This window comes from Cibotium barometz, chromosome 25 (assembly GCF_041138505.1).
Source record: "Cibotium barometz isolate CiBa-2024 chromosome 25, ASM4113850v1, whole genome shotgun sequence".
NCBI classification, from domain to species: domain Eukaryota; kingdom Viridiplantae; phylum Streptophyta; class Polypodiopsida; order Cyatheales; family Cibotiaceae; genus Cibotium; species Cibotium barometz.
Genome location: NC_141070.1, coordinates 50,233,300 through 50,305,388, shown reverse-complemented (window position 1 = coordinate 50,305,388; position 72,089 = coordinate 50,233,300). Strand labels below are relative to the sequence as shown.

Below are 72,089 nucleotides of genomic sequence, written 5' to 3'. Positions count from 1 at the left end.
TATGATGTAAGTGAAGCATGTTCCTCTAAGCTACTTAAGACTTCATTATCTTTGTCAAAGTGAAGACCTAAGATTGAGAAGCTTTGAATATAATACCACCTAGGACGACCTTTGGTTGCATGCAAATCAAAAGCTCTATTTCGTTCACCCTAAGAATCTTGTCCATGAAAATATTTCTAGTGCACTTTACTGAGACACCTAGATTTTACTAATCTAATAGTAAACAAGCATATCAAGTATTTGTACATTATCAACTGAAAAATTAAGATCCTAGGGTACATATGCCCTTGCTAAGAAATCCTACTTTTCCTTTTAGAAGGTCATTAAGCTTATGTTTACATATGACTCTCTACACACCTCAAATATATATTTTCAAAGTATTGCTATTGTACATCATCGCATTAATCCATTCATCAAGAAAGGCTAAAAGCATCTTGTCATGGGTGTCATCATTCACATAGACAAATCATTTAAGCATACCATCTTACACCGAGTTTCTTATTGAGCTTATTGTAGGTGTTTGGATTCCATTCTTGACTTTCTCATCGCATTAATCCATTCATCAAGAAAGGCTAAAAGCATCTTGTCATGGGTGTCATCATTCACATAGACAAATCATTTAAGCATACCATCTTACACCGAGTTTCTTATTGAGCTTGTTGTAGGTGTTTGGATTCCATTCTTGACTTTCTCACATTTTTCTATTAGTGAAGAGCAATGATTGAACCTAAAGTAATAATATTGTATGCCCTCAATAAATAAGTGCACATCGAGAGGGAGATGTTTTAGCGCATTCAACTTTAATTTTTAGAACTCTCTTTAAAGGATGACTATTTTGAAAATTATATACACCATAACTATGACATGGAGATGTTTTAGCAGATTCAACTTGATTTTTTTAGTGGATTCAACTTTATGACATGGAGATGTTTTAATGGATTCAACCTAAATTTTTAGAACTCTCTTTAAAGGATGACTATTTTGAAAATTGTATACACTATAACTTTATGAACATGGAGATGTTTTAGCAGATTCAACTTGAATTTTTAGAACTCTCTTTAAAGGATGACTATTTTGAAAATGATATACACCAAACTTTATGACATTGACTTATAATACAATTATGATTTTAGTGTATATTATGCTTTAATTATGTTTTCATATTATAAATTTAATTACGTTTTCATGTTGTAAATTCTATAATACAGTTATACTTTAATTTTAGTGTACATTATGCTTTAATTATGTTGTCATATTATAAATTTAATTACGTTTTCATGTTATAAATTCTATAATTCTCTACGTCAAAAATAATATTTAGGGTATTTTTGCACTACAAGAACATTTAAACTTCACAATAAAATGGCTGGTTGAATCGTGTTTTTAAGAATGATAGAAAAAACAAGACATTTTAACTACTTTTATATAGTTCAATTTGAAAAGTAGTAGTACAACCATTGGTAAGCTTATATATATAAGAGTTTAAAAAACAAGACATTTTAACTATTTTAATATAGCTCAATAGCAGTACAACCATTTGTAAGTTAGCTTATATATATAAGAGTAAAAAAGTAAAAAAAAAATTGCGTTTTTTGAACCACCAACATATATATATAAGAGTAAAAAAGTAAAAAAAAAAATTGCGTTTTTTGAACCACCAACATATGGGGGCTTCTTTGTCATAATTAGATCTTTTGGGGAAAAAGGTGAGTAGGCCGCCCTCCTTTTTGAAACTTCTACCCAATGTTTTGCATTAGATTGGAGTTTAAAAGGGAGGCCCTTTAAACTTTAAACTTCAATTAAAGTTTCAAAGGGGAGGTTTTAGATGATGTACGTCGATGTAGTTCCAAAGGATAATAGTTTACATTATTTTTAAACTATTTCCATTTTTCTCTCTACTTAATGTTGTGCCTCAAGATTATTTTAATCATTTAACTAATATTTAGTAGTATATATGATATTATAAGAACAGATAATCTATCTAATTATATTTAATATTAATTATTATATGATAATATAATTATATAACATATTATTCACATTTATATTACTTATGTAGTTTTTAATTAGAATTTATACTTTAATTGATTTTTTTAAAATCAAAATAATGTCTATTATTAAATTCATGTTAATCTTAATTTACATTTTGAGTGTATTTATATTTTAATTTTATAAGCTACACTACTACCTATGCTAATTTTAATATACATTTTGGCTGTATTTATTTTAGTTTTATAAGTTTCAATCTACACTACTAACAAGGATTTTCTCAACATTAGTTATCATTACATATGGTTTTCTCAAAATTAGTCATCATTAAATATGCTTCATTATACTATAAATTTCAATATACACTACTAACGATGCCCTTCTCAACATTATTTAACATTAAATATGTTGCATTATATTATAAATTTCAATCTACTTTACTAACATGCTCTTCTCAACATTAGTTATCATCAAATATACTCTATTATGTTATGGTTTCTTTTTGATAACTTTGATCCTTACATTGGAATATTATAAACATTCACTACCCTACATAACTTAAAATAAATAAATATTACTTATGACTACCCTACATAACCTAAAATAAATAAATATTACTTATGTGTACCAACATAACCATACATATTAGAAACATGCACTACCCTACATAACCTAAAATAAATAATTACTACTTATGCCTACCCTAAATAACCCTACATATTAGAAACATGCACTACCCTACATAACCTAAAATAAATTAATGCTGCTTATACCTACCCTTACATTGGAATATTAGAAACATGCACTACCTTATGTAACCTGAAATAAATAAATACTACTTATGCTTAACCTAACATTGGAATATTACAAGCCTGCATAACCTAAAATATTAGAAACATGTACTACTCTAAATTATTAGAAACATGCACTACCCTACATAACCTAAAATACTACTTATTCATGCCCTAGTACTTATGCCTACCCTACATAACTTAAAACTGTAGCTATAACAAATGTTCATCCTTACATTGAAATATTAGAAATATGTATTATAATGGAATACTAGGAATATGCACTACTTATGCTTACCCTACTTATACTTACATTAATATTAAAATATTAGAAATATGCACTACTTATGTCTACCCTACATATGCATTACTTCTGTTTTATAGAAATATGTACTATATTGGAATATTAGGAATATGCACTACTTATGCTTACCCTACTTATCCAAGGTACATTATTGAAATATTAGAAATATGCACTACTTATGCCTACCCTGTGTAACCTTAAACCTTAGCTATAATAAATGTTCATCCTCCCCCATGAGTAAAATGGTGCATAGTCTTTCTAGTATCTTAGTGAATCATCTTGATGAATAACATAACACTACCTTAACCATTGCATTACGTTGGAATATTATTATCCCCATCCTACAAACTTACAACATGCCCGATTAGAGAGTGTGCCCTTTCAATCGATAGAGAAAGAATCATTAGAGAGATCATGCTATACTCTTCTGTAAACTCAGCTATGTTCCAATGACCCTTTGAAGTGGAAACTATGATAAACTATGCTCGCCTAGAATTTTATAATTGGCTATAGCTCCACTTATTTAGATGTATCAAATGCTAGATATTGATATCAACTAAACTTTGTACTTTCTTCCTTTTTTTAGAAATTTGCACAGGTACAAGAGCTCCATAACACCCTATTTAGGCATACCCTACATAACTAAACCTATAAAATCCTCTTTAAACTTGGGTTCTTCCTTACCCTTAATTTAATGCTGCTTACCATCTCACACCACACATCAACATACATGCACATTCAAATCACTATATCTAACCTTATTGAATATTCAAATCCTATATCTGTTGTGACTTATCTGCCTCAAACACTTCCAAGATAGCTCCAAAAATGTTAAAATGCACCAAACATGCAAACATTTTTGCCATTTACCCCAAAATCAACCACCCATCTTTCTACACTTGAGTTGATACTCATGGACTAATATTATGGAGATGTGCCACGAATCACCATGTGGCCTATCTTTGCTTTGCTAATAGTAAGTATGGATTAAACAATTAGCCTATAAAAATCCCTACCTTCAAAATGTTATCTTTTGCAAGAGAAAAAAACTTTCACATTTAGAAGTAGGATTATTTGAAGCATTATGCAATCCACATCGGTAGAAACTAGAGCAAAGAGAATTGATTTCTTGCCTTATAGTTGTGTTATAAAATATTTTTAAAAGGACAACATGTTGTATATTAGGCATGGTAACTAATGATAGTCAAGAGTATTTATATTTATTTGAGTTTTGTAATGGTTAATAGTGGTAGATTACTTAGGCATGGCCTCATCAACTCACCAACAAAGAAAAATATAATTTGAAAATGGACCATCAATGTTATGTAGCATGTACTATATTTAATATATGATTAACATATAAATAAAAATGTATGTATATATTTCTCACCACATGAAAATTAGGTGCAATTCTTTTTGAGGAGACATAAAACTCCAAATATAGCCCCTTCCCCTTTTTTGTCAATTCTTTTTGTCATTTGACATATGTCATAGTGTCATGTGTCATAAGCCATGTGCCATGTTTCATGTGTGTTTTATGTGTCGTGAGTTGGTTAAGTTTCACCAATATAGAAGTTTGATCTAGTTGATATCATCTTTTTGAATTGCCCAAGGGTGCGAGTTTGAACCCCACTAAGCTATCCTCACACAAGATGCAAGAAATCACATAAAGTAACAAATAAAATATGGGGGTTGGAGTAGGGCTTGCTTAGGGTGTGCCACACACACCTATGCACACGCCCATGCACACATAGACAATCTTAGCATTAAATCTCTTGAAAAAGTATAAGTTCTTTGGCTACACATCAACCGCCTATGTAATTTAAATTTATGCATCTTCACCACCTATCATGTTTTCCAATTTTCCACACCTTTAGCCTTTTAATAACACATCTAATGTTCCATGTACAAATATCAGTAGAGTCCATAATATACCCTCCTTAATCCTTTTTTAAGAAATCCCCTCCTCCTTGATCTTAACATAATTGCAAGATTGATTTTTGAACCTTATCTCTGTATCAAAGTAGTCATTCTACAGCCATAGGTTCAAGATTGCACCTTGTAACCTTGACCACCTCGTAGGGTATTTGAAGGCAATCCATACACCATCCAAATAGGCACCCATGTGGCACCCACCCCCTCGTGCTTAAAATTGCACATCACCCAACACCCACAAGAGTGAGAACCCCTTGTCACATGGCTAAGATGAATCCCACTATAGTGCCAACACATCCTAAATAGAACCACCGGATAGCTAAGACTATAGCCACAACAATACTAACACATCCCAAATAGAACCACTAGAAGGACAGAGATCAGTGTGCATAGGGAGAAGCTAGCATTGCTTGATGAGGCCCTATTTTGCAAGCAAGACTCCTTTTGTAAAAGCCAGGCCTAGTGGTTTGATGCATTGCTTGATGAGGCCCTATTTTGCAAGCGAGACTCCTTTTGTAAAAGCCAGGCCTAGTGGTTCGATGCAGCCAATTGCCATTTCCTTCCTTGAAGGTAGGATCCACACACCATCATATACAGGCATGAGAATCAACCACCCACCCCTTTCATGCATGAAATTGCACCTCACATAAGGATGGAGACACACGCACAAGGCACCCAACACACAAAATAGCAACATGAGAACTAGAGCATGCTCTCCACTTGCAAAATTATACTCAATTTTTACATAATCAATTGCAAAATTGCACTTGTTCTTTACATAATCAATTACATTTCCATTCTCAATTGCCAGACTTAAAGATAGGTCATGTCAACATTGTCTCATTTTGGATCTAAACAAGGAAACCTTGAAAATCTTGCAACTTTTGAGAATGGTCCATCCCAAGTATGTATACACATTGGAGATTATATATGTCTTTAAAAACATGTAAGTTAGATTCATTTTTTCTTAGCTATTGAATGCAATTGATATGTTAGCTTTCTTAGAAAGGAGGCCCTTTGGGAATGAAAAGTTTAGTAGGTGGTATTGCTTAGAAATTGTTATCTATAGTTGTGGGAGCTATTGAAGCTAAATGATTAGAATATCCCTTAAAAGAAAGAAGTTTGTTTAGTGACATGATTTAAAGAACCAAATAATAATGAAATTATACGATATTAGAAGTTTTTAATGGAAAATCAGTAGCATTTATATGGTAGTGATGTGTGGACGTAGGCTAATAATGGACCGAGACACTTTTTCCCTCTTTAGGAGATTCGGCATATGTACGCACTCTTATGTCACTTCAGTTGTACTTCGCTCATTCTCATCAATCTACTTTGAGTGTTGTGCTTCCATCTATCTCTGCTTGCTTGCTACATCTATGTGTGTTGCTACATTGATCTCCACTCCAGCAATTGGTATTAGAGTAGGTTCTCTTGGCTCTCACCCCCTTTGTCATCTTCTCCTCGAGTTTCTCTTTTGATTGTCTCGAATTGAGCTATCCTCGTAGGTGGAGAAGGAATATCATAAAGTGTGCTTTCAACTATGTTAATAGCATTTTTGTGTGTTTTAAAGCATTTCGAATGCATTTTGAGGCTCGTTCGCATGCTATAAGATTTTCACAGGCATCTCGGGGGAATGTCAGTTTGAATTGTTTTTGTTTGATTCTATGTCTTCTCTACAGAATAGCAGTAGTATTTGGTGTGTAGACAGTGACGCCATTATCTTCAACATCGTATCTTCTTCTCATGTTAACAACTTCAACAACATCGTCAACATTGTCATTGATTTTTGCATTCGTGAACTAAGTATTATTTCCACACTCTACAGTATAATTTTTCATACACTTTGCAGATTTCCATCATCATCATGATCTAGTAGTAGCAGCTATTTTAATTGCATTTAGTGGGCATTGATAGTACATGTAGGTAGTTGGCATATTTGCATTATGTGTCAGAGATTAGTTATTTGTGGGTAAAATGGCAATAATGATGTATTTGGGATGCTTTTCGTTGAGGATAAGTTTGACGAGACCAACTAGCCATTGTGGTTCTATATGATGCACTATGTATTGGTTGCCAAAGGGGTTCAAAATGTTGTTGTGGCATTGAGGCTACCCTATCTCATTAGCACAATAGCATACTATATGTACTTTTGATGGTAATACAAGTTTTGATGTGGTATCGGCCTTTGCACCTCCCATATCAAAGCAAAGCTAGGCAATGCATTAAGGACACTTTTAGTAAGTCACAAGTTGCCTACTTGTGCAAGCATTTATAATTGAGCATATAAATGAGGGAGATGTAATGGATGAGTTCCTCACCATGAGGATTCAAGACCTTAGGGAGTAGCTGGCATATATTGATGAGGCCTATCCGAACAATTCTTTAGTATCTCCTATTCTCATAGCTTTGTACAAGATTCATACCAAGGTTTTGCATCTACACTTTATCTCATGTTGAAGGGTAAACACAATTCCCTTACTTTTGATGAGTTGGTTTGCAGACTATAGCAATAAGTTCTCTTGCAAAGAAGAGAAATATCAGCAACAAACACAAACTAGTATGCATATGGGAGATTATAGGCATATGGGAGATTATAGGCATTTGTTACTGTCGGTCAAAAAGGTAAAGGCAAAGACTTCTCTTAGGGGCAGCTAAAAGCCAAAGGTAGAATCACCCTTGTCTTTAAGAAAGGATGCTAAGAAGGGGGGTGATAAGCCTAAGAAGAAAGGAAATGTAACTATATTGTCAAAAGCTAAGCCATTACATCAATGAATGTAAAAAAGGCTAGAGAAGGAGAAGAATAAAGAGTCAAGCATGGCTATGGCTGATGCATCAGCACCAAGCACTAAAAAGAAGAAGTCAGTGAACTAGGCATAGGATGATTTGGGTGTACTGTAGTTATAAATCTTATGACCATGATGTATATATGTGAGTGACAAGTCAATATGTCTAGTACTTTAATAGTGGTGCTAGCAAGCACATTACTTCAAAGCATGATTTATTTTCCTCATTTGAGCTTTCTCCTCAAGGAGAATCACTCACATGTGCAGATAACTATTGTATCCAGCAAAAGGAGTTGGTGAGGTTGTTCTACTGGTGAAAACGGTGGGATAATCACTCTCTTAGAAGTTTTACTTGTGCCAGGTATCAAAAAGAACTTGCTTTTAGTCTCTACCACCATTTCTAGGTAAGGCCTAGTGGTTATATTTGTTGATCTGACTAGTGTACAATTCATGATTAGCAGAATGGAGACATCACTGTGGTATTTGGTACTCTAAGCCATGAGTTTTACAAGTTGGACACGTGTGAGAGATTGGCACATAATGCTTGTTACTCTAAGCCATGAGCTTTACAAGTTGGACAAGTGTGAGAGATTGATGCATAATGCTTGTTTAGTTATTACTACCACACGTCTATGAGTGACACGGAGCTATGGTATGCCTACTTTGGTCACTTGAATTTCTGTAGTTTGTTGCACCTTAAAAGGCAAGAGATGGTGTTAGAGTTATCAAATCTTTATCCCACCGTCAAACATGTATGTGAGGGGTGTATTTTGGGCAAGATGCAGTGGGCATCATTCTTGAAAGATAGATCACTATCCAAAAATATGTATGTGAGGGGTGCATTTTGGGCAAGATGAAATGGACATCATTCTTGAAAGCTGGATCACTATCCAAAAATAATAGCTTATCCATATTGATGTATGTGGTCCCATGAGGACACCATTGATCGAGGGATATATCTACTTTGTTATGTTTATTAATGACTACTCCAAGCACACCTAGGTGTATCTATTAAAGGCAAAGTCAGATGTTTTAACATAGTTTAGACACTTTGTTTCTATGGGGCTGAAAAGGTGTTTACATGTAAAGTTGGCACCCTATATACAAGGGGGGAGTATATGCCAAAGGACTTTCATGTATATATGGCTAAAAGAGTCATAAAACATCAATGTAAAGTGCCTTATACACCTCAGCAATATGGTGTGGTTTGAGAGGAAGAATAGATCTCTCATGGTGGAGATGGCATGTTGCGCATGGTTAAAGGCCATGATTTACCTTATGTTTTTTGGTTAGAGGTAGTTATGTGTGCCACTTATGTGCTAATAAATAGATGCCGCACCAAGGCCTTACAAACAATTACCCCTTATGAAGCTTAGAATGGGAGGAAGCTCTATGTGGCTCATTTGCATGTTTTTGGTTATCTTGTATATATGCTTATGCTTGAGCAACAACACAATAAGCTACATGATAAGGTGGTAAAATGTATTTTTGTGGGATATAGCTCAAAAAGAAAAGGGTAAAATATATTTTTGTGGGATACAGCTCAGAAAGCAAAGGGTATAGACTCGACCATCTAGCCACAAAATAATTTTTGGTGAGTAGAGATGTTATCTTTGTTGAGAACTCAAGTTAGTCCATGTTTTTATGTAAAAAACAACAAAATGTATTCTCACAGGACATCTTTGATATACTCCTACCTTTGTATAATGTCGAGTAGCCATATGTGAAGCAAATGAATGCTCAAAAAGGTGCTGCAAAAATCAGCCCATACTGGTTGAAAATCAACTCAAATTTCAACCCATAGATTAGCTTATTCATGCAGAGAGCACCCTCAAAATTGGAGCGTTGGCCCGTACATTGCAACCAAAGGAGCTTTGATGGTGACTGCAGGATATCAAATTAGCTACTTCTTTACCCAGAAGGATACATTCTCATCATGCATCTTATTCTTTTGTGGATCGTGCTCTCATTGCCAGTGCAATGAAGAGGAACCTATTTCCTTTGATGAAGCACAAGAAAGTGATCATTGGATGCAAGCCATGCAGGTACGTTGTGAGAGGTTTTTGCACCAAATGGAGTCATAACATAGACAAGGTTAGAGGAGGGGGAAAAAAGGTCGTAGAAAGATATGATGTACATATGCTCCTCCTCCAGACCATAGTGTGTAGTTGATGTAGTATGAAAAGGATAATAGGAAGGCCGTGCAACGGCTAGAAGGGGAGACTATGCATGAAGATACAGAAAGATCTAGGAGATCTAGATGATGAGAGAGATGCGCATGGGGAGTTTGAAGGCAACACATGGCAGTTTCTTGTTAGCAAGGTAGGAGAAGTAGGGTGTTTATTTTCTTTGAATGGGCTTTTTGCTAAAGGTCACAGGATAGAAGGGAGGCTTTGGAAGAACCCATTGGAGAGAAGGATACAGAGCGCACATAGAAAGGATAAAGAAGCAGTGTGAGTAGGTGTAGACCAGAGCAGAGGGAGTGCATGTGAGACAGAGGATCAATTGAAGGTTGTTGAGGCAAGCCCTAAGATCTTTGTTTGCATCTATGTTGGAACTTGGTGCCACCCATGACTTTTCTCAACTGCACTTTGTGTTTGAAGAAGAAGATCAGCAAAGGTGCTACAAAATTCAACAAGGAGGTTTGGAGCTGTGGAGGTTCCCTTAGTTTTTATGTTCTATTTCTCTTGTTTAACCCCAGGGTCTCAGGGTTGTTGAGACTGGTTTTGATTTTGCATATATGCACTAGACAGAGTGCTAGGGGTTTGAATATTTTGTAAGTGGATGATAGAGTTTTGTGCTATGGTATTTTAGTTGTGAGAGATATGTTGTTTTGATGGAAATTGTTGAGAAAAAATCAATTATGAGTGAAGATCTAAAGTCTGTTGGGTCACAATTGAATCAATCGGTGTCAGCTACTAAGAGTTAGCAGTGTTAGATAGGGTTAGTTGAGAGTGTAGAAGGGTAGAATTAATCTTTTTGGATTGAGAGAAAGCTAGTTGGGTCAAGTCTAACATCCACAGGTTTGTTAGAGTTAGTTGGATAGTTTTGAGGGTTGAAGGATATCTAACAGAGTCAGCTCTAGGGTATTGGCTAATGTTAAATTAGGGGTTGTAAGGATTGTGGAGTCTAGGGTGTTTGGGGGTTTGTATGTCTCAAAGGATACAAAAGTGGAGTCAGATTAATCAGCTCAGTTAGAACTGAGTCAAATAGTCAATAGAGGTCGGTTGACATGATCAACATGGTTCTAGACCAAGGGATTTAAGGGTTAGAGGTCGTAGAGGAGAATCTAATAGTCTGGAGGACAAGAATCTAATAGAGGTTAGTTTAGCAGCTACCTGAATCAAATAACCCATGAGCAATAGATCAGCTAAGAGTCATGCAGGAGTCAGTTTAGGTCACCAGATGATCCATTCAGCTAGGTCAACTGAGGTGATAGGACTAAAGATCATGGTTGTTGAGAGTCAGATCTAACATAGGAGGACATTCTGATGGGTCAACTGATTCAGGTTGAGGAAGATTAAGTGTCTGACTATGTCAGCAAAAAGGTTCAGAGGATAGTTGCATGGTTGTTGGGTGTCCTGTGCTAGATGTTTTGAGTGATTTAGATGTTATAGATGTAGATTCTATTTTCTCTTTCCATGTTTTGGTGCCCCCACTAGATAGTTCTTATATAGGGCTTTGATCAATAAGTTGGAGGCCACTTGAAGATCAGCTCAGAACCTATGGGGTAGGAGCAGGGTATGAGTTATTCAAAGGAGAGAGGGGTGAAGATGTAGATTAATTCCTAAGGAGGATTGAATTAACAACACTTAGCAACAACAGAGATGAAGATGCTTACAAATTGAGAATGGTGGGATTGATTTTGGAAGGAACAGCGAGAGATGAAGATGCTTACAAATTGAGAATGGTGGAATTGCTTTTGGAAGGAACAGACAGAGAGTGGTATGAAGATGTGGCTATACAGAGGAAGAAAGAGGAAATTGGGACAGGTTGAGGGGAGCTTTGAGAAGGAGATTTGGAAATGTGGACAGCCTATAGGATCTTTGGAGAGAATTGAGTAGGTTATATCAAGTAGAGGAAGAAGAAATTAGAGTTTTTAAGAATAGATTTGAAGTAGTTTGGAGAAGAATTTTGAGGGTTTTGGGAGAAATCAGGTACCACGAGACTTCCTAAAGAAAGATTCATAGGATTGTTGCATGGAAGATTAAAGAAAAAGTGGATCTCAAGGATCCAGATACTTATCCAAAGGTAGTGAGGATGGCTACAAAGCAATGGAGGAAGAAGATGAGGAAATAAGAGTTGGCAACAAGGAAGGAAAGGGAAGCAAGCAGGCATGTGGTAGAACCTTTCTCTATGGACATGCATGTGGAGAGGGAGCCCCTATTAGTATACACTCAATGCCCGCCTCTCAGCATGTATTCTCACTTTGATGTATAATCCACATTTGTTAGGCCCCCATTATGAGGAGTAGCCATGGTGCATATGTCTTTAGTGGGAACCCCGACTTAGAAGCCGCCGATGGGGTCATTATTGTGACCATTGATGGTCAGGGGTACGAGTGTTAGCTGAGGTCCGAGGAATATTCTGTCACGTAGGCTCTAATGCCTGTGAGTGATCGACGGCTGGCCATGTCCGGGGTTCAGTGGGAGAGGACACCCATGCGGAGTCATGGGCGGCCAGGCTAGTGTGGACGGCAGGCCACACACTATATAGCCTGGGGGATGAGGGGCAATCTTCATTCTTCCTCTATGGCTGGGTGGTGAGCCAGAGGCCGTCCCCTCTTGTGGTAACGCCTGTAGCGGCGTTACGGATATCTAACACTGGTATCAAAGTCGGAGAGCTTAATGGTAAATCCTACTGTATCTGGTGAGTTTTGACTTAACCGGAGTGTTAAGAAGTAAACTCAAAGTCTGGGGCTGAACTGGAGTGTTCGGAGGCAGACATATCTTTTGTTAAATCGGAGAATTTAGCAACATATGAGCTTGGGGTGAACCATGGTACCCAGAAAAAAAGCTCTTCACACTAAAATAGTGCACAATAATTTTAGGGTGATAAAAATCCATCGCAGGAATGTTTTACAACTTTCCATAGATGATAGATGAGACCATGTACTTTACGGAGTTAAAGTACATACGTGGTGACTTCGATGCCACATTTTTTGTAGGAAGTCACCAGTGGTGTGGTTAGGTCAGCCGAGACTCCACAAGACCTATGCACTAGTTTTTAAGTTGACCTCTATGATAAGGACGTCCAAAAATTCGTGTTGTAATACCAAAAATTGTACTGCAATGTGCAATGGAGGGGTCAATTTGTGTAGTCAGCAAGTGACTTAAGCATCTTGTTATAGATGGTTGTATATGGTACTCCCACTCGGGGGAGGTACGCCATTGGGTACGGAGTTACTCACAGACTAGTATGTCAATTTGTGTAGTCACTTCTTAGCAGCAAGTGACTTAAGCATCTTGTTATAGATGGTTGTATATGGTACTCCCACTCGGGGGAGGTACGCCATTGGGTACGGAGTTACTCACAGACTAGTATGGAGCTACTAGTGTGATGATAGTGGGTACGTAGTTACTCACTACTAATACATAGCTGCTAATAAAATTAAGATCCTCGAGTGAAAGATACTCTAGATCAACATTTTAAATTACTGAACCACAATCCATGAGTATCGAGGTACTCATAAATATGTTGACATTGCTCAAATCGAGGGACCGATTTGTTCGATGGTATGGAATAAGCAAGGAGAGTGAAGTAACTTAAAAGTTACACATCACCAGTCCTAGTGAGTTGTCGAGGTCATCCGTAGTTTGATGATCCCCTCTACCTACTATCAAATAACATTCAATTTTGCAAGCCCTGGCATTTAATCCGTAGTGATTATGAGTTTGGTGTGAGATATGGTTATGAAGTTCTTACAAGAGTACTCGTTTATTTGCTTGTCATTGGTTATAGCTTGGTAGAGATTGCCACCTGTGATGGGTAGGTAGCTTTGCCGCTATAATGAGGAGGCAGCAAATAATGTTCTCATAGTTATACTTCATACCAACACCAAACAGGGATAGGATGATATTCCTAAGTTCATCATCACGAAGTACTGTGATGTTTGCATTTATATTGAATGTATGATGTAATGAGACATTGGGCTTGTGTAATTACCATCAATTATCTAGCAACCTATGGCTTCGCAGCAGCAAGCTCAGTCATTATCTGTGGATTGATAATGTGGTTATTAGTAGTTTGGAATTTTTCTTGATAGATGGTACAACCCACCCAAATGATTCATAAGTGTGTAACCGCTTATGAAGGGTAACAATATGCAACAATGAAGCACTTTGTTACAAGTGTGAAACCATTGATCTATTGCAAAGCAGTTTATCAATAGTACCACCATATGTGCGTAGACACTATACCACATCTTCGTTGCAAGATGTTTAAAAGTTTCTTGGAAGGACTCAAGAATATAACATATGATATTAAACACGATCTAGATTTGTTCTTAGACCTATGACACTAGCGCGTAGTCCGCTTGAGAGTAGAGTTTTTGAGGACAAAAACATTTCTTGAGGGAAAGGAGGGATATCCTCAAATATCACATAAACTCGAATAGTTGTGTGAGTCCAAACAATACTTGAAGGGATGTGTCTGATAATAGCAACAAAGAGTTGTAAGTGATTGGATGTAACTCCAGACACCTGTAGTGGTGCAAGAATCTTTATCAAACATCTCCACATACTATATGGTCTGCCCGTAGATATAGTATGGCATAAGAGATAGGAAGTTTGATTGTTATATTTGAAGGAAAATTTTCAAAACTTACATTTACTCTGAGTTATAGTGGAGTTTAACCATCCGTAGATTGATGGTAGTTAGAAACTCAACAAGATTCTAGAGCATATGCTTGTGCAAAGATGTTACTCTAAGAGAGAAAGTATCTCTCAGCTTTGGAACTAATCCTTGTGATGCATAATTAGATTGGCTCTAGTTTATTTCTCCTATGGCCATAGAGCTTTCCAAGGAGAAGTTTTAACAAGTTGGTGATGCAACATGGTAGCGTAGTCTACAAATATCTAGTAGCGTAGTCTAAGAACTTACGCTACTAGAGTGCTCTCCAGTACATTAGCTTCTGTGCTAATGACATGATGCAAAATCAAGGCATGAAATTTGCCTTGGGGTTTTGGTTGAAATACCAAATCACGGCTTGCGTGAGTACTACTAGACATTTGCTTACCAATGACTTCCCCAGTTAATGGCATGTCGGATTGCCCGTAGCGCGGCGGCGGTCGAGCTCGATCGGACACGTGGGAGAAATATGCTAATTATTCCATTGACGACGGGTACTTACTTTACAAGGGTAGAGTATGTGTACCAACTATTGGTGACTTTCGGACCCAAATTCTTAAAGAAAGTCATGATAGTCCAAGTGCGGGTCATCCTGGGATTCAGAAGACCTATGCACCAGTAAAAAGACAGTTTTATTGGCCTAGTTTGTTTAAGGACGTCCAGACTTATGTGCTGAAATGCTGTAAGTGCCAGGTTAATAAACATGAACGTCTTAAGGTTGGAGGACTACTCCATCCGCCGCCGCTGGAGATTCCTCAAGGGAAATGGGAAAGCATTTCCATGGATTTCATTACCGGTTTACCCAAGATGAGTCGAGGGAATGACTCGGTGTGGGTGGTAGTGGACAGGTTAACTAAAATGGCAAAGTTTATTACCACGAGAAAACTGTAAAAACGCCAGAGATGGCAAAACTCTTTATTGAACATCTCTACAAGCTATATGGCCTGCTCGCAGATATAGTGTCGGATAGAGATAGAAAGTTCAACAGTCATTTTTGGAGGAAAATCTTCAAAAAGTTGGATACTACTCTGAGTATGAGTACGGCAGATCATCCGGAGTCTGATGGTCAAACTGAAAGAGTTAACCAAATTCTAGAGGATATGTTGCGTTCTTATGTTAGTAAGAAGCAATCTAATTGGGAAGAGTACTTGTCCTTATTGGAGTTTGCCTATAACAGCTCCAAACACTCAGCGAACTGGATTTACACCATTCATGTTAATGTATGGATTCCAGTCGAGATCTCTGATGGCTGTAGGCCTAGAAAAGGAGAAGATTCAATCTGTCAAGGATTTCCTTGAAGATATGAATGATATGCTCAAAGCCGCACGAGAGAGCATTCGTAACGCTCAGGATCGCGCTAAAACTTATGCGGATAAAGGACGAAGAAAGGTGACCTTTGCAGAAGGTGACTTTGTATTCCTCAAGGTTCCTGCGCAGTCAGAAACCATGAAAATGGGAAAGTGTGATAAACTTTCTCCGAGATATTGTGGTCCTTTTAAAATCCTTAAGAAGATTGGGAACGTAGCATATAAACTTGAGTTACCGGAGAGTTCTCAAGTCTATCCTGTCTTCCATGTCAAACTGAAGAAATCAGTTCACGGGCTAGAGAACGCAGTTTCTCCAGAGATTTTGGTGGACTTGATAGAGCCACCAAAGATACCACATGAACCTGAAAAGATTCTAGAGTATCGTGACAAACAAACCCGACATAAAGTGTACCAGGAGGTACACTTTATGTCACCAAAGATACCACATGAACCTGAAAAGATTCTAGAGTATCGTGACAAACAAACCCGACATAAAGTGTACCAGGAGGTACTTGTTAAATGGACAGATAGGGATGAGGAGGTGGCAACCTGGGAACGTCGTAGTGCAATTTTCAAAAGGTTTCCCCAGTTTGTTTTCGAGGACGAAAACTCTTCTTAAGGGGGGGGTAATGTCACGTAGGCTGTAATGCATGTGAGATCGACGGCAGACCGGATGGCCATGTTCGGGGTTCAGTGGGAGAGGACGCCCATGCGGAGTCATGGGCGGCCAGGCTAGTGTGGACGGCAGGCCACACACTATATAGCCTGGGAGATGAGGGGCAATCTTCATTCTTCCTCTATGGCTGGGTGGTGAGCCAAAGGCCGTCCCCTCTTGTGGTAATGCCCGTAGCGGCGTTACGGATATCTAACATATTCCCTAGAATATTCCCTCGAATACTAGGTCTATCATTAGTGGGCGGTGGTCAATGGGCCACGTTCTTGATACGCGGGCGGTGATAGTGTCTATGATGCAGTGTAACCACCCTTGTTGTATACATGTCTACCACATCGGCTATAGTAATATATATGAACATGGTTGCCATGAGCTAAGGCATCCAATGCTTGTGAGTATCCACCCCCTTCTACACCTCGTACATAATCCATGCAGAGTCTGTCTAGATCGCCATCTAAGCTCTACTTGAGAGCACACGGGTGGACAACACCATCACTTATACCTCTTTGGTATAAATTCTCTCCATTGCGTATCTATTGCATTGTCTATTGTGCTTTGTCTTGCTATCTCTTTCCACTGTGCCATATTCTTATAGCCCCATGTGGAGGTTCCAAGGGTTGTAGAGACAAATAGAGGGAAAGATAAGCCTTATCAAGAGATTCAAAGGTTGACTGAGTAGATTGAAAACTTGAATCTTGTTATGTAGGTTATTCAAAACCAAGTAAGAAGACCACAAGGGGAGAGATAGCCAAGAAATAGAATGGAGCAAGTCCACTACTACAATTGTGGAGAGAGGAGCATTTATGTTCTGAAAGCGAGAGAGAGAGAGAGAGAGAGAGAGATTAAGAAGAGAGAGGAGAATTTGGGTGACTTGGTCTTTTGAGTGAGATGAAGGTGATGTTTATTCGGAACAAAGCCTTTAGACTTGTTTGGAAGTCAGTGCTATATATACAGAACTCTTCATATGTATGTACATAACAAAAATTATTCTTCTAGAGGATCAAAGCTAGAGTATATAACTATTTTGTTACAAAAATAGAAGGGAGCACAAAAAGAGAGTATATAATAAATTTGTTCCAATAAGTGTCTATTGCAACAAGGTTATTATAGTTAAAGAGGGATTAATTTTGGAACAAGGTCATTATAGATAAAGAGTGAAATGCGTGTTAGCAAGATGTATGCTCTAAAATGACATTTATACCATATATAACTAAATCAAAATGTCTTTGTTGCTATGCAATCATATATACTTTCCTGCATATACTTTCCTGTCCCAGCTCTCATCAAGTGATTTAAGAAAGTACCCTCTAGATTTCTGCAAAGAAATCTTTACTTTACACTTTTCGTCTGAAAAATATTGAATAGCTCCTCAAAAATTGTTATTGGCATGTACAAGACAATTGTCACTACTTGTGTGGGTATACCTCAAAGAGTAAAAGTGGTCTCAAGAAAGAATACCTGTGTTGGTATACTCCCTTCTAATGACCAACAGAGTGTAGAAGTGGTCAGTTAGAGAAGAATACTTGCCTCTGCAAGGCTTCTTGCACTTCTCTGCTAATATTGCACTCAATTACTTACCACTCTTCATAGGAGGAGTGATGCACATCTGTGCACAAAAAACATTTAACTCTTGAATGAGAGAATGCAAACATAAGAAGGAATAAGCTACACAAGAACCTCTTGAATTTTTTTTTCCCAAGCCCTACCTTGAAGTCTTTATTTTGAAATCTTTCTTCTTCTTGGTTCCATTTCTAAAAAAAGAGAGAAGAATAGGCTAATAGTAAGGAGAGCAAACGTGAAGAAGCATTCAAAATTTTCCCTCCTCTATAATATTTTTCCCTCCTTCTTTGTACTTTGTCAGGCCTCTTTAATGCCATTGGCAGTCATTTTCTTCAAAAAGGTACTACTTTTAAGATGAAAACGGCGGTTTTTGAATATACTATAAACTTTTTTAATAGATTTTCATATTCATTTAGCTATTTTCCAAGGTTACATTGGCCTCTTGCTGATGCCTCTTGCTGATTGGTGGGATTCTATTTTCTCTCTTCTAAAAGGCCCTCTAAATGACCTCCAAAATGTCCCAATGTTTGTTCTAATCATATTATGTGGATCACATGGATTGCACATACCATACCAAGATGACACCGAGTATATAAAGATCTTGAGGAGTCCATTCTAACCATGTACAGATCACATGGACAACCATGCAAAGCACACCGTGCGATGATTGAGAGCAGTAGTCCATTTTAACCATTTACATATTGCATGACCATCGTGCAAAGCACACCATGAGATGATCAAGCATCTAGAGATCACATAGAGCTGAATCTGACTATGAATGGGGGGACACATGGACTGTAAAGACCACACCAAGATGACACCAAGCATGTAAACATCTCGAGCAACCTGTTTGGATCATGTATAGATCACAAAGCACAAGGCAGGGCATAGTTTGAGAAGACCATACAAATAGAAATCACATAAAATCCATTTTAGCCATGTACAGATCATGTGGACCATATACAGATCACATGGACCATACAAAGCACAATGGGAGAAGAACAAGCCTATGGAGATTCCATATATAGATCACATGGACCATGTAGAGCACACTCGGAGAAGACCAAGCATATGGAGATTCAATGGACCATGTATGGACCGCATGACCATCCAAGGCCATGTAGGCCACACCGAGACAACATCAAGCATGTAGAGGTCTTGAGTAGCCCATTTGGACCATGGACAGATCACAAAGGATGAGGTAGAGCACACCTTGAGAGAAGACTAAGCATATAGAGTGCATACCAACCATATGCAGATCACATGGACTATACAAAGCACATCGATAGAAGACCAAGGACGTGGAGATCCCATATAACCCATCTTGCACATTTACATACCATATGGATAATCCAAGGCCATGCAAATCGCACCAAGATAGCATCGAGCATGTAAATGTGTCAGGCAACCTATTCAGACCATGTACATATCTCAAAGGACAAGGCAGAGCACACCTTGACAAGACCAGGCATACAAAAATCACATAGAGCCCGTTCCAATCATATGTGAATAACATGGACCAAATAGAGTACACCACCCAGGGAAGGCCAAGCATATGGAGATCCCATACACATCCACTACTGCACAAAAATACACAGAAACATGCTCACATTGTACACTTGGACTAGTCCATCTGGTTCTCTTCAGCGCTCTCTATGAACATTTCTACAGAGCACTACAAAGATGCATTTAAGCTCCACAAAAAAGGCATACAGATATGGGAAGATATATGGAACAAATCTGAATGCAGATGGCTAACAGAACAAGAGCTAAAATCTCTCTTCAGAGTTTCACATGAAGACACTCTCCTAATTCAGAGTAGAATGCAGTTGTGGCCAGATGATAGAAAGGCTCTGATCCAACTTAGGGGGCCTTTTACCCACAAAGCCTTTGCATGGAAGTCCAAATGTAACCTATTGCCAATCCCGCCTCTTCCCCTCGTGGATCGCCTTTACATTGCAAGCTGAATAGTAGATGGAACATCCTCTAGGACAAGAAACAATGGGGTTTCAAATTCAAAAACATGTGGTCTCCCTTCATCCCACACCAAAAAAATCATGCCTACTTTGGCTAGTTGCTCATAAAGCCCTATGGATGAACTTAGGAGCCCACCGTTTTGGGTATGGAAATGGAGTATGTCCAAGATGTCATGCTGCACTAGAAACAATAGAGCATCTGTTTTTAGGGTGTGCCCATAACATAGAAGCTATTAAATTTCTGAACCAATGTGTAAGCCCTATATAGAACTGGCAACTATCATGGCAAGAAATCCTTCTAGGACAACAAATTAAATGCTCTGCTGCTCTTTGGAATGTCATTCGTGCTGAATATCTTTGGGCTATTTGGATTCATAGGAATAACTGCTTGTTTAAGAATGCACAGAGCAATTTGATGCACGGACTGAGATTTGAATTGCATGTGCAGATGAAGATGAAGATGTTGCATAGAGCGACATTGAAGGCGTGTGAAGCGCAATACACAAAAAATGCAACAGAAGAGACCCTGCAGAGCAGATGACCAAGGCTAAAGAGGACTTCCAAGAGAGAATCTGGGAAATCCAGTATGAAAGGAAATTTCAGGATGGTCTGGTGGTTGATGAAGAAGTCGAGCTCTTGATTAAAGATTCAGAGTTGCAAAATCACATTCGCAGCCTTACTGAGATGTGGAATGTGCTAGCTTAAGCTAGAATTAAGCTTCTTCAAAGCCTGGATGTACTTGGATCTGACTTTGTTTTTTGTTATCCTGTTCTGTCAATATAATTACAGTTTCTCTTAAAAATAAAAAATAAAAAATAGAATACTTTACCCATATATATAAACTTTCTTACCCTTGCACTAGTACTAGCCACACATACACCAGAGTATCCGAAGGGTGAAATCCCCATGTGGGACTAGGGAAGGACCCACTCATCTTAAATGGAAAAAAAAAAGTTTGCCCTTCTTCTTATGGAGGGCAGCTTTCGAGGTGATTGACCATGAAGACTTGAAGTCATCTACTCCATGTGAAGCTACCATACAGTTAGTTTTTTTTAAATAGCAAAAACCATTTCAATAAATTTCTCCTCTTTTATCCACATCATGGTCATAGAAGGGGCCAAATATAAGTTTTATATATATATATATATATATATATATATATATATATCCACATCATGGTCATAGAAGGGGGCAAATATAAGTTACTATGTATATATATATATATATATCCACATGGATATATATATATATCCACATCATGGTCATAGAAGGGGGCAAATATAAGTTACTAGATATATATATATATATCCACATGGATATATATATATATATCCACATATATATATCCATGTGGATATATATATCCATGGATATATATATGTGGATATATATATATATATCCATGTGGATATATATATATATATCCACATGGATATATATATATATATATATATATATATATATATATATAGTAACTTATATTTGCCCCCTTCTATGACCATGATGTGGATATATATATATATATATATATATATGTATGTATATGTATATGTATATGTCAGTATAAGAGGCCACAATCTTGTTGGAAGTAGCGGGGGGTACACAGTTCCATCCGGAGAAGAAGATAATAGCGAACATGGTGTCTCCAGGCTTTGGAATTAGGCATGTGTACAGCAGTGTGCAGCATGACAAGCTTATAACGCTAATCGGAGTCTTAGGCAACACGAGCCTTTGGCCGTGCGCGCTCGTGCTAGCTGTAAGATTGGGAGATGTGTTGTACAAAGTTGCGTGCACGTTCTCTTATAACAATAACTTGATCGTGTAACACAATGACGACATCTTCATCGTGCTGCAGTCGTGGTTGCATGCAGGGTCGAGCAGCATACGGGTTTTGCGGATTATTCCCGTGTTTGTGTATTTCATCTGATCCTAACTACTTCAAAGGTTTAACGACACAGCTGCAAAGAAAATCTTCACATGATCTCGCGAGTGGGTAGTTTTCATGTAACGGTTGACCTCGACGATCTCCCCTTCCCTTTGCTACTGGAGTAAAGCTTCCGTGGAGTAATTTACTTTGGCATAGAGCACGACCGGAGGGCGCCAACTTAGTCTAGCTGCATTCATCAACGGCAACCTATAAAAGAAGATGTCGGAGCCTGTTGTGGTGTTGAGAGCACGACCCGAGGACGCCGAAAGTCAGCTCTGCGACAACACCAGCATGGGTGCCACTGCAGTTTTGCCCACGCTAATTACGCAGAAGAACGGGGAGTATTGCATAGAAAGTAGCAGTAATCAAATGATGACGGGGGACCATAACAACAACACGCAGGGTAAAGCTGCTGCCAGAACACCATTAAAGACCATGAAGATCAACGCTAGATTAGTGGCTGCCCTCACCTGCATCCAGTTCTGCTTCGGTTTGTACGCCACTTACTTGCTCTATTTCATGAGCCCAGCGCCCATCACCTCAATCCAAACGGAGGCGCATGATACCTCCTGGGCATCCCACATTGCAAGGCATTGGAAGGACATTTTGTACAGTGATCGGGTCAATTCTAGCACTTCACAACATGATCATATGATTCAGCTATCTGCACAAGGGACAGATGAGGAACAGCAGCTCTGCGAAAGTGAAGAGATTCACTTCGCCCAAAAGAGATCGAACGATACCCAGATGCTGGCAATCAAGCAGGGCCTCTTTGCAGAAGTTCTGGGATTCCAACGAGAGCATAGGGGGTGTGAGACCTTGCAAGAACTCTTGGCTCTTCCCTCTGCATGGCAATCAAGCTCATCTGAGTACAGCTTGCCGAAAATCGCTGTCATCCTCAATCATTACAGAAGGAAAACTCTGTGCGACCAAATCGAAGCACTGTTGCAACAGACACTTCCATTTCACACTCTGTGGGTTCTGGCCTTCGGGCTTGCAAACCAGCAAAGATTCCGGCAAATTGTTGAAGGTTTTAATGACTCCCGTATCAGCTTTATCAGCTCCACCTATGATTTCAAGTATTACGGCCGCTTCCAATTGGCCTTGCAGGCTCAAGGAGCTCACTATGTCTACATACTGGACGACGACATGATTCCAGGCACAAGGGTTCTAGCAATCTTAGCTCACGTTGCCGGAACTCAGAAATACGGCAATGCCGTCCTTGGAAGCATCGGACGGATTCTGCCGTTCCGGCAGAAAGACGGAAGTTTTCCTAGCTACAGAAAGTTTCATTCTAGAGAAGCTGGTTTGTATATACCGGACCCAGCCTATAACATTGTGGTTGAAAAGATGATGCAAGTGGATTTTCTGTCTAGTTCGTGGTTCTTATCGACGGAGCTCGTGAAGACCATGTTCACGGAGACTCCATTTACGTTCGCAACTGGGGAGGATTTGCAGCTGAGGTAAGCTAATCATGTCCTGGCTGCTAGTATATACTTAGGAACCATTTCTGTCTATCAAGTATAATCATAATGATCCATGGAAGTAGTGGCTGATTGGATATATGCAGCTATCAGTTACAGAAATATCGAGATGCAAGCTCGTATGTTCTGCCTGTGGATCCCTCCGACAAGACAACATGGGGAGACCGCGATCACAGGTTAGCATATATCGCAGAAGCTACTGTTATACATAAGGAGGTGGTGCAGCTGAGAGATGAGCAGTGGTGGAGAACCCTGGTGCGGGGATATGTGACGCAGTGGGCGCTCATGGAGCCGCAGCGTGTCACCGTCCTCTTTTACGCTCATTCGATGAGCGATGTGGAGGCCTTGGCGCCCCTGGTGGCAAAGTTCAGATCGACAGAAGGGAAGACGGCCCTGGTGGTGGTGAGCGGAGCCACTGACTGTGGTTGCAAAGAGGCGGCAGCACAGCTGGGATTGGAGCCAGCGGCGTGCAAAGAGAGAAGGTTCAGAATCCTCGATTTGGGCGTGGGCTCGATCGCCAACTCGACGGGGAACTCCGACGCGGCACTGCACCAAGAAATTTTCACCAGTATGAAGGGTGTGATTCGGGTTCACTCTCCGGCACTTCTTGTCACGGTGGCCGGCATTAAATCTTGTGTAAAAGAGGCGCTACGCATGGCAGCACTGCACCATGACGGCAGAGGCAGCGCTACGTTGGTGGAGCTGCCAAGGTCCGTTATTCCACATACACTGTGGATGTCCGACGTTAGCACCGAAGCCCTAAAGCGTAAGGGTGCTAATTAAGAGTGGCCGTTTAATTTGTTTCTCTCAATGTCCGGCAAAAACTACAATAATGCGGGGTACTTGGCTTGCAGATTGGAACAGAATGTCCATATCCATTAACATCATCACACAGAATAGAGCGGCCTCATTAGCGAGGCTACTCTCTTCTCTGGCTGCAGCTTACTATTTGGGCGACGACGTCTCTTTGTCCTTTAACATGGATCGCAAAGTGGACGTCGAAACTCTCGGTTTAGTGAGCAGTTTCGAGTGGCCACACGGCTCCAAGGTTCACCGGAGGCGCATTATCCAAGGAGGCTTGATCCGTGCAGTGAGCGAGAGCTGGTACCCGGCCTCCGATGATGACTTCGGTTTGTTGTTGGAGGATGATATTGAGCTCTCGCCCTTCTTTTACCTGTGGCTCAAATACACCCTGCTAGTCTACCACTACGATCCACAGGTTAGCGGTTTAATATATTAAGACGGCATAGGTTAAGAGAAACAAATAATGCCCAACAAAAATTACCCATGAGGTCTGCTAATAATGTTTTAGAGTTGAATATATATTGGCTCAGGTGTCGTTGCCGGAGCTCAACGCCATCGCTCTGTACACACCTCGGATCATAGAGGTGGTCAAGGAGAGGCCACACTGGAATGCGACGGAGTTTTTCGCCGACATCCATCCGCACACGCCGTACCTGCACCAGCTTCCCTGCAGCTGGGGGTCCTTGTTCTTTCCCAAGCATTGGAGGGAGTTCTTCATGTACATGGGGGAGCGCTACACTCAGGACGCCAAGAGCAACGCCGTGCAGATCCCGAACTCGCGCACCAACGGCTGGCAGGCTTCCTGGAAGAAGTTCCTCATCGACATGATGTACCTCCGCGGCTACGTCACCCTCTACCCCAACTTCCCCAACCAGACCAGCCTCTCTACAAACCACGTAGAGCCCGGCACCCACATCAACGCCTCCGACAACTCCCTTCAGCACCGCCGGGAGGATTTCGAGGTACCCTTACTGCAACAGGATTTCAGGCCCTTGCTGCCGCAGCAGAGGTTGCCTCCGCCCGCCCGCCTCCCCGTCCTCGACCTCTTCAACCAGCCCGCCACCCTCCACGGCCTCAAAGCCGCCGGCGCAGCCCTTGGGCAAGACGTCTTATCTTGTAATTCCAACCAAACCGTCACAGTGGATCAGCTCACTGGCATGCCCTTGGGGTGCTCAAGCTTCGACTAATGTACGCGTAACCAAACTACAATATTGGAAATCCCTACCTCATCTCGCCTTGCTTTGTAAAATTCATACAGCAATGCTTGATTCTTTATAACTGGCTCTAACAAGGCTTTGGACCCAACAAATGAGCTCTCCTCATATTTTATAATTTCATTTTGATTTATCCGTTTTTTCGATTAATTAATTACCACTCGAGAGTAAACTATTGATGCGCAAATATTTGAAAAATCACGAACAAAATTATATAGCAAACAATTATGTCCCTCCCGAACTATGTCACCAAGCATTAATGACTACGATGATGAGGTGAGGAGTCAACTAGGTTGACCATGTTGACATGGAGGGTGGAGGTGGCAAGGTGAGGTGGCAATGGATCCTCTCGAAGCTGATGTGGACATAAAGTGGCTTGCATATATAAGATTTGTGCCTATCCAAGCCTCACACATGGAATGATATCTAGGCTTTGAAGTTTACCAAGCCTAGATTTCTAAACCTAACTAGGATTGGTTTTAGACTTGAAAAGGGGAGAGTGGATACAATATGGGAATTTTCACTTGGGAGGATTGAAAATGGACCTTCCCATACTCAAATTAAGCCAAATTTTTTTAAATAAATTCATGGCAGCAAGCATATTAATCCCTAGAGTTTTTAGATTGAAAGATTCAATATTTGATTTTCTAGAATTAAATTACAATTTATTTAATGGTCCTCTAACATTCATAATAAATTTTTCAAAGTAAATCTACAAAAATCCAACCGTTAGATTTGTAATTTTACCTTATACCCACATTCTACTAATCTTCCCCAATCTAATCATCACTAGATCCATACAATTTGGGCATTTTAAATGGTAGATGTGGTGGGAGGATAAAATAGTATGTTTTTAAACAATTCTAATGCCTTTTAAATAATATAGAAAATAGTAGAATATATCAAAAATTACTCAATAAATCAAGTTAAGATCTATGTTATTTGTATTTGTGATATGCAAAGTGGGAACATCATATAAGTAATAATGTAAAACTTATAGGCAATTTACTCACATTCAGTGTACTTGTCTCTAAACCTCCAACAGTGCTTATATACAATTTACTCACATTCAGTGTACCTGTCTCTAAACCTCCAACAGGGCTTGTATACAATTTTGGTTTCCAAAGAAAAGGAGATTTATAATTATTGGATATTCGGTCAGATTATAGTTTTAGGTGCCCAAATTTGTATATAATGTTTCATTAGAAGACCTTGAAGTGAAACTCCTTGGCTAACTAGGAGAGATTGGCTATTCTTCTTGAAAAAATGCATGTTTTCAGGCTAAAGCCAAGGGCGCCCACTACATGAAACTAGATAAACTCATCTTGCAACCACCCACCTTGATCATTATTATTGTTGTTGGGCTAATAGTTGTTATGTCTTCCTCTTTCTCTTTGATTATTTGATCTTCCTTTGCCTCTGTGTGTGTGAAGAGGGCTTTGTCACAGTGTTACTTGCTGAAGTGCTTCTGCTGCCATGGATATTCTTCATAGTAGCCGCTTTCCTTTGATCCTCATCTCTAAGGATCTGCTCCATTTTGTCTAGACTTGAGGGTTTTTCTCTTAGAATGATGAGGCCTTAGACAAGACCTTTATAGCATTCCTTCAGCCCATGGATGATGATTGTAGCTAGCTCATTGTTGTATATCTTATCTCCCACATCTATCAATTTGCTAATGCAGATCTATCACCCGCTTGATGAAATCTGTAGCAATCTCATTGGGCTTCCTTGTCTCATTTATGAGTTCAGCTCTCAAGGCAATTTACCTTGAAGTGCTTTTAGACTCATACACCGTCAAGTTACCCCAAGCCAATCCTTGGCAAAGGGAAGAGAAAGAAGCAGAAAACGTTGGAGAAAGAAGGGTATACCTCCATTGTACCCTCCAAACACACACAAACATAGAAAAAGCTTTACACAGGTTGAGAAACTTAATTCTATAAATTTTACGGGCATTGTTAATATATACTGGCACCTATACCGATGATTATATCGGCATACAAATCTTTGGGACTCAGCACCTCCCTCAAATGGCTAAGGATGTCATCCTTCACACTCACCTTTATCATGTGGACCATAAACATGGCCTTGTTGTCCCATTTTGCTAGAGCTTCAATAGTATGATCGATTAGTCTCTCCATAGAAACCATCTCCCAACAACCTTGGAAGAATAGTAGTGACTCCATCTTCAGCTTCCAGGTTACATAGTTTGTACTATTGAGTTTTTTAGATTCCTCCAAGTGTAGGCTACTCAGGTTGGGTGCCATTGAGTTAGTAGAACAGATAGCTGATTTTACCTTTGAATTTCAATAGCTGAAGTTGACTCCGACAGAGCTGACTCCTGCAAAAGCTAGAGTTGACTCCGAATAGCTGACTCCAAAAGCTGTTGTTGACTGTAGTAAACCTGGTCAAATGAGTAAACTTGGGAATGCCAACTTCTAAATGTGAAAAGCTGTGCTTTTAACAGGCGGTGACTGTCATAGCAGGTTGATGGTTGTAAATAGAGCAGGTCGATGGCTTGTTAGTAGCAGTTTGACTCAGATGGCAGACTCTAACAGTTAATGTAGATGGCTGATTCCGTCAACCAATTCAAAAAGCTAATTCCGATAGCTAATTTAGGTAGCTAGTTGGTTTAGAGAGTTGGCTCTGATAACTGTTTCAGACAATGGATTCAGTCAATTGTTTCAGATAGCTGACTCTGATCGGAAGATGATGTTACATTATCAGGTAGAAGATGATATGGCTTCAATACGTTGGAAGATGATGTGGCTTCAACAAGTTAAAAGATGATGTGGTATCAGCAAGCCAGATGATGATGTGGCTTCGGAAGATTTCATGGCATCAACAGATTAGAAACTGATTCAAATTCTACAGATCTGAGTCTACAATGAAAGTGGCTAATGTTGAATCTACTACCTAAGTGAAGAATGCTGAATGCCCGAATGTAGAAGACTGACTTAGTAGTTTGTGTAGCACCGACACGATGCAGAACGGCTAGATTTGAGGAAGCACAAATCTGAGGTAGTGTGACTCAAGCTAATATAGATGCTAGTGTGCTTGATCTCAGAGACTGGGTGGCACCTAGGTAGACTCTATGTAATGGAGCAAATGAGGCTCAAATACCATGTCAAAATGGTGGGGACAAGGAAATGTGACATAACGACTAGCACAGATAATCGAATAAACTAGTTGAAAACTCACTCAGCAATGTTTATATTATTAAATCAAATGAGATACATGAATAATAATTTTGACTCTAATCAATGGATGGGCTAATCCCCAAAACCCTAATCCTAGTACTAAGGAGCTCAAATAGATCAGATATGACAATTCATACAGTGCTGTGTGAGTGTCAGTCTCAGACTACACTCAACAGATGGCTTCTGCTTACTGTGTTCATTTAGTTCATTCACTTTACTGTCAGCAGTTGTGTACAAAAATGGCTTTTATAATGATCCAGGATGAGCAGCTTGTCATCGGTCGTGCTTCATCTCCATCGATGTAATCAGGTAGGTGTGACCAAAATTCTGTAGCTAAATCGTGGTGGTTAGGTTAGCTATGCAGAATTATCTCTTGAGAAGATAGCAACCTACACTTCCTCCTTTGATGTAGGGATCTATTTCTACCAAACAATACATACTGTTGCAACATTGCAATACCAAAGAGAATGTTGCAGACATCTTTACTAAAGCACTAGGAAAAGAGCTCTTTTTCAAGCATAGAGCAGGCCTTGGCATGATGGAGCTTCCCTTAAGGGAAGGTTTTTGAAGAGTAAGGGAAGGCTCCAAAGTTGCTCCATGCTTGGAGCAAGGGAAGGCTCAATATTCCACAAAATAAACACGTTTTAGATTTTTTAAAATTTTTCATTTTGCAAGAAGTCAGCTTCCAACCTACGGAGTTTATTAGAGTCAATTTTCTAAATCAACTGATTCAATCAAGTTTTTGAATCAGCTGACTAAATCAGTGGACTAAATCAGTTATCTGAGTCAGCTAACTGGATCAGTTTGTAGTCAGCCTTTCAAACAAAGGTTCAGAGATGCTGATCTTGAGGGAAGGTGTTAAAAAATTCAAGATTCACACCATTATAAGGTTTCCTAAGCCTTGCAGATGCACTACATGTTTGGTAGAAATCGATCCATACATCAAAGGAGGAAGTGCAAGTTGCCATCATCTCAGGACTTAATTCTGCATAGCTGACCTAACCACCGCGATTTAGCTGTAGAGTTCTGGTCACACCTACCTCGTGGTGATGAGCTGCTCATCCTAGATCATTATAAAATCCGGTTTTGTATGCACTGAGTGAACTGAAGTGAACATAGTAAGTGTAGTCTAAGGTTGACACTCACAGGGCTGTATGAGATGTCATATCTAAGCTATTTGAACTCCTTTGTACTAGTATTAGGGTTTTGGGGGTTAGCCCTTCTATTGATTAGAGTCGTAAATATATTATTCATGTATCTCATCTGATTCAATAATATAAACAGTGCCGATTCAATAATATAAACAGTGCCGATTCAATTCTTAACTAGTTCATTCAATTTTGACACCTACCACACTGTGAGAAATACATAAAAAGCAGGTTCTTTAATTAAAGAAGTTTCATAATGTTATTTAAGTAGCCCTTAGTACACAAACTTGAAAGTAAGTAACAATATTTACATCAAAACAATACTTCTATTAAAAATATTTACAAAGGACCCTTAGTGCACAAAATTAAAAGCACAATATTTACATCAAAACAATATTTATATTAAAAAGACATATCCAAACCAAAATGAGCCACAAATGAACTAGAATTCGGTCTTCTAGCCTCAATCAGCTAGGCATACCCCATAGACCATACTCCCTCATTGTCAGCTAGTTGGTGAGGGCCAACAAGCCAGCCTGTTACCCCCTCAGACATTGCCGCTTGTTCCAAACCCTCCCGCTCCTCAAAGGGGAAATCTACTCATGAGGTGGGCTAATTTACCACACTAGCCTAGGCCCGTAGAACTAGGCAGCATCCATAATCACACGTCCACCTTTGTGGAGTGGAAATCGAATTCCTAGTGGCATATGGGCGGGGGGGAATTGCCCTAGACCAACTCCTGGCCTTGCAATTGCCTCCACTCGGCTACACAAGCAAGAGTGAAGTTAGATAATGGGGGGGGAGAAGATGTACCTACTACAGATTAGCAACAAGCTAATAAACATATCCAGTGAAGTTAGATAATGGGGGAGGAGAAGTTAGATAATGGGGGGGGGAGAAGATGTACCTACTACAGATTAGCAACAAGCTAATCTGTAGATAATGGGGGGGAGAAGATGTACCTACTACAGATTAGCAACATATCCATTGAAGCCAAGAAAACATTCTTTTCTTTTTCAACAGTGAGAAGAAAGCAACATCAAACAACAATGACCTTCTTAACTAATAGTCCTTGTTAACTCTACGTGAGTGTTCCCTCCCAAAGGGGGAGAGGGGTTTATATAGGTGCAGGGAGGCGGTGCCTACGCACGGAGAGAGTGCCATCAGGGAGACAAGTGCATCCGGGTGGGGGCACCATCTAGGCTAGCTGCATGGGGCAACAGTTGTGTCAGGGAGGGAGCACCACCTGTCCAGGAGGGGTCTTGAAGGGGTGTACATGGGGGGGAGAGGTGGCAAGGGGGGTACGTGCACCACCTATCCAGTAAGGGTTCTAAATCTGGGGAAAGGTGGCAGGGGTATGTGCAGGGAGGCGTGCCCCAAGGAGGAGGATGGAAGGCATTGTCCGGGGTGTTGGTTGGTAGCACCCATGGATTCAAGGTGCTGGTGGGTGATGCCCATGGATGTGTGTGCATAATTTGGCAAGAAATGAGCTCTCGGGTATTTGGGGGAGGCATTCCTAGGCATCATATATCACTCGGATGAGGGTCATGGTAGGGCCACCGCATACACTCTTGGGAGGCGTCTGTCCAAGCCATAAGGATTTTTTTAGTGAAATTATTCTCGATGCCTCAGGATCTTGTAGGCACTTTTTGTCCTTTGTTTGGACATCTGGAATGCTGCTAATTTTGGTATAAAGCAGCCAGATTTCAAAACTTTGTGGGTCGATTTAGGCCACTTCGGTTACTCGTTTCAGTCTTGGAAAAGGTCCTACCTGAGTAATGTCATGCTTAAGATTTCATTTTTTAATTCAATTTTCTCATTTTGCAAGTAAAAAGTTCTTAATTTATAATTGTATCAAAATAGCAACTTCTTAGGGATAAAAAATAACAACTAAATGCAACCATAATGAACTGCCTGAACTATACTTGCAATGTATATGCCATATTGTGCTTAATGTGCTCTATTTATAATGGGTATGTTACATATCTCCTTTAAAAAAATCGAGATGTCCTTGTCTAGACATAAACTTGCAATGTATATGCCATATTGTGCTTAATGTGCTCTATTTATAATGGGTATGTTACATATCTCCTTTAAAAAAATCGAGATGTCCTTGTCTAGACATAAACTCTAGGTAATCTTTTAAGAGAGTAGATTCAAATTCCCAAGTTGAATCCTCTCGAGGGTAATTTTTCCATTGTACCAAGTGTTCTCTAAGGATTTTATTTTGAAGAGTTGTCTCCTTAGTGTCTAAGATCCCATCTGATTACAACTCAAGGACTCCTTGAATTGGCATAACAACTTATCCAGCATCAAGAATGTGCTCAGTACTAGGCACATAAGGTTTCAATAGGCTTACATGAAATAAATCACGGACCTTGAGATGATCTGGAAATTGAAGTTTGTAAGCATGCTTACATAAACACCTAATGATTTCATAAGGTTCAAAATATATAGGGCTAAGCTTTTTATCTTCCCAAGGAACAAAGTACTTTGCTTGGCTCGTACAAAGACCTTGTCTCCTTCTTTGAAGCTTCTTTCAGATCTCTTGGTATCTCCATAGTGCTTTCGCCAATCCAGAGCAACCTTAATGTCCTTATTGGATGGCTCTGGTTTGCTCTTCCATCTCCTCAAGCATCTTCCTAGAAGCCTCAACCTTTAATGTGGGGTCAAAGAAATTTAAAGGGGACAAACACTCCTAAACCATAAAGGGTATAGGGATGTCTAGAACTTTGAAGTGAAGTCAAATTACCAGTCTCACTGACTATTCTCTTTGGTGGCAATCCATAAGGCCTAAAGATTTCCTTAATGAGTAGGCAGCAATATCAGAAGATTTAAATGTTTTCTTTACTAAAATAATATGGGCTACTTTGGTAAGCATATCCACAGCTACCAAAATGGAATCATAAGCTCCTCGTACTGTGGGAAGATGTGACAAAATCCTTACTGATCCACTCCTACTTCATTTGAGGTTGAAGTTTTTCAGGCTGTCGAACAATCACCTCGGGCATGCCCTTCATTTTTTATAGTCTACCTCTCATTTCTCCTCTTTTTTCTTGTGGATTTGATATTATGTCTTGGGTGAGAGGTCCATAGTACAGTGTTTCAACTTGTTATTACCATTCCATCTCTTCTCCATCTAGGGTATCTATCTTTACTACATCTTAAGGGGTTGTTATTACCATTTTATCTCTTCTCCATCCAGGGTCTCTGTCTTTACTGCACCTTGAGGGCTATTACCATTCCATCTCTGCTACATCCAAGGTCTCTATCTTTCCTACACTTTGAGGAATAAAATTTATGTGACTCTGACCTTGTCCTATATAGTTAAGTTTTTGTTTGGTGGTTCTCACACTAAGTTTCAACTTGACTTGGATCTTCACCTCTATACTTGGTGTTCTTTTCACATTGTACATGAGTACCATGTCCCTTGCCTTCCTGCATTTGTCCTTAGTTGTAATAATCATCAAACCACTGATCACCATGCCACTAATGACCATAGATTTTCACATTGTACATGAATACCATCAATTTTTGTAAGCGGATCGTAATCTTCACTCACTCAGTTACTCTAAGGTAACTACCCTCTCTATGAGGGGTTTTGTTTAAGATTATATTTGGCTATCTTGGAAACAAGAATTCCATTAACATGACCATACGCAAGCTAGAAAGTTGTTTTGTGTCAAGAGCGACCTTGAAGGTGGTGTAGTAGGCCCATAGAGTAGAATGCAACTTATGATCCCAATTACTTTTGGTACCTCTACCATCTTGGTGAGAACGATACATAATGTCTTGTTTATGCTCTTAGGTTAGCCATTCACTTGTGAGTAGTAAGCTATCGTCTCTAAACAAAATGTGCTCATATGGTGACTAAACTTTGCAAGAGTGAGGGTGGGTTTGAATTTTATGAACTACACCACTTCGGTTATAAAATGTGTATTGTGATCACTCACTATTTCTAGCGACAAGGGAAATTGAACGAGTAATCACATTTATATAAAAGTGGTAGATATCATGTCAACTTTTTTGTGTAGCTTTGGCATCATCCCACTTGGTGAAGTAGTCAATGTGAAATAAATCATTCTTAAGTTTTCTTAGTGATTGGGCTAATGGAACCCATAAAGTCTAAGCCCCTTTTTTAAAACAATTGTTCCAAGATTACGAGGGGTAGGGGCATGTGATCCTTCTCTTGGAACATGGCAAACCTTTAGCATTCATTAGATTCAGCTCTATCTCCAAAGTGTGTAGGCCCACCATAGTCTAACCTAGATAAATTTTGCGGGTTGCTATGTCCTTGGCAAAGTGTCCTCTGCCTATGTCAAAATGGTCAAGAACGGCCATGAAGTCATCTTCATGGAAGCATTTCCTCATGATGGCGGCTTGATCTTTATTGTGTAAAGCATTCCCGCTATTAATTGATAAGGCTGCAACCTTCTTACTAAGGCATTTGCTCTAAGTGGATGTTATGGCATGGCATATAGGGGTGTGTTATAGAACCATGGTGATCCCCTTAAGCCTTGAGATTGCTTGGCAATGCCAAGGGATTTAGTGCTTGAGTCTCCTAGGGGTTTAGCACCATGGGTGGCTCTTCTTTGATGGGAATGAAAGGGATAGGACCAACACACATGGACTCACACATGGGCTTGGTGTTGCCTCTTGTTGCTTTGAAGGTGTCATCGGTCTTGAAAAGAGGTAGTAGCCACTGCTCTCCGTTCATGCTTAACTTTTAGGGTTGGCATCAAAGGCATAGCTTTAGGTCACCAATCCATCCTTGGTTTTTGACATTGGATTGCATGTTTCTTGAGACTTGTAGTATGGGTTTCTTTGACCTCAAAATCTAGACATAGGGGTTGCTTTTGTAAAAGCCTTAAGCTTCTAGTAGCTTTGTCAGGATCCATTATGTGTTGTTTGCTAATGGGATGGAATTAGGGTTTGGGGGCTGCCACTTAGCTCTCTTTGGATTATTTAGGTGTGCTCCGTGAGGTTTTTGGGATCTAAATAGAAGGGTTTCCTTTGCAAATCCTTGAAATTATAACATCTCTTATTGGGGTTAGGTTGTGGAAAAATTCTGCTGCTTTCTTCCGTATTGAACATGCACTTCAAAACTGGCGAGACCATGCTCACAATTATGGTTAGAGAGAGTTAAATGAGAGAAAGAGAGTAGTAGAGAAGGAGAGAAAGAGAGAGGAGAGTAAGAAAGAAAGTAAGAGAGATTGAGAAAAGGTAAGAGCATTATTGCTAGGATTTATCTCTTCTCCACCTTGAGCATTTGTAAAAGCTTTTTGAGCTGTAAAGGTTGTGCATCTGTGAAAGTTATTCAACATCTGTGTTAAGAAATGTTGTGCCATTCATCATAGGAGTTAGTAGAGGGAGTGAGTTGATTAAGCCAAAAAAGACATTGTCCAGCAAGAAGCCACATGAGCAAAGTTGAATTATCCCACATAAGCTAGTAAAGCAAAGTTGTACCTCCCTCGTATAAAAAGGGGTCATTTTCAAGCAATGAAATATGAAGTAAGATCTCAAGCCTCTTTATGAGTACAAGTCTTAATCTTGTAACCTAATTGTTCTTAAGTCTAATTTTAATTAGTTTAGTAGTTAATCATCATGTTTATGCTTAGGCTTCACCCACCTTAGATTAACTTAATCACTATATTAATGTAAGATTAGTTCTAATAACAATAGCCATGCACATGTCTAGGATACCCATGTTTCTCAATATGGTATCAGAGCCACCCCTCTCCCCATGATCTCTAGTATCCTAATCTCAACTTTATTAGCACTAATCAACTCTATTAAAGCTCCTAATTAGCTTTATTAGCACTAATCAACTCCATTAAAGCCCCTAATATCATTTAACCATAACCTTATCCCCATCCTCTTCTTGTGGCCAAGCTTGCAAGATCTTGTTCTCTTCACTCACTCAAGCATTTCCCAAGCCCTTCAAGGGCTACCTTGCTCACATATAGATGTCCCTTCTCACAAATATTCACTAGCAAATTTGGTTGAAAATGCCTGAAAGTCATGCTACAGGCCACTAGGTTGTAGAGCGAAATTTGTCAACTATAGATCAAATTAAAGCAAAGCCTCTTAGGGTTTGTTTCCTCATACCCCAACATCTTGCATCTTAATCCCATGTGATTTCATGAACCGGCTAGTCAAAAGACTAGCCAACTATTGTGATGCCTAAAATTGTGAATTTTTGAAGCAATTGAGTTGAGGTCTTTGGCTTGAGGATCTCCAACTAGGCTAGAGCAACATTGCCATGCGAAAAGCCCCATCAAAAATCTCTCCTATTTGCTCAAATTTTCCCTTTGAACTCTATTGCTACTAATCATTGGTATTAGTCTTAACCATAATCATTAAGGAATAATTAGTCAAATTAAGTCTAATTGAAGCTAAAGTGGGTCAATGGCATTGTATTAGACTTGAAGAAACATAAAGCACATCATTTAGCATTGGGTTTGTTTTTAGGCAGCCTTTGAAGCTATTTCACATTGTCGGGATAACATTTCGAAGTAGAGCAATTTGCACTTACATCAAATTTCTAGCATCTTAATCATTGCACTTGAGCTTTGAAAACATTACAATATCAAACCCCTTATTGCACGCCAAATCTTGTATGAGATTAAACACTGCCATAGAGACTTAATTAAGTTTATGGGGTAAGACCTTCTCAAATGGCAAGCAGATTACACCTCAAAACATCATTTGGGGAAGGGTTAAATCCTTGGGAAAAAACACATGTGCATAATCACAAAAGCAAAGAAAAGGTGCATTAAATACTATCCTAAGTATGCTAAAAACACACATGCATGAGATGACCACATGCATGGCACTCACACACAAATCATCAAAGGAAGCATCAAAGCACCAAGCACAAGCATCAAGTGGCAATATCAAAGGATTTGACCACATGCATGGCACTCACACACAAATCATCAAAGGAAGCATCAAAGCACCAAGCACAAGCATCAAGTGGCAATAAGAAGAACAAGGGCCACATCAAAGGATTTGTCCAAGAGCCAAGAGTCAAGCCAAATATCAAAGACCAAGAGCCAAGAAGCATCCAACAGTACAAAGAAGAACAAGAAGGACACGACATCAACATGAAGCATGAAGTCAGCAAACAAGGGATCATCATCAAGCAAAAGCAAGAAACTCTCAAGCAAGAAAACAACACTAAGCAACAAAGGAGCTACCAACCCCTACCCTAACCTAATCAATTCATATGTTGTAAGCCACCAATTGAGAGGCAAGTCTATGTGTTTGGAAGGGTGCTTTACCACCCAAGAGAAGCCAGAGAGCACCCAGGAAAAGTGATGCAAATGTAAACACTCCTGACCCCCCTGAGAGTAGCTAATTAAGGGGGAGATGTTCCATTTCTAAGTCCAAATGACAATACAACTACCACCTACATTAAGGGGGGATGAAGCATTTGTAAACCTCCTATCTGACAACCTTGTAGTAGCCTAAGAAAATGGCAACCCGCGGTTGGGGGGGGGGAGGGGGAGGGGGGTTGAGAAATGTGATGCCATTGAGCACAGGAGTTGGTAGAGAGTGAGTTGAGTAAGCCAAAGAAGACATTGTTCAACAAGAAGCCATATGAGCAAAGCTGAATCATCCCACATGAGCTAGCAAAGCAAAGTTATACCTCCCTCATATAAAAAGGAGTCATTTTCAAGCAATGAAATATGAAGCAAGCTCTCAAGCCTCTTTATAAGTAAAAGTCTTAATCTTGAATCTAATTGTGCTTGAGTCTAAGCTTAATTAGTTTAATATTTAATCATCATTAGGCATCACCCACCTTAGATTAGCTTAATCTTGGACCTAATTGTGTTTGAGACTAAGCTTAATTAGTTTAACAATTAATCATCATGTTTATGCTTAGGCATCACCCACCTTAGATTAGCTTAATCACTAGGTTAATATAAGATTAGTACTAATCACCATAGCCATGCACATGTCCGAGATACCCATGTTTCTCAACAAGGCTATGCATCTCTTGACATGAAGCTCCACGCCTCTTTGAGCTCAAGCTTTAGAGTTTTGTTAAGATTTATGATGCAAGGGGGGCATGTAGGCATGCCCCCTTCCACCTCTTTGTTTTTTTGCTGATTGTCTCATTAGGGCTGGATATGTGTCGTAGAGCTTGGCCTTCGAAAGAATATCCACGGTGGAAACCCTGCAAAAATGCATTAAAAATACATTTTTAACCATAAAAATTTCAAAAAAATTAGAAAAAAATTCCTAAAATTTGTAAAAATTCAGGGAATTCATTCTACCAAAAATATCCATAGTAAAATGTATGGTATTTTGGTATAAATTTTTATTAATGCTTATTTTAAACCATAAAAAATAGAGAAAATAGCATTAAACTCACGGAATTCCCCCGTAACATCGATTGGTCCATTGAATAGAAGAAACACGCGTTTCAACTGCCATATCGACGATCCATGTGCAAATCATCAACACAAAATCAACAAAATAACATTTTTATTTAGTAAATATTAAAATTTACTTCAAAAAATGCCAAAAATTATAATAAAAAATAAAAAATAACAACAAATAACTAGAGATTGCTCTTATACCATTGTTAAAACCCTAAGATCTCTCTAGATAATTGTTATGCATATACATACATAAATCAAGCATAAACTCATCCACCCGACCACCCCCGAGCCCAAGGGATGTACACATGAATAATAATGAAATACATCATACCTTTACCTTGATGTCCCATACCATCAAAAGGTATAACTTCAATCCAAAAACATTCAGCTATAGTGTGAAATGGTACGTGAGTAGTTATGATCCTCTACACAAGAGAGCATAACATAACCTAGCCTCAAGCTAACATCAAGAGGCCATAACCTAGCCTCAAGCTAACATCAAGAGACCATAGCCTAAGCCTCAAGATAACATAGCCTTGGCCTCCAAGCCCCCAAGCCTCCCGTGAATGTGCCCCTAGATGATAACTTCAACATTACTAATAATGATCCCAAGATAAGGGTTTTCATCGCCACCATTGAGTACCTCATTTGATAATGGCACTATGGTCATCATCTCTAGCCCTTTTTTGGTAAATCCCTTAACTCCTTGTTGGTAGCTTTGTTAACTGTGCTCAACGACCCTTAACATCCTATGTAGATTTGTTAACCCTTCTTAATTGCCCCCATTAGCTTTGTTAGCTCTTCTTAATTTCCCATTAGCTTCTAATGTGAGCATTTCTCCCTTTAACTTCAACCTTCAAAGCCCATACATCCTTAATTACACATTATCTTCCTTAAGAGCAATACCCTGACAACAACCCATATTTTTTAAAAATAAACATTGGTGCAGGGCCAACCCAAAGGTGTCACTAAAAAGTATAGTTGACTCCCTTGATTCCTAGGCTCTGTAACCTCCTGGTGGGTATTAAGGTGTATATTTGTTTCCTTTGATACCCAGCATGTCGATGTTGATGGTTGGGTTGAGCTGCCCCCAAGGGTGGTTTTGTAGAGGGTTTCTTTGCAATGGCTAGCCTCCTAGGAAGGAATTAAGAGGCGAGACATTTGGCAATAAGTTTGAGTATGTTGTAAATTGTTAATAAGGCAATTTTGAGTATGTTGTATTAAGGAAGAGGGGTGCATGCACGCGCACCCCCCTTGGTCAACGCGCAAGGACTGGGGAAGAAACCCTTATTTATGTCATTTGCATGACCCTAATTAGAAGGGGAAGAAGATGAAGGATGTTGATGCACCCCAAGCCTTGCTCTTGTATATTTTGAAGTATATTTTGAAAATTCCCTAAAGCATGGTGCAAATGAGAAGGGGAAGAGCACCCCCCTAGCTTGATCTTTAACATACCCTAAATGCCCCATAGCACTAGAAAAAGTGGAAGAGCGCCCCCCCAAAGCTTGATCTTTAACATTCCCTAAATGCCCCAAAGCACCAGCAAAAGGAACTTTAAAAATGGTTAAGTGAAGGGGAATACTCCGCGCTCAATGAGGAGGGGAAGAAGGGTGACATGCAATAGAGGTAACATGCTTTGAAAGGAGCTGAAAGGAGGAAGAGCTTCTTATCTGCTTGTTCTAGGTGGGCCAAGTGAGCTACATCCTAGAGCTTGCTTCTCCAGGACGTTGTTGATGAAGGAGTTAACAATACCCTTGGCCTCTTACTCCCAATTAGGGCATGCATTAGAATGGGAGGCATGTCCGCATATACCCCAGGCCTTAATCTTAAGATGTTGAAAGTGCCCTCTGCCAAATTTCTGCTAAAATGCAGAGTGGGGCAGCCAATTGATGCATGGAGTGCTCTCCCATGTGCGTGGAATTCTTTTCTCCACTCAAATTTGAATTTCTCTTCTATTTTCCTCTCCCACGTGTGCATGTCTCTTACTAGGCACAATTTTATTAAGCCTTTGATTATGATTAGCAAAGGTTTAATTATGATTAGCAAAGATTTAATTAAATTATAATTATAATTAGCAAAGGTTTAGTTAAGATTTTAATCTTCTTTCTCTCAGTTATTATCAAAGAAGAGAAGGAGGGGGTGATATAAAAATGTAGAATGGAGAAGAAGGGGAGGAGAGTGGAGAGAGGAGACTCTGTTTTTTGGTGCACGCGGGCGAGGGGGGTTTTGCTGCACGCGGGCGAAAATTGCCACCCCCCAAAAAAATCATTTTTTAAAAGGTTTTTAAAACCTTAGTTACAAAAGGCTTTATTTTTTAGCTTTTTAAAAATATATATATATATAAGTTTTTCTTTAATTCCCAAAAAAAAAAGCTTTTGAAAGTTTTTCAAAAAAGCCTGAAAAATTTGAGAAAATATGAGATTTGAGAAAAAAATTCTCTAGAATTTTTCGAAATTTTATTTTCTTGAAACCTCTTGGCTTTTCGCACTCTCGGGAAACCTTTTGGCTTTCTGAATTCCAGAAAATCTTTTGACCTTTTGGCTTTCCAAATTCCGAAAAATCTTTTGACCTTTCGGATTCTAGAAACTTTTGACCTTTCACATTCCGATTTTGTCTTTTGTCTTTTCATTTTCCCGAAACTGTTGGCTTTCCGTATTCTTGGAAGACCATTGGGATTCTGAAATTTTTGACCGTACTCTTATGCGTTCGGGGTAAATTAATTTTTGACCGTATTCTTATGCGTTTAGGGTAAATTATTTTTTTTCAAAAATTCTCAAAAATTAGTGAAAAATAGACAAAGGTTATTTTAAATTTCTGGAAAATGTGGGGTTGGTGATTGGAGTGTGGTGTGTCCATTTGGATGCCCGTGACCATTCAAATTCCTTTAAAAATATATTTTTTAATCCAAAAAATCAAAAAATCCATTAAAATTATAAATTTTCATTGGATTTGTGAATTGTCGGGCGGAATTGGAAATTTCATGAACAATGGAATTCTCAGGGAAAATAAGGAATATTCTAGAAATTATTTTTAAAAATCCTAAAAATTGGTATTTTTAGAATATCAATGGTATTTTGGCAAATCTAATTGCTATTTTTTTTGGAAAAATATAGGTTTGGAATGCCATAAGATAGGTTTGGTGGAATTCAAAATTATCATATTTTAAGGTCCTATAAAATTAGAGAAAATTAGGAAAAAATCATGATAATTCTTTTTCTTGAGAATTTAATATTTTCAAGGGTTATTTAATTTTGAAGTACGTTTTCTCGTACTGACATTAGATAGATGTGGGTTATTCGCATTTTATCAATACGATTGTACCTCGTATTAGTATATATTTCTGTTTGGATTAATTCTGAACGATGTTTTCATGATTTTTTACCATTGTTTAGCCATTCTTTTTGGACATGTTCCATACTTTTGATGGCTAGAATTTGCGTTCAAAAAGTGTGTTTCACCTTGGATTAATTCTGAACCTTGTCCATGATAATTTATTTTGCACTTATTTAAGTGTGGTCTATGCTTAATTTTCTAAGCCTAAGACAAATTCTATCATGGGTAAGTTGATCAGTTTGTTTTGGTGGATTTTATTGGATGTTTTCCAAGTTTTATATGGACTCATCAGGTTCTGCCTAGATCACTTGTGTCTAGGGTTTTTTATTAAGTGCTACACACATGTGTTTCACTTACTTTGGAGTTTTGTTTGAACGACACTACGTTCATATACTCCAGATTGATGAGTTGGCCACCAATTTTAATGCTTCTTTTGGCATGATTAATGACCATTAGATGGCATGCATTGATTGTTATGATCAACTATGGTTTTCATGGATTCGAGGAGCTTCTATGCTTTTATCCATGGTTTTATAAGGATCTTTTGATCTTTTGGATAATATCATGTGCTTTGAAAATAGTATTTGCCTTCGGTTTTTTGCACGTAAATTTGGACTATGTTCCTTGTACTTTTGTACATATTCCAACTTGGATACCTAGTTGCTTATATATCTAGGTGAGTTATTTTTCTACCCTAACTTTATTGTGTCATAGGTAGTTATCATTAGAAAGGCGCCAATAATTCAAATTCTTTTCTAATAATATACTCAAAAAGAGTTATTCCTTGATGTGGTCTCAAGTATATAGAGACAAGTTTTAGTATGTGAAAGTCTAGGATAAGGCCATCTTATTCCTTTTATATAGGATTTTATTCATATTTCTTAGACGGCATACTAGGGAGTTTCAAATTGTTAAGGTATGTATGGGGGGTATCATGGTGGTATGGGACGCTAGCGATCCCTCATATATATTATCTTATGGGATAATTTGGGGTCAAGATTGTTGCTTTGCTTACATCACTTGGCATGTTGACCTCAACATTTCCTAGACGGCATACTAGGGAGTTTCAAATTGTTAAGGTATGTATGGGGGGTATCATGGTGGTATGGGACGCTAGCGATCCCTCACATATATTATCTTATAGGATAATTTGGAGTCAAGATTGTTGCTTTGCTTACATCACTTGGCATGTTGACCTCAACATTCAAAGACAATCTCATTTTCTGAATTCACTAGAAGTTATAGTGTAGGCATTCTCTCTAGATAAACTTCTTTTATCTATAGCCTGCATGTATTGATGAGTGTAATCTCATCGGCATATTCATTTGTTGAAATCTCTTTCTTTAGAGTTCAACAAGTTTATCTTGTTGTGTTCGGATTAAGGAAATTTTGATTTTTTCTTTGTTGGCATTTCTTTCTCTAGTTCTGTACTTTAGGTGATTTATACAATCAACCTAATGGTTTATGGATGGACATCAAGACATTGATGACTCTTTATGTTGATATGGGTAACTCGAGATGTTGATAATTCCATGTATAGATGTGGGTACATCAGGGCGCTGATGAATCCGTGGTTCCTGCTGTTATAATGCCATGTTTTCTTACTTTATTCCGAATGGTTTACAATGAGGAAACTACTTTAAGTATGAGTTCCTTTGATCATGTGCAGTCTGATGGGCAAATAGAGCGTATGAATCAGATTGTAGAGGATATGCTTCGTGCATAGTCTCTGGAAAAGCATCAAATTGGAAAAAATATCTTCCAATGATGGAATTTGCCTATAACAGTTTTAAAACATACGACTATTGGTTTTTAGTCTGTTCATGCTTATGTATGGGTATCAACCCAAGGCACCTATTGATGTCGGACTTAAGGACATCAAGCTTGATGCATCGAGGGATTTCTTGTGTGATATGTAGGAAATGCTGACCGAAGCTCGGGATTCTATTAGGAGCGCTCAGGATAGGGCACGGTTCTATGCTGATAGAGGACACTCAACTTGGTCTTTTGAACCAGGAGCGTTGGTTTATTTTAATGTTCCTAAAGATTCTCAAACTTTGTCAAAAGGAAAATGCTCGAATTTATCTCCTAGATATTGTGGTCGATTTCGATTTATACATCGGATTGGCACGGTTGCGTATGAATCGAAACAACCTCCACATGCAGTTCATCTAGTCTTTCATATCAATAGATTGAAAGGAAAACTGGGAGGTGAGGATAACATAGTTACTCCTCAAGAACTTGTTGAAGTCGAAGAATTATCCTATGTTCCACATTAACCTGATAAGGTACTTGAATTTAGGGAAAGGAAACTTTGTAGTTGACTAATCCCTGAGGTTAAAATTAGGCAGATAGATAGAGAAATAAAGGATTCGACTTGGGAGTCGGTTGAGCTTGTTCAACGTAATTCTCCTTTTTTTCATTGCAAGAGTGCAATGTTTTGAAAGAGGGGAAGTATGTTATATGCACATTATGTATGCATATACTAGGAGGCTAACCCACATTGGGCTTGTGATCATGGGAGCATGGGAACAAGCTCTAGTGGAGCATGGGTTAGGACTCACCTTAAGGGTTAAGGTTAGGGTCAGGCATCCAAGGGTCACACATGGGAAATGGAGAGTCAAGAGTCACTTTAGGGCCCTTCTATATAATAGGGGCATGGGACACACTCAAGGGAGGCTTGGGGGCTTAGAGGCCAAGGCTATGTTATTTTGAGGCTTATGCTATGGTCTCTTGATGTTAGCTTGAGGCTAGGTTATGTTATGCTCTCTTGTGTAGTGGATCATAACTACTCACTTACCATTTCACACTATAGCTACATGCTATTGGATTTAAGTTATACCTCTTGATGGTATGGGACATCAAGATAAAAGTATGATGTATTTCATTATTATTCATGTGTGCATCCCTTAGGCTCGGGGGTGGTTGGGTGGATGAGTTTATGCCTGATTTATGCATGTATATGCATAACAATTATCTAGAGAGATCTTAGGGTTTTAACAGGTGTGGTACTACTTCACTCTTGTGAGTGTATCTCGCTTCAGGGAGGGCCTTGTTTTTCCTTTGACATGGATGATGATACCATTGAGGGAGTGGTGACTCCTATTGTGTAGAGTGTTGGGCCCAAGAAGGCATGTTCATGAGGATGTGGATAAAGATGATGCTATATACGACCCCTAGGGAACCTGTTTGGCTAGTACTACTCATGTACCCATCTTGTGATACTTTATCTTACTTGGTCGTTATTTTTGTTACCACGCTACATTTTGGGATAGACGTGAGCTATCATATTATCTTACATTTGTATTTGTGTTAATCTGTATGTAATGTGCTTCCCTATTATATAGAGGCTATGGCATTGAAGATGTCACTTGACATAGTTATGATGTCATTAGAAAGGACTCGCATGTTCCACAATGTCCTTTTGCGGAGGATTGTGAGTGTGAGGAATCATATGAGGAGGATTGATGTGGATTGTGAGTCTTCCTCATGTGGGTTGTTGAACAAAAGTAGTTCATGAAACTTTTGAGAGAATGATGGTGTATTCAATAACTTATTTGGAATAGAAGTTTTGTATGCAAGTTTATTTTACTGAGATAATTTTCCCCCCTTAACACAAGTGGACTATCTACATTTACGTATTTATAAAACTTTCATGTAGATTGATGATGTATTTACTTTCAAGAGATGTATTTGCTTTCAGGTAGATTGATGATGTATTTGCTTTCAAGTGATGTATTTGTTTGCAAGATAAATTTTACATACAAGTTTAATTTAAAGTGATATTCATGAACACAAATTCACTATCTATATGAAAGTTTATGGAATTTTGATAGGGATGGTGCTATGTTTATTTTCAACTAATGTATTTATTTATGAACACAAAACTAATATCTACTATAATGATGTGGGATCACCAATGGTCTCATGATCACAAACCCACTATCTATATGCAAGTTTGGGTAAATGTACCTTTGTCATAGGCCCACATCCCATTGGATAGAGGTGTATTTGTTGTCTATCACTTGGTTCACGATCTCACTCGGTCCTACAATGCTCGATGTTCTAAGTGCCTCTCATTTGAACTAATTTTAAATTGATCATGTGTTATGCTTTCATGTGCCCTTCCGTGTCTTCTTTATTTAGACCTCTATTTCCAATCCATTAGCCTCTTTAGGGCCTACTCTAGCCTTTGGGGCTCACACTTTATGCTCTAGCTACTTGTTTTGAGGTTGAAGCTTGAGCTTTCTACTTATTAGTAGCCTTGGATGTTCCTTTGTTTGTTGTGCCCTTGGCTTATAGCCTTGTGATAGAATTATAAGGGGGATTATATGAATAAGTCTTCCTTGTACACTTAACAAATGAAGGCTTATTGAAGTGATTGATGCTTTTACCATTCAGACCAATTGTCACTCTATTGGGATCATCTTATAAGCATGATATTAAATTCACACTTGTAGCATGTGCTACTATAAGGAATGACATTGGGGGTTTGGCATTGTATTTAGGGAATGGAGCTAGGATACTTAGTGCAAGATCCTTGTAAGGATGACACTCTATAATACAGTATGGGCTTTTGCATATCCAAAGCATTATATTGTTGGTGGCCTGTGTACCAAATTATTGAGGTCTCTCTCTCTCTCTCTCTCTCTCTCTCTCTCTCTCTCTCTCTTTGTTGCACCATAGCTTTGAACGAGGAGGCATAGGATGGTGGCCTATGTACCATATTGTTGAAGTCTCTCCCTTTTATTGCACCTTAGCTTAAAATAAGGAGGCATAGTCTATGGCTAAATCCTGTTTTAGATATCCATAGATCATACTATGCTCATACAAGTCTTGTTGCTCATAAGACTCATAGCTTTCCTATTTTGGATTCTTCATATCCATAGGTAGAGTCACCACGCACCAGTACTATTGTACTGGTGCGATTCTTGGAGGAATCTGCTGGTGATAATTTGAGAGGTGGGTATGGCAACTGTGGTGGTCTATACATGTGCTTATTCGGAGGAGGTGATGGATGGTGTCAGGTTGGTAGGGCTAGATACCCATAAGGATCATACTGTGCTCACATGGGTCTTGTTACTCATAAGACTCATAGCTCTCCTATTTTGAATTCTCTACATCTACAGGTAGAGGCACTGAGTATTATTATATTGGTGCGGTTCTTGGAGGAATCTATTGGGGTGGTAATTTTAGAGGTTGGGCTAGCACACATCCAACAACAAAAGCGGAGGCATCGTTGTGGACATGAAAGATAATTTCCCAATTGGGGGAGGTGGTGGTATGTGGGGCTACTCTAGGGCTAGATACCCATAGGATTGTACTATGCTCGTATGGGTATTGTTTCTCATAAGACTCATAGCACTCCTATTCTAGATTCTCCACATCTATAGGTAAAGTCACAGACCAAGTACTATTAAACAAATTGCAGCTCTTGGAGGAATATGTTTGGGTGGTAATTCTAAAGGGGGGTATGGCAACTACGACAATCTATATATACTTGTGTTTGATGAGGAGGTGATGGATGGTGTGGGGACTAGTAGGGCTTAGGGCTCTGGAGGGAGCATACGGCATTCCTAGTTCCTCAATGATGAGCTATGTTGTGGTTCCCATGGTGTGGGCAATGAGCACAAAAATATTGTTGTCTAGACCTTAATAATGGACATCCATGTTTGTATGGTTAAATTGGACCTCAAACCATATCTCTCCCTAGGAACAAGTGTGGGTGTCCTAGCTAATGGCCTTGAGGTTTCCCTTATCAGGTCTGGCCTTGCCAATGTTGGCCTAATTGATTGAGAAGGTACTTGTCCATGCTCATGTCCTTTACAAGGGTGGTGGTTGGGTTTTGGTAGAGTCGCAGAGGCTTTGGTTGATGCATTCCATATCTCTTAGTTTGGGTGGACAACTTTTACATCCCTATCTTCCATATTGTATACTAGGTCCACTATCTCACGACAACACTCATCACACATAGTGTCCAGCCTTGAAGCCCCTTGCTCTTAAGACTACATCTAAAGCCCCTTGCTCTTGAGACTGACCATGAATCAATTAGTGAGCAATATGTCATCTCGGGACTACATCTAATATGGCTCTAGTAATGTAGTCCTACATGGTTTACACAATGGGACTCCATCTGGCTCCATAAAAAGACCTCATAGTTGGCTCAAGAGACCTTGAGAAATCTCGCTCTTCCCCATGCCATCATACCCAAACACCATTCGATGGTGACTAAATTTGCAAGCATGTGGGGGGGGGGGACCCCCCCACATCATTCGATGGTGACTAAATTTGTAAGCATGTGGGGGAGACCCCCCCATGCTTATAAAGTTTCATCACCTACATACGATATTTAGTAGCGCACAAGTGTATTTTTCAAGTCTCCTCCTCCCCTCCTCTTCCTCTTCCTCTTCCTATCCCCTCTCCTCCCCCCCCCCTCTTCCTCTTCCTATCCCCTCTCCTCCCCCCCTCCTCTTCCTCTTCTTATCCCCTCTACTCCTCCTCCTCACCATCTCCTCCTCCTCGAGAAAGTACCCTCCCCAACCTACCATGCCATGCTCCTCCTCGGCCTCTTTGTAGAAGGACCATGCCCTGTGCCCTCACAACTACATGACTTGCCATGCTATACTCCTTAGTTGCTTTGACCTCCAATATTGCATGTGCTCTAACACAGAGAGAGAGAGAGATGAAGGACGTACTGGTGCCGATATTTCTGTTGGTGGGGGACAGAGGTAAGCTTGACAGAGGGTGCCTTCGAGAAGAGACGAAGAAAAATTGTCAAGACATGCTTTTTAAAGAAGCTAACAGTAGATTGATTGAAAACTGCGATTTTTTGCGAACACGGCTGTAGTGGAGTGGTTAAAGTGGACGATGTCCCAGCCGGTGGTGCGGGTTCGATCCGCGCTCTCTACGGTGTTGCGCGTCCTTGTAACTGGAGTCCGGTGGTATATAAACCGGTGTTTCTCGCCAAATTTTTTAAAAAACTGCTATTTCCAAATTGATTCAGTCCCCACAGATTTTGGTGCCCTATTTACAAAACCTTTCAACTCTTCGCTAATTAATTAATACAAACTCAAAAAAAGATTTTGGTGCCTATTTCCCCTTACTTTTCATATAATTACGCCACACCCACTTCCTCCCCTCCCCGCCTTTTCTGTTTAACAGAGGAAATTTTCGAAGCTCCCTTGCCATCTCATGGTAAAACGCAGACACATGATAGTCATATCGGATGACGAAGACGACGACGACGACGACGACGGCGGCGGCCGCATATTACCTTTTCAAAAACCGCCTCTCGTTCCGCAGGTGAGCGCTGTTAAATCGAATTTCCTTTTTGTTTTGGGGTTGATTTTCTTTCCCGGCATGCGGGGCACCTATATTCTTCCTTCGTGTATTCCTCAGGGTGGAAGTCCGGTTTATCCCAGCATGCAATCACACAAAAAACGATCAGGTATTCCTTTCTTCTGAAGAAATTCTCAAAATTAACAAAAAAGAAAATAAAGCAGGACATGTTATGGCCTTATACAGAGAGGGAGGATTCTCTTAGCATCAACTTAGGAGCAGGTTTATGCAGGGACCTCCATTGTACAAATCACGGCATTACCACAGGTAACTCACAGATGTACTCTCTCTCTTTTTCCTAGAAAAACCACACCCACCTACCAAAAGTATGTGGATGATACTATGCGTGAGGGTTAGATAGACTGAGATTAAAAGGCTGTAGTTGAGAGCCCTTTTGCCATGGTTTGTACAAGGATCTTTGCAACTTGATGGTATGAAAGGTTCAAGGAAACGCGAAAAAATCTAAAAAGCGAATGTGGGCTCAAAAACCAAACCACAATGTGCTAGGACTACAAGAAAACGAGGGTCCTAGTGACGTCCAAAACTTCACCCGTTGCTTGATTTTTAATGAAGTAGGCATGATGAAATTATGAATTGACTTATGTGTGCTTTATCAAGCCCTATGCATCATTGACTATAACTAGCGCATGAAGCCTATGCATCTTTCATCCATAGATTTGTTATCTTTTTTGTCCACACATTAAAAGATTGTTTAATAGACAATTGCTATGCCTAGGTTATCAATCCTATACATCATTGCATCGTTGCAGTTGAATAAGCATTCTTGTAATTAAAACTGTGTGTTGTAGAGATTCGGTATCTTCTCAAATGGGCAATATATACTTGATTTGCAAAGGTAGGGCTCTTGGGATCCTGAAGCTCACTGGCTGCTGGGTGCTGCACCCCCCCTGCCTTCTCCTCCTTGGTGGACCCTTGCTCCGCCCTCTATGCACCCCTACTTCGCCCTTCTCTGCCGCCCTTCCCCACCCCCCTTCCTGCTGCTTGTCATTCGCCCCCTCTGCTGCCCGCCGCATCTCTCTCTCTCTCTCTCTCTCTCTCTCTCCCCTCCCCCCGCCCTTCCTGTGCTGCTCCTTCCTCTCTCCACCTCTCCCCCCTCTTTGAGTCCTTTTGCCCCGCCTCTTCTTCCCTTTTGCTTCTTACCTCGGCTTGCTGCCCGGCCTTGGTTTTGGGCCTTCCCCCCCCTTTTCCTGTTTAGCCCCCGAGTCGGAAAGTTTTTCTTAGTGTTCAAGTCGGCCATTTTTCGCTTAGACTAGCATCATAGCTAATCATCCCCCCTCCCATGCGCACCTCACCCCTTGCCCCCCCCCCCCCCCCCTTCCCCTCGGCCCGGTGAACCTTTAATTTTACAAAAGCCGAGCTTGTAACCCTCAAGATTGAAAAAAACACCAAAACGACTCCCATTCCCAATATTCTCGGGTCACATCCAATGTGAGGTTGCTTGGGAAAGGTTTCTTCCAAGTTGACTTCGATGCTGAGGAAGCAGCCTTAGAGGTGCCGAAGGGAAGCCCATTCCTATTGGGCCCGAGAAGATGTTCTTCCCACTGTACACCATTGACCCTATTGAAGAAGATTGGAACCACTTTCCTCTTACACTCAAATTCCCAGGTCTTCCACACGTGTATTTGGCCGATGTTGGAGGCCATCCAAGTGTGGCAAGATTGTGCCCATCCCTGTTTACGGGCAATTACACTGGATGTGTAACATGCCACGGAAGTCTTCGTATTGGAGGATCCTGTCATTCAAATGCTCACACTGTCTTCTGTATTGAAACCGGCCTCTGATAGAAAACCAGAGTGCGGTAGATTAGCAATCACCCGTCCACTTGTAGTCTAGAAGATAAAACAAAACAGATTGGAGCTAGAGTGCCCAAATCTGAAAACACAACGACACCTGTTGGCCCCAAAGCTTGGCGCCCCTTGCGGTATTTCTTTATTCAATTATAATAAAATGAATGGCTGAGTACAACACAAAGATCAGCCAAGAGTTTACACCTGTATATCCAATCTGACGGCCCACAAATCCTTCTTAGCATAGAGGATCTATGCACACAGATCTGTGTCTCCAAATAACACACTGTGTCTCCCTCTGATCAGCCAAGATCACTAAGCAGGCCAGCCATGGGCATACATCTGGCATAACTCAAGTGCATGATACATCATCTCAGCTCAAACATACATGTGCTGTCCAAACTCTGTCTCAACCCTTGTCAATCTGCCATACCCCTCCTCTCACAAGGGGCCAGATAACTCATATCTGCAACAGACATCAAGCAGTAGAAAGAGAGATAGATGAACAGAAACGGAGCTTACCAAGTTCAGCTCGTGAAACAACACTGGAGGAAGCAACAGCACCAATTTGTACTTGCAGGCACTTGTATCCGCAACCCTGCTTCACACATGTGCTTGTACTTGCCTGTACCCTCCTCCTGATGTTCACTCTTATGCTGTCCTTGAAAATACAGATCTGAAAATCAGCACTGTACCCGTCTGTACCACCTCGGGATACGTGCCAGGAGTTGTACTTGCACAAACAGTCTGCTGTCCACTCTTGTACCTGCCTGAATCTGAGTACACAGTTCTGTCCAGCACCTGTTTACGCCGCCTGCAGCAGCTGTACTTGCTGTACCTGGCTGTCCGTACACTGTACGGCAGCCGTACAGTACTGTACTGGCTGTGTACTTGCTGGTACAGCTTGCACAGTGCCTGTGCGCAGAGAATCCAGCAGAGAAAGGAATCAGCAGCAAGTCCTGTGTGAAGCGTGGACCAAGAAGAAGCCTGCAGCCTGTCCGTACAGGGCTGTACGGCTGGTTTGCACAGTGCAAACAGCAGCCAGCAATCTCCAGCAGTCGCCTCTTCCTTCCACTTCTCCACGCTTGTGTACATGCGCTTGAACTCCACGATTCCCTCTTTTCCAAAAGCTAGAGAGAGAGAGAGGAGAGAGAGATACACTTACTCCAAAAGTGGAGTGACTCTCCCCCAAAATAATCCCTAGGGCCCCAAACTTTAATAAGTTCCCTAGGGCCACTAAGGCCTAGGGGCAAACTTTAATAAACATTAAAGTTTAATGTTTCTAGTTCCCCCCTTTACACCTAGGGATGTCCACACATCTTAAACTCTGTCCGGGCACCCCCCATGTGAATCATAAAATATTCTGACTCTGCAACCACCATGCCCACACTTGTACTGTTCCATTTTCACAGGGCCATAACATACCCCCCTCTTGAAAAATGGCAAGCGTCCTCGATTGCATTCTGGTGATGCATCAAAATATCCAAAGTGAAATATACAATATGGCAAGATCAGCGTCCCAATCTCTCTAAGCCATACACATGTATCAACATTCACTGCAAACCAATGGCATAGTAATAGTCCAAGTTGTATACCACTGTGAACCATACATATCCACAAAAATCTCCATGTGACTAGTACACATATATCATAGAAGTCCCATAAACAGATGTACTGTCAGCCTCAGTACCTTCGGGTGAGTTAAAATCTGCACCAAGCGACCTCTAGATGTCATCTGAGCCTGTCTGAATCAAGGGAGTGGAGGTGCTACCCCCCTCTTGAGCATCAGGTAATGCTCCAGACCCATGCTCTGCTGAACCTGAATGAGCTACAACAAGAGTCGGCTCTAACTCAAAGGCATCGAGATAAAGCTGCAAAACCTGAGGTGAATCTGTTAAGTCACCTTCCTCCATCCACTTCGCATCCATCAGTGAATAGTTCTTGAACTTCACAAGATAGCGACGGGAAACTTTACCTCGTACCTTCCTTTCTTTATGTGCCAGTATCTGCTCTGGAATCAGAACCTCATCAAGTTACTCAACTTCCGGCTGAGCCTCATCTGATACATCCTCGGGCACATCCCCACGGAAAGGTCTAAGAAGACTCACGTGAAAAGCATTGTGAATCCTCCAGCGATCTGGTAACTTCAAACGATAGGTTACCTCACCAATCTTTTCCAAAACCTGAAAAGGCTCATAATATCGCATGCTCAACTTAGGGAATAAGCGCTCTTTACCCTTCATCTTCTTGAGTCTAGCCTTTTCAAAGCGCAAAAGAACCCAATCACCCAATGCAAACTGTAAATCACGTCTGTGACAGTCTGCGGCTTTCTTTTGCTTCTGCTGAGTTTTCTGGAGGGCCAACTTAACTCTCCAATAAGCTTCATCCAAGCTCTCCACATACTGATCAGCCTCAAAGATCTTATCCTTTGTATGCAAAATGGGTGGAACCTTCTTCCCTCCTTCTACAATCTCAAAAGGCGCCCTGTCGAGCTATGTACAGTGTTGTTATATGCAAACTCCACCAAAGGAAGATACTTTTCCCATTGTTGCTTGTGCTCTGACACATAACACTTGAGAAGATCCAACACTGTAGAGTTAGCCTCTTCTGACTGACCATCTGTCTGTGGATGAAATGACGATGAAAACTTGAGAGTTGTACCCATGTTGTCAAACAACCCTCTCCAAAACAAACTCGTCATTCGTGGATCACGGTCACTAATGATAGATGTAGGCAAGCCATGATACTTGAAGATGTTCGCCATGAACAACTTCACCATATGATCCACTTTAATTGTCTTCCTCACGGGAATGAAATGTGCCTGCTTACTGAACCTGCATATGATAGTCCAGATGCCATCATTTCCCGTTTGTGTCCGTGGAAGATCAAATACAAAATCCATGGCAATGCTCTCCCAAGGTCTATCCGGAATAGGTAAAGGCTGTAATAACCCTGGTGTCTTCTGACGGTCAAACTTTACCTTCTGACATACGATGCATTGCCTCACAAAGGCATCAACATCTCTTCTCAAGGTTGGCCAATAAAAGAAAGTCTCCACTGCTTTGACCGTGGCGTCAATACCTCTATGACCTGCATACGGTGGAGCATGACTTTCAATCATAACCTTGAGTCGCAATGGCCTGGTAACACACAGTCTGCCATGCATCAATAAAAACCCATCTCTGAGAGTATAGTGCTCATGCGCTGACTCTCAGACATCTGATCATACAACCTTTCAAAATCCTCATGGGCATACTGCTCTTTCATTTCATCAAGCTTATGATGATAAGCAAGTGAAACTGCAGAGACCTGTGGCTTGCGTGACAAAGCATCTGCCACTACATTCTTTTTGCCTTCCACATGCACAATCTGGAAGTGAAACATTGACAAAAAGTTTGCCCAACGCATATGCTTCTCTGAAAGCTTAGTCTGCGTGAGGAAATATCGCAAGGTCTGATGATCTGTCTGTACAGTAAAATCAGCCCCAAGCAAGTAGTGTTTCCATGTAGAAAGAGCGTGAATTATAGCCAACATCTCTTTCTCATACACCTGTAAATGCTTCTCAGCATCTTGCAAAACTCTACTCTCATAGGCTATAACATGTTTCTCTTGCATGAGAACTGCAGCAATGCTACTTCCACATGCATCACACTGGACAACAAAAGCCTTTCGGAGGTGCTGACATGTATGCGGTACACCTGAGAGGCCGGGGATGCTGGGATAGGAGAGGTCGGAAGACTTGGAATCCACCCAACATCGGCGGGTAGTGGCACTGATTCCGGAGTGAGGGCACGAGGAGGACTGTGTTCGGGAAGAACAGCCTCGGGGATCTCGTCGATGTAACTCAGGTAAGAGATGTGCATGTCGGGTTCCTCCGGAAAGTTGTCCATGAAGCATGCATGTAGAGGGCGAGAGCACACAGAGTATGTGGTGTCGGCAAGGTTAGGAAAACCCACAAACAGCCCGGAAGAAAGGCATCTAATTGCTGGAGAGAAGGAGGCGAGGAAGAACAAGGCGGCATGCTGGGGGGGGGGGGGGGGGGGGGGGGGGGGGCGGGTGGTGGTTTTCGAATCGCCCAATTCGGCTGTTCACACCAACAAATCCCAACGGACGCCCAGCGCACGCCCGGTGGGTTACGTACGCCTGTTGGGTGTTTTGTGGGTTTTTTTTTGGATGATCCACGTGGCAATGCACGTATTAATGTTGTGTATTGTTTTTTTTTTTGAAGGTTGACGCTTTGCCGACCGCAAGGAATGCGCCGCTTCGAAGGCCAGGACGCGTTGCCGACTGGATGGAAGGAGATGTGCCGCTTCGAAGGCTGGATCACGTCGCCGACTGGAGGGTGCGCCGCTTTGAAGGGTGTGCCACCAGCAAGGCGAATAGGCGGGCAGTCGCTAGTCGGCGGGTGGACTCAGGGTCGGCGGGTGGACGGATCAATGAGAGCTCACGACCGGCAGCCACTCTCAGCAAGCAAGAGCGCACGTTGGCAGCAAACAAGGTGAAGAGGGGGGGGGGGGGGGGGGGGGCTCCATATTCAGTAGTGAAAGGGGCAGTTCCCGCCATGGTGCGAACGCCGAACACCACCGGTCAGCAGGGAGGGAGGGTATTCCGGAAATACAGCAGGGGGTCCCTCTCTGCTATACACACAATACGTGTGTATGGGTGTGAGACCTTGTGTGCTTGTTTACATTACCTTGAGCAAGGATTCACGCCAAGTCCACCATCGCTCTGCTTCTTCCATACAACACCGAGAGGAGAGGTGGATGAGGGAGTGCTGCGGAGAGGGTGAGGGCTTCACAACCCACGGGTAGGAAAAAATTTGCTCTGATACCACTGTGAGGATTATATTGTTAATCCTGCATATTGTGTACTAATTACTAATTAAGTAATTAACTTAGAACAAGAACCTTCAGGAGAACACTTGAGATAAGATTGAATTGACTTCTTGTGTTAAACTGAGTACAATAGGTCTCTTATATAGGAGATGAAGAGACACATTTGAAGAGGCATGTCCTTTGATGAAAGGACATGACCTTAGACGAAAGGGTACAACTTTAGGCTAAGGGATGTGTCTATTCGATGTAGAGGCACAACCATTCATCAAGGGATACAACCATTCGTCGAGACTCGAAGGGATGTGGCTATTCGATGAAGAGGTACATCCTTTGGCGAAGAGTCGCAACCAGTCGAGGGTAGGGGTTCCCTTTGGCTGGTTACTCTTTGCATCTGCAACCGGAATCAGCAATGAAGAGAGAATCTGATACATAAATACGTCACAATCGTGACAAATTGTGGATGCTCCTTGTGCTCAAGGATGAAACGCTTGAGTGATTGGATGATGAACGGCTAAAATGATGCAACGATTGCTATTTATATGCACAAGTTTGCTGGTTGGCTGCCTATAAAAGCTGGCTGACTGTAGCATAAGATGCTACACTACTTGCTAATGGAATAAATGCTGAAATATTATGATAAAATGCTCATAAAATATGGGAAAAATCTTGGATGATATTATGAGGCTTTTGCAATGGTCTAGATGGTCTATTGCATATGGGATGAATGTATGCAAAATGCAAACATGTTCTGATGCAAACCCTAAGGCTTCTATGACTTCTATATGCATGAATGATTCTCTCCAAGTGGGTTAAGGGACTTTGACTAACTGACTGACTCTCTAAGGTTGAGGAATGACCTACGTAACTTGTGCCTGACATATCCTGGATTGAGGATTACAATGGGGTCAGGGTGTATGACAAGTATCAAATCCTAAAGGGTTCTGTTGCTGGACAGTGTTGCATTGATGATGAGCCATCTTGTCACCATGCACTACAGTGCATAGTGCATGTGATAGACCTAATGATTGAAGTTTGGGTTTGGTCCAATTGCTGCATTCGTCTGTTCACTTTGTATGTGTTGATAATAAAATGGTTTTCCGATGTGCAATTTATTGAAGGCACTTTATTAGGGTGTTGGCATGCTTGATTGCCATTGTATTTGGAGTGGTGTGGAAGCTAATGTTTGTTTTGTTTACAGAAATGCAAGGTGTGGAATCCCAATGTCAGTTGCCAAACATGCAACCCTGGGCTGAAAAATATTGTCCTAAGGAGCTTTCTGATCTAGCAGTGCACAACAGAAAGGTCTAGTTGGTGGTTGTGCTCATTGGTTGATGGGTTTGCGGATTTGGCATTTTCGTTATGCTTAATGCTATTGTTCAGAAGCCATTGTGGTGGTCTTTGCAGTGGGTGTTAAATTCTTTTTGGTGGAATTGCCCATAAAAATTTTCTGACTATTGAACCTGCAACAGGTTGCAGATGTTCGTGAATGGATGGAAGCTAAATTGCAAAATGTAGGCAAGGTGTTTCTTTGCTGTTGAAAAGCTAAAATTTGAATTGCAGTTTTTGGGCTAGGGGGCTTTAGATGCGTTTGTGGATAAGGCTGCTCAAAAACGTGGTCTGCTTTCCTTTCCCTCCTTGTCAGCCCCCCCTTTCACAAGGTCCAGATCTACTGGTGGACCCCTTTAATCACAGCCTTAAGTGGTCTAGTGGTTAAAGCTTTCCTCTTGATTATTGCATGGTACCATGGGTCTAGTTTGCAATCCTTTTGGGGGTTGCCTGTGCGTTGTTCAAGCTGACAATGCTGGATGAAATCCTCTAAGCTGGGTGCAGACGATGGGAAGATCAAAACTCCTGGACATTCCAGACCCACAAGTGAAATTGGCTCTGCTGGACTTGTGAAGCCACTCTTAGCTGGAAAATCTTGTTAGATCCAGTGAATTTTTCACTGTTCTGTTGACTACTCTGATTCTTGCAGTTGCGTGCCGGAGGCAATGTTCTTGTGCTTTCAGGACCCACCGGAGCTGGAAAGACGGTTAGTTTTTTGCTTTTTTCATAAGTTTCATGTTATCAATTGGCTTGGTATTGTATATGGTGGTTGTCCGAGTGACATGGTTAATAACATGGTTTGTGACAGCAGGCAGTGGTTCGTGTTCTTGTGGATTTACTTGATGCAGAGCTTTGTGAATGGGACCCACCCGTCCCAACTCTTTGGAAAGAACATTTGCACCATGTAAATCCTGGTACTAAATATGGTTGCACTTACGGAACATAGCCAGTGTTGTGCTTGTTGACATGTTGATTGTCATGATGTTGTATTTCTAGGATAGATTGACTTGTTTGTTTATTGAAAGCAGATGTTCCCTACACGTCGAAGGTAAACGAGTTTGTAGCCTTTTTGGAAAAAGTGAAAAAATATCCTTTGCTACCTCTTGTTCGAGTGCTGCCCGACAAGACAAATAAGCCTCTCTCTCCTGGACCCGCACCTAGTGGGAAGTCGAAGGTGCTTCTGCTTGATGACCTGCCCATAGTGCATGGGAGGGAGTTTGCCAATAAGCTGTGCCATTTCCTGCACGACTTTGCTTTGTCTGTACAGTTTCCAACAATCGTGATCATTACCGATTCTTTTGAAACCAAAGGAAATGGGCAAGGAACAAGCTCTCGGATTGCAGATATCCAACAAGCACTAGAAAGTGGGGGAGCTCTGAAGGTGCTGTCACACCTATGTATTTTAATTACATAAGGCTGCCTCAAAACTTACACAAAGTTGAGGGTTTGTTTGGTTTGTTTTGAGCATGAATTGCACTCATCAAGTGGTTTTATGAAGTAGCATGTATTGATATGCTTTTGCAGATAACATTCAACCCAATCACAGCTAATGCTATCAGAAAAGTTCTTACAAAGATTTTGTTGACAGAAAAGTGCATGGTGTCCTCAGAGTCAGTGTCCTTTATTGCTGAAAGCTGTGGAGGTGACATTAGGCATGCAATACACTGTCTACAGTTTCTATGCATTGGCCATAACTCAACCTTGTGCACTTGGGATCCAGGTGGGGCTAGAAGTTTGCTTGACAATCCCAAAAGAAGAAAGGTTTCAAGGGGTGGATCCCGAAACAAAAAAGCCCTACAGAATGTGGATTTTACTGTACCTTCAATTGAGCGCAACTTATCAATTGGTTGCCGCGATGGTTTGCTCTCCCTTTTTCATGCATTGGGGAAAGTGCTATACAACAAGAGGCTCACAGAGAAAGCCAAAGATTCAGGTTCTGTATCTTTTGCATCAAGGAAGACTACTAACTAAGGAGACTGGATTGAAGGGAGGCTTGACTTGCTTATGTTGCTTGATCTGTATATATCCTCCAGATAGTAAGGCTTTTTTTTTTTGCTGCATGTCCCATGCATGGGAGTTGAGCTTGGATACTTCCAACAATAGTTTCTAGTGCTTGCTTCCTTCCTTTAAAAAAAATGTTGCTGGTAGTGTATGTTTTTCTCAAGTGGACTCAAGTAGTTTTAGCAGAGTAAAAAGCATTTAATAATTCTTGATTCATCCCTTTGGTAGAAATTGTTGTGTGCAAGGTCTCATGTGGGTGGGTGTGAGGTGCATTTGTGCTTGCATGAGCATCGAGAGCATGCGCACATGTGGGTGGGTGTGAGGTGCATTTGTGCTTGCATGAGCATCGAGAGCAGCTTATGATTAGGATGTGAGCTGAACAGCAGATAGGGAAACAGCAACAGAAAGGGAGTGTAAGAGCTGTGTTCAAGGCCCTTATTTTCCAGAGTACAAGGTGAATGGCCAGGTTAGTAGGCAGGCAGACCCTCAAAGCCCCCTCCAACAATGCCTTCTGATACTTTCTGTAGCAGTCGCAGCCTTCTTCTCAGCCACTGTATGCAGAGCACTTTCTAGAGTATCTTAAGTAGATACCCCTCTGGTGGCCTGTTGTTGTGCTTTGACAGAAGGATTATAGAGCTCTTGTCAGTTCGATTTAAAGCTTAATTTGAATGTCTGTGGGGAAACCTGCACATAGAAAAGGCATCTGCTGAATTCCCAACTGTAGAGCCCTTGGTTTCACTCAGGACAGATTTCTTTTTGATTGTGACAAGCTGATTGATTTCTAAATGGTCTTGAACACTACATTCAATGGCATGTGGGGTTCTCAAGCTCAGTCATTTCTCAAGACCTTTACATGCGGGTCACAAAGGGACAACCATGTGCATATGGCGCTGAAGCTTGTAGAGTTGCTCGGTGATCAGTCGGGGCTACTGGCTCTTCCAGGTTCCAGCTCATGGTTGCACTACCTGTAGCTGAGTATTGTATCTAATTATTGCTTGTCAAGACACACATGTGAATGTTGTTGATAGGGCATCTTTGGTGTGGATTTCACTAATGTTGGAGTAACAGATTTGAGCTGTCTCGTGGATTGTATGGGCACTGGTGCTATTCTTTTGATGGTAGATTTACGATTCCTTTTAATCCTTTTAATCCTTTGGCAGGTAAGGGCAGCATCAATTTGATTCTCAAAGATGACCTTCAGAGACATCCTCTGAACATGGAAGCACCTGAGATATTGTTATCACAATCTCACACTGAGGCTGGCAGCTTTCTATCATTTCTACACGAGAATTGTAATCTACTTTACTCTCCCCCCAAATTTTTTTAAATAAATGAAATAAATAAAAATAAAAAATAAAAAATAAAATAAAAATTTACATGCACGCATGTGCCTTCCTGCCTGCCTGCACCATGCATGTCAGAACACATGCAGAGTAACAGAAAACCATCTGTCTATATTTGCATGTAGAAGCTTTCATTATTGATTTAGCTGATCAATGTGTGGTTTGTATTTGCTTTTGGGTGTTTACAGATGTTAAGATTGCTGTAGTTCTACTGACATAAGACGTCTGATGCAGTGCTGGAGTTTGTAGACGAGGAAGGTATAGAAGATGTTTCAGTCTCCATGTCATATTTTAGTGATGTGGATTGCCTTCTTGGCCTCGAGTACAAGGGACCAAAAAGTTCAGCTCGTTTTGCCCTATCAATCTCAGATGAGATTGATCCAGGCCACATAACTGAAGCAGTGGCTGGATCTGTAGCTGCACGAGGAGTCTTGTTTGCAAACACACACCCAGGAAAGCACAGGTTGTGTCATATACACTATGCCATTAGTCTGTTTCTATATTTATGGGTATTGGATGCAGCTCATCCAAAAAAAGTAAGAAGTGGCTTTGTTTTGTTGCATCATGTGGCTCAAGTCAATGTTTCTAATGAAGCAGGTGGCAATCATTACGGGCTCCGGTAATGCGACAGGTTGATCGGCTTTCAAATGAGAAAAAGGTTTCATCTGACCTCAGATCATGTAAATCTATTGTTGGTGGTTATACTTTTATGTTTAGATGTTGGGGTTGGAACTTTCTACCCCTTGTGGGCAGCATCGTCCAATAATGACTTGGGTAACGGCCCATGGACATCCAAGGGACTTGTTTAAAGAGGATTCTCTTTTACTTTGCTCTATAATCTTAGTTTGCTGGGTTCAGCTCGTAACTGTGTAGGTTATTGTTGACATTCAAGCAGGCTGTGTTGCGGGCAAAGTCATGGGCTATTAACATGGAGAGCCTGACAATGGTCACGCATGCTGTTCAAGCCACTGAGTGTGAACCATACTACAAGCATTTGATCTCCACTTCTCGTCGTACTTGCCTCCAATCTCAAATGCCATGTTCTTGGAAGGAGATCTCAGAACTCAACACAGAAATTTGTGAAGATGAACCCGATATAGCACTGGCTTCATCCCAAGAGCGAGAACTTTTGTCTGACATAATGGCCATAGACATAAGGAGGAGGATTGATGACATGTCTGGCTGTGATGATGAAATAGAGGAATGGTGAATGTTAACTTCATTCATGCAGAGTAGGCATGCTGCAAGCCATGCAAACTTCACTCATGTAATGGGACTGTTGCAGCAATGGCTACAATAAGGAGCGGACAAGCTAAAATGTCCTGAACCATTGCAGCAAAGGTGGCACCAGCTTGGATGCAATTGTGCATGATACTGGCAAGCCAGCGACTCCTTATCAAGCTAGTTGTAGGGTGCGGTGGGTTCAAAATCAAATGGGGTTAACCAAAGAATACCAATGTTGTAGTGTATGAAGTGACAGCAAGATGCTCCTATGCAGGTGAAAGTATTCTACCTAGTCTACAAAGTTGTGAGAAGGGTTCCTGCGACAACTTGGAAGAAACAACATTTATATGGAGCACATAATGCCATCAAACAAGGGGCTTGTCTATGTCAAGTTTGCTGTGGCCTCAGCAATATTGTGTAATTTTTAATTTCTGAGCTTTATTTGAAAGCAGTGTGGTATATCTTGTATTCTTATCCATTATGTATCGAAGATCATGAGTGGTCTGGCCAAGAAATTAGTAATGTTGGTGATTAAGAGCTTGAATGTTTTCGTTCCAGTAGTTTTAAACCTCTCATATATTACGCTGCAGCTACTCTACTCTACTGTATCCCTACCTGGCAAACCACTCAAGGAACCTGTTCTTCAATAGATGAGGCATCTCTTTGCCTATTCTAACCTTATTGTGATGAGCCCAAACGAATCTGATGGCTTTATTTCAAGGTTGAAAATGAAAATCTTGAAAGACAAGGCTAGAGGCTGTTGGGGTCAGATTTGCCTTAACTCGAGACTCCTCCCTGCATGGTATAGTTGCAAACGTTGGGCTACTCCATGGCACTATCAACTATGTCGTGGATGCAGTTCAGTAGCACTTTTGTGGCCCCACTGCCGCCTACCACCTCCCTTCTTCCCTCCTCAACCTCACAAACGGTTTGTGGCATATAATTCTCGACGAGTTCACTGTGCCAAAAATTGGCACAGATTGAATGGAGAGGCCAAATTTTAATGCTTCTGCCATTTGAACCTCAACTACGAGCATGTTTCATACCATTGTTTAGGTGGAGTGAATTTTGGACGATTGGTGCGAAGCTAGCAGAACATGGAGACAGGAAGGGAGCTTTTATGGTGGAAGTGGCTTTGAGTTCCTGTTGAGAGGGTGAAAGCTATTTAGTTGTAAGCTCTTTGGTGCACCTGTGCGGATGTTGTGTTTCTGGGTCGAATGGGTTGAAATTCGGGATAAGGAACTACAATTTGCACTCATTTTATGGAGCTTTTATGGTGGAAATGGCTTTGAGATCCTGTGGGGGGTGTGAAAGCTATTGAGTTCTAAGCTCTTTCGTGCACCTGTGCGGATGCTGTGTTTCAGGGCCGAATAGAGTTGAGGTCCTAATGTAACTTGGGTTGAAATTTGGTATAAGAAACTCATTTTTCTACAACTTGCACTCATTTATTTTCCTGTGTCTCATTCTCTCATGGATTTGCCGATAAAACACACCATTCTTTTCATCAAATCCCTCATCAGCATCACTCTTCAGTGTCGTCAATTTGCCTACCATTGACAAGCCCTCCTAGTAGAGAGTACAATGAGTACATTTTTCTAGCCTTGCCACTGTTCTGGCGAGCCCCATAGCTGAGCTGACCTTGCTCCACATCGAACTGTGATTGTCTATGCATGCTAGGACGGGTCTACACAAAGAACAAGTAGCCCAACTTACGTTGTCCTGTTTTGATTCAAGATTTGATTGAACAATTTCTTGCAAGGGAAGCAAAAACGGACTTGGTGGTTTTAAGGTGGTTATTCACATTGTAACAAATATTGGAAGGTCAAGCCTCAATGTTAACCAACCCCTAAGAGCAAAGCAGTGTGAAACCTGATGGTGAAAATTCAAAATTCTCTCTCTCTCTCTCTCTCTCTCTCTCACACACACACACACACACACACACAGACTCTCTCTCTCTCTCTCAGAAACCTAGTGGTTTTCACTGGGCATATCAAAACACCAACGCCAGAGTTGATGTTTGTACTGGCTTCCAGTACAAAATCACATCGGATGGTTCAACTCAATCTCCATCGAGGTCCTAAGTGCACTGCTGAAAGGCCTTTAGCATACTCTTTCACCTTCCTTTGCCATCTCAAATTTGGCATCCTTTTTCTTCTTATTTTTAAAAAAAAGTAGAATGAGGAGTCAAGCCTTATACTATACTTGGCTTTGTCGACTGGTCCCAAACAAGTATAATTTCTCAAGATAGAGCCATCTACATTTGCTTCCACAATGATAGTGGTCTCTTAGCATTGTTCACAAGATTCTCTTGAGCCCTCTTTTCCTCTTATCTTTTCGAACCTTTAAAAAGATAAAGGTGCATCCTCGATTAGATTGGCACAGCATGTAAAGTCTTTAAAAATGTAGAGAAATTGGATTTTATATAAGAATGAGTCCATAATTTAAGGGCTCTTTACATATGGCTTTATAACCCTTAGTCCACTTATACCTTAGTGTGTATTACATTCGTACAAGGTATTAGTATATTCACACTATTGGTATCATGAACTACGCAGAAACATATCCAGTAGTCTACTTTTTACGGTGGCCACTCAAATCCTATCACAGTTCGCTATTAAGTACACCACAAATTTGATCCCACTTCTCGCCCTCCCAAACAAAAGATGAATGCTCCTAAGAAATGTGATACCCCAGTTGCAAGCCATCCTCAAGCAGAGACTCAATAGTGCACCCTTTAGGAGTATGTTCCTCCATGAACTCTTTCTTGGTCCAGATCTTCACATCACGTCTCATACCAATAGGATTCTCCTTTAGATACCATCTTTGAATCTTAGGTCCAAACTTTGGCAAGCTTTCCTTCAGATCCTTCCCTGCATAGCCTTGCCACATGCCAATAATTGGTTAGGTTACCTTAGTATGTGCAATCATCTCATCAGCATGAAAGTGGCTCATCCTATCCTAGATTGTAGAGCCTGCACTACCTCTACAAATGAATTGTCATTCATCTTATTTACATAATATACAAACCTTCACTGATGCACATATCTATACATCAACTTTGTAGCATCCAACCCTTGCCCTAATCCTTTTTGAAATACTAGCCAATTTCTAGAGTTTCAAATATCCCAAAGATAGCTATATCTAACAAGGTTGAAGACTAGATTAATTGCCCCCTCTTCTTCTGTCAGTCTCCCCACCATCAACCAATCTCCCCAAGTCCCCTTTACCCCTATGCCAGAGGATACCAATTTATCAATTCTTCTCCACAGCCCCCTAATAGTAGCGCATCCCTAGAAGGCATGTCTACCATCTTCAACTGCAGTTCCACATCTAGGACACACCCTAGAAGTAAAGTTCCTCCAGGTAGCAATTTGTATCCAAGGGGAAGAGCCCACATACAAACTCTCCGCAAAAAGGTATGTGCCTTCAAAGGAATATCTGTCCCCCCCACAACAGTCTCCACCTCTTCTTCCAAGTATTTGAACTCCATCTTACTCTGGAGATTTTGTTACAATATACATCATATTTATCTCACTTTTGCTCATCTCCTCATACAGACACTTGGTGGTCACCCTCCCAACTTGACCCCATTAATCCAAGTCCAGTCCCCTTCATCCAACAAGCCTCACTAAAGGCAGTAGAAACCCAGCCCTTCCCAATATCCTCCAAGGGTTGTCTTACCACCTGTAAGTCCCTTTGCTATAACCCAAACTCATCCCAACTCTTTCCACCCCAACCTGAGATCTATCCCAACAATCTTTAATCCGTCTCAGTCCCTTATTATTTAGTCTTTTGGTTATTCTTACATCCAACTGAGCTAATGGAGGGGTAAAATTATGAGACCACCATAATCCTAAGCTAAACAGAGAATTTCTTGTGGCCCTTGTACATCCTTCCCACTTCATCAATCCCACCACCTCCTTCAAGTTAAGACAAAGGAACTTACAAAAGGGGGAGCTCTGAATTCTCAATGGAGCATGAGAGAACAACTGGGCTTTCCAATCCAATCCAATCCACCTCCCCTTGCATTGCACGTTGGATTCATCTAACACCTCTCTTACCATTATGGACCAAATTTTCTCTTGCAATAAGCATTTAGGTAATCTAGTTTCCACTCTGGCTTTGGCATGAGTGGGCAAGTGCAGAATTCCAAGTCCTCCCACGCTTTTAGGCAAGCTAACTTTCTCCCAAGCCAACCAGGCTAGATACTTCTTGTCACTCCTATTGTTTTTCCAAATAAATATCCTAATTGGAGCCATGATTGTCTTCCAGTGACATTTTCTGAAGTCAACCACCACTGGACATAGAAACATGGCATATGCATTCAAAACTGAATTGACAATGGCCACCTTGTCATGAAAAGGAGATGAAAAGACACCCTAATCCCTTCCCATTTCTTCAACTTATTTAAAAACCTCTCAATTGCCCAAATAGCTACATATTTGTTGCTCACCCCAACTCCAAAAGGAATCCCCAAATGCCTAACAATATGTCCCTTCCTTATCACCTCACACCCCCCCATCTTTCCATGTCAAAATCATCATCTTCAGTCATGCTAATAATTCTGGATTTATGAATGTTGCATCTGGATCCAGAAGCATTAACAAATAATTGAACTATTTGCAAAGCATGTCTTACATTATCATTATCAGCCTTTAAGAAAAGTAATGAGTCATGTGCAAAACACTGTACCACCACCAGTAGCAGCAGCTGATCCCCATTCCTCATTCTCAAACCTGTCACCAACCCTTTTTCGCATGTGTCTTCTAGAGCCACTATCAAAGGATGTGAAGCAATGAAAAATAACATGCATCTTCTAGAGCTTCTATCAAAGGATGTGAAGCAATGACAAATAACAAGGGAGCCGAAGGACACCCTGTCTTACTGATCTATTGATCTCAACCCCCCCAACTAGTCTGCCATTCAACAATAATTTAGAGTGACCCCCTATAGTGAGAGTGTAAATGCTTGTGGCCATTCCACTTCCAAATCCCAACTTCTCCATAAATTTGGCCATAAGCTTTCTCTAGATCCAATTACAGGATTACACAATTCTGTCCTATTCTCTGAGCCACTTCCTTACCCATCAAGGCAACAAATATGTTGTCATAGATGGACCTCCGTTTAATAAACCCATATTGCCTCCTAGATATCACCTCTTATAGAATAGGGCTAATCCTCAGGGCAATGACCTTGGCCAAGATCTTATAAACCATGCTGATTGAGTAACGTGATAGGTCTCCAATGACCTTGGCCAAGATCTTATAAACCATGCTGATTGAGTAACGTGATAGGTCTCCAATGATTAAACCTGTGAGGACAAGCTGCTTGCTTAGGAATTAATTTCATAATCCCCTTCTTCAGGTCTTTGACCATACTCCCTATAGCAAATGCCTCTTTACATGTGATCCATACCAGATCTATTAGGGATGGCCAAAAAGCAATGAAGAACTCCATAGTCAAACCATCCCACCCTAGGAGATTTTTCCTTCCCAAGTTTCTATAAAGAAATCCAACATTCTTCTACCACCTCTCTCTCCATCCACTTAGCTCTATCCATCTCCACCTCTCTCTCCATCCACTTAGCTCTATCCATCTCCACCTTCTTATCGATCATGTCAAGCAAACTCCCCTCTGCCTGATACCTTCGTTGAGAGCTGTCTTCCTTTAGGCTCAAGGTCGCCCCAAGAAACTCAACCCAATCTCTTGACCCCTCTCATCCCTAATCTGCCCTATCACTTCCTTGTCCCCTTTCTCCTTAGCTAATCTAAATAAATACATGGCAGGTTTCCTCATGTTATTGAAGTCTCTCCACTTATTCCCCCTTTCCCCTTGGCTAGCTTGTCATCTTCTTTCCTCAATTGAGCCTGACACCAAACATATTGGTTAACCTTAGCTTCAGATAGATCTCCCCTCTGTCTCTTCCCTTGCAATTGCTCCCCATTAGGTTAATCAATTCCCTCCTTTCCTGTCTCTTATCTTCTTCCCTTGGTTTTCTTGCTCTTTTGATAATTCCATGCATTCCATTAGCAAACCCTCCCCAAGATCCATCCACACCACCCTTACCTCTTAATCTTCTAATTGCCTCTTCAGAAAGGGTCACAAACAACTTTAGGGGCATATGATCAGACAGAGCTGAGCAAGATTCCTCTCTAGTATAAAAGGTATGAGGTACAACTCCTTGCCATCAACAAGTCCTATCTTTCCTCTAAGCCTTTCCCACTTCATCTTCTCCTGACCCATCAAAAAAGTGCTTCCACCACACCTGTCCACTTGTTTCTCTACCATATTAAAGTCTCCCACAAGGATGTAGGGGCATTGAATATCCAACTTTGCAACCCACTCCCATATCTCCCCTCTTACCTTATGATCATGAGCACCATACACATTGACTACCCACACCCTTTTCCCTTCCACTTGAATTTCCACCAGCATAATTTTGCCATTAGGGTGATTGGCTATGATACTAGGCTTAAGTTCCTGACTATAGTCTTCCTGACTATAGTCATAACCCCACTAAAACCTAATTTAGTTCCCCCATACATAACCATCCAATCCTTGAACCTATCTTTTCATATTCACTTCAATCCAAAGAGATTATGTTCTTGCACAACCATCACCAAGATCCTCCATTCTTCCTTATGTCTCTTAGTTCTTTCATATTCCACGTACACCCCCTCACATCAATGGTTCTACTCATTCAAGGGAAGTAGTAGCAGGTACCATATCCACCTATGTCTCTTCCTCCATTGTTAGACCTCCCCTCGAATGTCCATAGTGCCCAATTGAATAGCTCTCCAAGCAGTTTCCACCTGCCAATTGAATCTGCCCATAGAAGAGGTTTCACTATGCTCTACACCTAAAGGACTAGAATAGAGAGAAGCTCCAGACCCCTCTAAGGATTTGTCTCACTAATCAATACACTCTGCCCATAGAAGAGGTTTTACTATGCTCTACACCTAAAGGACTAGAATAGAGAGAAGCTCCAGACCCCTCTAAGGATTTGTCTCACTAGTCAATACACTCTTCCCATCTGGTTTGTTATGATTTTTTCTTGCCTCCCCTTTTATTTGTCTAAGGCTACAACCCCCTTTTCCTTTATCCCTTACTTTAGTCCATCCTTGCTCTCAAGATCCCCCCTCCTTAGCTACCACCTTTTCATTTCCTTTTCCATCATTTTCGATAGGTTTTTCCAGTGTTCCTAGTCTTATTTTCCCCCACAAATTCAACCTTCTTCCTCTCCTCCCACCACATATTTCCTCATCCTTTGCTATACCACAATTTCTGGCAATATGACCAAAACCTCCGCATCTAAAAGAGGCCCCAAGAAATGCCCCAATTAGCAACTCCAACTCCATCTTCCCCATCTCCCCCAATTGCACCTCTGAAATTTTAGGCATCTCCAGCATAGTATTCCAAGTTACACAAATCTTGTTCGAGTGTCTCCAATTATCCTCATCTCTTGGAGCAAATAGAACATGCTCGATTGCCTTCGCCAAATCCCCCATTGCCTGCCTCAACCAGGGTGGAGGCTCTTGTATCTCCACCCACACCAGGCATGCCTCTCTTAAAGGCTCTTATTTACATTAAAAGCGGGATCAAATGGCATTACATGCACCAATTGTTTTCTCATAAACAACGGAGCTCTAGCAAATAGATCTACCACCGCTTGCCCTTTCACAAATAGCACATTAAAGAGACCCTTTACCTAGGTAAAACACCCGCGACAAACACATCATCTTGTAACCACCTCCCTAGCTCCACCTTACTCGGGGGTCTCCCCAAAAACATTAGGATTGTGTTACACATAGAGAATAATTCTATTTGCCTCTTCACAAGGTCGGATGATATGTTTGCACATACCTTCCCTCTAGTTGTCCTTTCTTGCTGATCTTGACTATTGAATCTCGCGGAGATCCAATTAGACTGAGCTTTCTTTGCCTCCATGTTGCCTTCTTTGTCTTCTCGGACTCTCTTCATTTCTTCATCCGGGTCCCAATCCCCCCCGCCAACTTCTCTAGCATCATCGGTGCTCCCACATCCTCGCACACTTGCATGTGTGTGTTGCGCATCAGCCACCTACCCTTGTATAATCACATGCATTACAAGTCTATTCTCGCACATGAGATTGTAAGCTATGACTATTTGATAACTCATTTTCCTTTACTAAAATGTAAAGCATTGCGGCCATTAAACTCCCAATCCCTATAGTTTGTAACTCACCTGATTGTTCCATTGTTGGTTTAGGGTTCCTTTTCCATTATCTCATTGTCTTCTTCTCTTCCAAAGGTTGGTTGAGGGTAACTTTTTGACTTTTGCTATCCTTATTTTGAATCTCCTCTTTGATTGCTTTGGGTGGAGCTTCTTCCTTAAACCTATATGTTCAACTTAATTGACTAAAAGTTAAGGTTGTGGAATTTTTCCGTTCCAATGGTGTTCAAGCCAAGTGCTTACCTTAGCCTTACCGAATCATGTATTGTTGGGTTTTGCCTTCGAGCCGCAATGAATGTAACTCCATGATGTGGATGCATTAGCTAGTCAGTTGCATCCTTACTCCGTTGTCACATCAAAATGCACCTTTGCTAAGGGAGTGAAGGAAAAACCCTCTATGCCTAGATGTAGGTAAGGAGAGATAGCCTTCGTGGTGGTTCTCTCTCATAAAAGGTGGATAGGAAAGAAGCTAATGGAAGAGGAAAATTGTGAATGAGAATGTAGTTTATTTTGCCTATTTCTCTTTATTTTTAATGGAAAAAGACCATAGTTTCTCCCAACAACAAGGCCACGGTTAATTATATATAAAGTAGAAGAGGGATGTAAAATGTACATGTAAATGCATGGGTGATGTATGAAGTCATATACACTTTTATCACAACTAAGATTGCATCCTTTGGGCTAAGTCATAGTGGTGGAAATTAGTTTCCTTGACTTAATTTATCACAAGCAAGACTTCCAAGGGATGCTCCACCCATAACTAGGATGAATAGTATGCAAGCTATTCATTTGGCTAGAGAGCTAGAATACAAAGGTCGCTTTATCAAGCCACATGTTACTAAGGACTACCTAAAGTGACTATAAAATGCATATGGCACTATGGTAGCATATGTTATTTATAAAATTTTAATATGCTTTTTTATTATTAGCATGTTTTTATTGACTAAAATATTGCAACAAGTCGTGTATTTAGTACAAATGCTAATTGAATCATCTCGACTAAAAGATTTTTGCAACAAGTAGTTTATTTAGTATAAATTCTAATTGAAACCTCTCAACTCTTGAGTATTAGAGATTCATGTTTGTTTCATGTACTCTTGAAGTTTCATGTTTGTTTAAAGTTACAATGTTTATGAACACCACTAAGGGTCATGAGATGATGCTCACTCAATGAAGTTTGGGAGTTGGTACAACTCCTCCTCAAAATGTGAGCTTGGAAGTTGGTGCAAATTGTTCCAGCCATGATTATATTTATTGTGAAAACATTTGTAAATACAAAATTTTCATACTTTTGTGAATGAGAATATAGTTTATTTTACCTATTTCTCTTGGTTTTTAATGGAAAAAGGCCATAATTTCTCCCAACAAGGCCATTTTGGAAATTGGGATTTTCTCGAATTATCCAATATTGTCTTAGAAAAGTATTGCAAAGAAATGGTTGTCTATTGCTTATTGTAAAAAATGACTTGTATACAAATGACTAGTTTTAATGCTAGGCCATCAAAACTTAAAAATGGTTCGGCCTCTATTACTAGTCTTAAGAAACTATATATTGTTAAAAATGACTTATATACAAATGACTAGTTTTAATGCTAGGCCGGCCAAACTTAAAAATGGTCGAGCCTCTATTACCAATCTTAAGCAACTATATATTATAAAAAATGACTTATATACAAATGACTAGTTTTAACACTAGGTTGACCAAAATTAAAAATGGTTTGGTCTCTATTACTAGTCTTAATCAACTATGTACACTAAGCCTATAGACTTTCCCTATTTGACATTAAGAATATGGTAAGGTTGCTTTATATGTTTAGGCATCCTCTTACAAAATTTAAGAGCCTATTCACATGGGTAAGATGGCAGAGCACCTCATGGTAGGTCAAGCGAATGAAACCATATTGACTAATGGAGGAATGGCAAATCCAGCGGCTACCTGATAATGGCAAGCTAAAAGGGTCAAGAAGAGAACCAAAAATGGCAAGCTAAAGGGGCCGAGAAGAGAAACTAAGGCTGGAAACATAACAAAGAAAACATGGCTTGCAAACTGAAAAGGCACCACTTACACACCACTTGCAACCAAAAAGATAAAAGAGTGGGGAGACGAGCAAGCAAAGCAAACGGATGTTAATAAAAGTCTAAGAACCATCTTAAAAAATTTATCCATTCATGTGGGCAAGATGGCAAAGCATCTTATGGTAGGTCACTTACACACCACCTGCAACCAAAAAGATGAAAGAGTGGGGAGCCAACAAAGCAAATGGATGTCAATAAAAGTCCAAGAACCATCTTACAAAATTTGCCCATTCATGTGGGGAAAGATGGCAAAGCATCTT

The 72,089-nt window shown here is 40.6% G+C and overlaps 2 protein-coding genes across 10 annotated transcripts; both read left to right on the top strand.

Annotated features, from left to right (window-relative positions):
- The first annotated feature begins 22,346 nt into the window (after positions 1 to 22,346).
- On the top strand, positions 22,347 to 25,659 carry LOC147624689 (uncharacterized). The gene is made up of 4 exons (XM_086820009.1): positions 22,347 to 23,560; positions 23,668 to 24,347; positions 24,436 to 24,800; positions 24,916 to 25,659. Exons 1-4 carry the CDS (start codon positions 22,389 to 22,391, stop codon positions 25,570 to 25,572), a joined length of 2,874 nt encoding a protein of 957 aa, XP_086676135.1. The 5' UTR covers positions 22,347 to 22,388; the 3' UTR covers positions 25,573 to 25,659.
- A 23,025-nt stretch (positions 25,660 to 48,684) lies between these two features.
- On the top strand, positions 48,685 to 62,077 carry ATRAD17 (RADIATION SENSITIVE 17). Of its 9 annotated transcripts, none has more exons than XM_086819717.1 (13): positions 48,792 to 48,969; positions 49,066 to 49,114; positions 49,192 to 49,272; positions 56,847 to 56,950; positions 57,118 to 57,159; positions 57,624 to 57,680; positions 57,786 to 57,888; positions 58,003 to 58,355; positions 58,499 to 58,907; positions 60,136 to 60,267; positions 60,553 to 60,781; positions 60,916 to 60,976; positions 61,214 to 62,077. In XM_086819717.1, exons 1-13 carry the CDS (start codon positions 48,859 to 48,861, stop codon positions 61,526 to 61,528), a joined length of 2,046 nt encoding a protein of 681 aa, XP_086675843.1. In that variant the 5' UTR covers positions 48,792 to 48,858; the 3' UTR covers positions 61,529 to 62,077. The 9 variants fall into 9 exon arrangements, with proteins under 9 accessions (XP_086675847.1, XP_086675846.1, XP_086675845.1 ...); XM_086819716.1 differs by having other exon boundaries at positions 57,783 to 57,888; XM_086819715.1 differs by having other exon boundaries at positions 57,118 to 57,168.
- Positions 62,078 to 72,089: the final 10,012 nt, after the last annotated feature.

Coding starts and splice junctions, on each gene's coding strand:
- LOC147624689 (XM_086820009.1), top strand. CDS start 22,389: ATGGGTGCCACTGCAGTTTTGCCCACGCTAATTACGCAGAAGAACGGG. Junction 24,348..24,435: donor TAGCACCGAAGCCCTAAAGC/GTAAGGGTGCTA, acceptor CTTGGCTTGCAG/ATTGGAACAGAATGTCCATA. Junction 24,801..24,915: donor TCTACCACTACGATCCACAG/GTTAGCGGTTTA, acceptor ATATTGGCTCAG/GTGTCGTTGCCGGAGCTCAA.
- ATRAD17 (XM_086819713.1), top strand. CDS start 48,859: ATGGTAAAACGCAGACACATGATAGTCATATCGGATGACGAAGACGAC. Junction 48,970..49,065: donor AACCGCCTCTCGTTCCGCAG/GTGAGCGCTGTT, acceptor TGTATTCCTCAG/GGTGGAAGTCCGGTTTATCC. Junction 57,889..58,002: donor TTTGCACCATGTAAATCCTG/GTACTAAATATG, acceptor TATTGAAAGCAG/ATGTTCCCTACACGTCGAAG.